This window comes from Zea mays, chromosome 2 (genome assembly GCF_902167145.1).
Source record: "Zea mays cultivar B73 chromosome 2, Zm-B73-REFERENCE-NAM-5.0, whole genome shotgun sequence".
In the NCBI taxonomy this organism is placed as follows: Eukaryota; Viridiplantae; Streptophyta; class Magnoliopsida; order Poales; family Poaceae; genus Zea; species Zea mays.
Genome location: NC_050097.1, coordinates 32973703 through 33045791, shown reverse-complemented (window position 1 = coordinate 33045791; position 72089 = coordinate 32973703). Strand labels below are relative to the sequence as shown.

Here is a 72089-nt window from a genome sequence, read left to right as displayed (position 1 = left end):
ACTATCATATATCTCCCCCTTTGGCGTCAAACACCAAAAGGGAACCTGAACCTACAGACCAGAAGAGGAAGGAGGTGGCAGGGGCGCATCCAGTCGTGGCAGAAGAGCGAACGCCAGCTGAGGGTCAGAGTCAGTCTTGGATCCAGGATCTACCGTAGAAGCTGGAGCTGGTACTGACTTGAACGGCGGCTGCGCTGCAGGAGCTGCCGGAGCTGAAGAGGCCACAGACACCGCCACAGCAGTAGTGGTAACAGCAGGAGCTGGTGGCACTGGTGGCTGAGTGCTGACGGAGCTAATGATCGGCGATGAGAAAACCAGGGTGACCGGCCGGAGCGGAGAGGTAGAAGGACCAACTGAAGGAAGAGGGGGTCCTTCCTGAATGGCTGGCATAGCAACAGCCTGAAGAGGTGGAGGGGGTGCTGACTGAACGGGGTGGATCTGAACACCTGTATGCTGAAGCATAATAGTCATGAAGGCCATGTTCTCAGCCCGGTCTGCTAGAAGCTGCTGCTAAAGAGTATCTTGTCTATCCTAAATAGTATGAAACATCGATAGCATTCTCTCGGACATCTGCTGCTGAACCGCTGCCTGACGGGCCTGCTCGGCTGCCAAGTGAGCCTGCTGCTGAGTAAGGGTCTGGAGGATCGCAGCAAGAGCAGGGTCAATGGCAGGAGGGGCAACAGGGGTAGCACTAGAACTCCCAGCCTCATGATCATGAGAGTGTGGAGGCATAGGAGGCGGAATCCCAAAATCATCATCATCATCATCTTCGTTAGGAACTGTTGCGCCCTAAGTCTCGAACTGATGCAAAGTTGTATCCTCTGCCTGAGTGTCAATCACTGGATCAGGTGCCAGCACTGGGTCCTCAGGGGCTAGACGGTAGGAGCCAAAGAGTAGGCGAGAGACCTCAAGAGTGCCCTGGAACTATGGTGGCCGGATCAGCTGTGCGAAGATGTGGCAGAAATAGTGAGCATAAGGTAGCTGCCGCCGGGCACGAAGACCATCCAATATGGTGTCCTCTATCTCACAAATGAGGAAGTCAACAACATCAAACTCTGAATGAGAGATCAGGGCACCAAGGAGCTAGAGCTGGATATGAGTAGCAGCCTCCCTATAACCCATCTACGGCAGAAGAGTCTGTCTCATGAGCTGATATAAGAACTTGGTCGCTGTAGTGAAATCTGCTGGAGAACGTCGCAACCCATCTGAGAAGGCTGGTCGGAACAAAGCCACGACGTGAGCTGTAGCTGGAGCGACTCCGTCGTGAGGGCGACGAGGGGGATCAGAGGTACCGTAGCACAAGCTGTGAAGACAAGTCGATGACTCGTTGAATCCAAACGGTTGGCGAATCTCACTAGCATGAAGTGTAACATCCTCTCGCTCAAAGCGGAACCTCATCCACTGGTGATCAGGGTCAATCCATACAGAAGCATAGAAAACTTGGACCCATTCCTCAACATATCTGCCGCTGGTAGTCAAAAGAGAGAGAAGTCCAAGCAGATATGAGAGGTGTACCTCAGAGTCAGCACCAGTGTCTAGCAGAAACGCAGGAAGATCCAAAAGTTGGTGCACTCGCAGAGCAATCTAGGCAGACATCTGTGCTCGAAAGAAAGACTCTTGTATCCTGGTGCTGAAGAGATCGGCTGCTGCAGGGTCTCTCTGAGTCGGTAGCCAAGTCTCCACAGGTACGTGTCTGAACCGACGTACCCGGGCCGCTGTAGCACACTGAAGATCAAACAACCGGGGATCGGCAGTCAGTGGTCGCACCTCGGTCTCATCTCGCTCCTCGAAGCAGGCAGGTGGAATAGGTGGAGCAGAAAGGGGAGCGGGAGGAGGAGCAGTGGAAGCTGGAGTGGTGGAGGTGGTAGGTATGGCTAAGGTGGTGGATGGCGCAGGAGTGACTGGAGCGGGCGAAGTGGGAGGTGGAGTGGTAGCAGTGGTAGGAGTGGTAGGTGCGGAGGAGCGAGGCCGAGAGGCGAGACGATGAACGCGATAAGCAATCTGATCTGAAGAAATCCGCAGCTGATCACCTCTCTCTGCCTGCTCAGCGGCTGCTGCTGCTGCTAGAGCTGCTTGGGCTGCTCTATCCAAACGCCGCTTCTTGCGGCCTTCCTGCTGCTCCAAGTAGACAGTCTTCCCCTTGACCTGCCTGAAGGGGCGAGGAGGATCCTTGTCATCTCCTCCCCTGGCGCCGACACATTCTTCGTGCGCAGCATCCTGACCTAAAGACTGCATATGAGAGAGAGAAACTAAGCACAAGAAGATAACAACCGATAGGGTGACAAAGGAATGGATAGCTACCTGGAAATCTCACACGAGAGGGAGAGAATCCAGGCAGGACAGGAGAGGGCTCACGGGCAGGCAAGGTCATTGAAATGACAGAAGAGGTGAGAACGTATTAGTAACATTGTCATAAGTGTATGAAATGTTAATAAATACATACACAGAGTGTTATGGCACAGAAATCGAGAGATATGGCGATCGAGAGGTCAAACGACGCGAAAACGGCGTTTGAACGTGAAATAGTGCCATAGGAGGTTTGAAATTGAAAATGAGGCATGAAATGATTTGGAATTGAGCCGATACTTCACGAATAGGTTTATATGGGTAAATATGAGTGAAGTCTGTGCTTGGTTTGATTTTAGGCGAAGAAAATGGAATTTGAGCACTCGGCTCGGAAACAATCGCTAGAAACGGGGATTTGTGTAAAATTGAAGCCTGGGATATCGGATTGGCGTGAAATTTGGCGAATGTGTTACTGGAGGTATTGTGAAGGTGCCTAAAAAATTTGGGATCGATTGGAGCATTTTTGGCTGGTTTGGGCAATTCGTCGAGCACGTGGCGTGTGGTGTTCTAGGGTTTTGGGGAAATGATTATTTTAGGTGGTGAAACCATCCCAAAGGGAGCTAGAAACCTGCAGGGGTACTCAGAAGGTACTAGGACACACATACACATGCTTGGATTCACAGTATTTTCACAAGAATTGGAAATGGGCAACTAGGGTAGAGGTGATGGGCTTGACTGGTCATTGCAACAGGAGAAAAGAAAAGGGTGAAAGCAGAGATGCTCACCAGAGAATAGGAGACCGAGGATCAAGGCTAGAGGGAGTCACCGGAGCACGACCGCCGGCGAGGGGGGGTCGTCGCCGATGAGGAGCAGATCGCCAGAGAGAGAGGAGAGCAGCTGAGGACAGAGAGAAGTGCTCTGGCCTCGGGCTCGGGCAGGGAAGAATTTTTTTAAAAATGAGTTATGGGCGCACCGGACAGTCTACAGTGCCTGTCCGGTGCACACCGGACAGCGCACAGGAAAGAGGAGATCTGCGCGCGCGCGACCGGTGCACCAGACAGTGCACAGTGCAGTGTCCGGCACACCGGACTGTCCGGTGAGCCCAGATAGAGGGAATTTTGATATTTTTCAAATTTTCTATCTAGTTTTCAACCAAACCAAATCCCAACTTATAATCACACAAAAGAACACATGTTGGGACAGGTATTGGCACCCTCATATATTTTCTCGTTATTTTCAAAATATTTTGCCATAGGCTAGATAATTTTTAGAGAAAATAGGCAAATGGTGAGATTTGCATTTTGGCTTTGCACTAGGGGTTTTCATGAAAGATTTGAGTTTTGAATACTCCCCTTAAGTGCAGTACTTCATGCATATCTCAAGAACCAACAATTTGCATAGTGAATAGGAATTTAAGTACTAAAAGCTTAAAACTAAGACTTGTCAAGTTTGAGCCCGAGTTAAGCTTTTTCACTCGTTTTGTTGGTGGTTATCTTAACTAGGTTAGACAAGCCCTAGATGCAATACAAGAAATTTGAATATGCAATGCAAGCTTGACAACACCATTTGAGATCTTAAATAAAATTTCTGAGATCAAGTATGTTTAATTCATTCCTCAACATGCAAAAGCGGGTTTTATCAAGTGGCTTAGTGAGAATATTCGCTAATTGATCTTCCGACCTCACTCCTTCTAAAATAATGTCTCCTTTAGCAACATGATCTCTAAGGAAGTGATGACGGATATCAATGTGCTTGGTGCGAGAGTGTTGTACAAGATTATTAGCAATTTTAATAGCACTCTCATTGTCACACAACAAAGGCACCTTTTCTAGAACTACACCATAGTCTAGAAGAGTTTGCTTCATATATAAAATTTTTGTACAACAAGCACCCGCGGCAATGTATTCCGCTTCGGCAGTTGACAAGGCAACACTATTTTGCTTTTTGGATGTCCATGATACTAGAGATCTCCCAAGCAAATGGCACCCCCCAGAAGTACTTTTTCTATCAATTTTGCAACCGGCATAATCCGAATCAGAATAACCAATTAAGTCAAAAGTAGCTCCATTGGGATACCAAAGGCCAACGCTTGGGGTGTGCTTCAGATACCTAAGAATTCTTTTAACAACGCGAAGATGAGCTTTCTTAGGATTTGATTGAAATCTTGCACACATGTAGACACTAAACATGATATTGGGCCTAGATGCGGTAAGATACAATAAACTACCAATCATAGAACGGTAGAGAGTTTGATCAACCGGGTTACCTCCCTCATCTAGATTGAGATGTCCATTTGTTGGCATAGGTGTCTTGATTGGTTTGCACTTCTCCATGTTGAACCTTTTCAACAAGTCTTTGGTATACTTCTCTTGTGAGAGGAAGTTACCATCTTTCAATTGCTTGACTTGAAAGCCGAGGAAGTACGTCAGCTCACCAATCATTGACATCTCGAACTCCTTCGACATCAACTCACCAAATTCCTTGCAATGATAGTCATTTGTCGAGCCAAAGATTATGTCATCAACATATACTTGACAAATGAAAATACCATTGTTATGTTTCTTTGTGAATAGAGTTGTGTCGACGGTCCCGATCTTGAAGCCCTTTTCGATGAGAAAGTCGCGAAGACGCTCATACCAAGCCCTTGGAGCTTGCTTTAACCCATATAGCGCCTTGGACAACCTGTAAGCATGGTTAGGATATCTAGGGTCTTCAAACCCGGGTGGTTGCTCAACATATACGAGTTCATTTATGAAGCCATTTAAAAATGCACTTTTTACATCCATTTGATAAAGCTTTATATCATAGCATGATGCATATGCGAGTAGGATACAGATGGCTTCCAGTCGAGCAACCGGTGCAAAGGTCTCTCCAAAATCTAAGCCTTCAACTTGAGAGAATCCCTTTGCAACAAGTCTTGTCTTGTTCCTTACAATCACGCCTTGATCATCTTGTTTGTTTCTGAACACTCACTTTTTTCCAAACTTGGTTACGGGTGAAGTTGTTTAGTTGTTCATGCATGGCGTTCACCCAGTCCGGATCCTGTAGCGCCTCATCTATACATGTAGGCTCAACACAAGAAACAAAGGAGTGATGTTCAATAAAAGAAGCATGTTTATGTGATCCAGAAATAACCCCTTGTGAAGGACTCTGAATGATTTGGTCTTTTAGGTGTGCTTGAAGTAGTGATGAGTTTCTCCTGTCAACCACTTGGGAAGAAGATCCTGGAGCATCAACATCTTCGGCTTGTACCCTTGCTTGTTCATGAGAGACAAATGTATCTTCATTTGCATGCCTCTCATCTTTTTCATCATCTTGTGGTACACTTGATGAAGAAGGCTTGTCAATGTTTTGCACCTCTTCTTCATCTTCTTTTGGTTTGATAGCCCCAATTGGCATTGTCGGTACCCTAGATTAGGGGTACCCCTTGCTACGGTATGAAGACACGATGCCTGTGCGGCTACCCTTAGCCGCGCGGAGAACAACCCCAGAGTATCTCGTGAGCAGCTAAGGTGGCGCTCTCGGAGATAACGTCGTCGGACCCAGAAGGCACAGGGCCCCTGTACGCACAACCCGGACCCCCGAAGTAAAGCAGCCCGGAGCCATTGTATAGGGTTCGGACCCCACCAAATGAGCTCCGGACCACCCATAACAAGGTCCTGGGAGAGGAAGTAGCGTGACCTAGGCATGGGTCTGGTATTGACACGTGTCCAGGCTCTATCCGGAGCGCCTCCGCCCCCCACTCGATCGAAGGTCTAATGCTGCCACATGGCTTATTGTCCGTGACGTGGGCTAGCAGGCGGAGCATGACGTAAGGGCTCTGGGTCGCGCGACCTCCGCATTTATTGCGGAGAAGACACGCCACCTGTCCACCCTTCTGACAGGCGATGTGCCCCCACGGCATTTATTGCGTCCTGTCCATTCCGCTGGCACGCGGCGCCAGGGCCACCCTGCAGACGGCGCACTTGTCCAGTCCGTTGCCGAAACAGTGCGCCCGTGTCGCGCGGTGCACTGTACTCATCCCTTGTACGAGAAGCTTCCCCCTGCACGCCGAGGCTATACAGATCTTGGGTGTCATGGCACAAGAAGATCGCTCCAGCAACAAGTATTCGTAGCTACATCCGCTATGTTCCTGGGCCCACATGTCGGGGCTCAGTACTCTTGTACATGTCCCCCTTTAGCTATAAAAGGGGAGGCATGCGACGTTACAACACAAGCTCAATCTTTAGGCTTAGATCCAAGACAACTCAAGCTCTCAAGCAATATAACACACATTGGAGTAGGGTATTACGCTCCGGCGGCCCGAACCACTCTAAACTCTTGTGTGTTCTTGTGTTCATTCCTTCATCTCGCAACAAGCAAAACGCTTAGGCCCCTCCTCATCTTAGGATTTAGGGCGGGTGCACTCCGCCACCCAGCCGGAGATTTCCTCTCTGACAGGAATGTTCTTCATGGCTTCCCTAAGTGGCTTATCACCTACATCATCAAGATTTTCAAGTGCTCCTTGGGAGCCATTAGTCTCATCAAATTCCACATCATATGTTTCTTCTACCACGCCGGTGGCATGATTGAATCCTCGATATGCTTTGGACTTTGATGAATAACCCAATAGAAAACCAATATCACAACGTCTTTTAAACTTCCCTAGGTGATGGTGTTTCTTGTAAATGTAGCATTTGCATCCAAACACCCGGAAGAAGGAGACGTCTGGTTTTTTCCCATTTAGCAGTTCATAGGGAGTCTTCGCAAGTAGCCGGTGAGGAAATAACCTATTTGATGCATAACATGCAGTGTTGACAGCTTTGGCCCAAAACCTCTCCGATGTGTTATACTCATCAATCATTGTTCTTGCAAGTGTGATCAAGGTCCTATTTTTCCTTTCAACAACTCCATTTTGTTGAGGTGTATATGTTGTTGACACTTCATGCTTGATCACAATCTCATCACAGTATTCATGTATGTTGGTGTTGTCAAATTCTTTACCATTATCACTTCTAATCTTCTTGACCTTGCAATCAAATTCATTTTGAGCTTTCTTGGCAAACTCCTTGAATATATATGCAACTTCAGATTTATCATGGAGAAAGAACACCCAAGTGTATCTTGAGAAATCATCAACTATCACTAGACAGTAGAGGTTGCCACCAGCACTTACATAATTTGTAGGTCCAAATAAATCCATATGAAGTAGTTCCAGTGGCCTTGATGTTGACATGAAAGCTTTTGTAGGATGTGTGTTAGCAAATTTCTTCCCAACTTGACATGCACTACAAGGCTTGTCCTTTTCAAACACAACATCCTTTAATCCTCTAACCATGTCCTTCTTTAATACTTTCTTGAGTGTGCTCATTCCAACATGTGCAAGCCTCCTATGCCATAGCCATCTAAGTGATGCTTTGGTAAAGAGGCAAGTTCTTAAGTCTGCATCTTCAGATGTGAAATCCACTAAGTAGAGATTGTTGTATCTAAATTATTTGAACACCATTGATTCATCATCCATTTTTGATACAATAACCTCTGTTGGAGTGAATAAGCATTGAAGTCCAAGATCGCAGAGTTGACCCACTGATAATAAGTTGAAGCTCAAAGGTGCAACCAAGAGAACATTTGAAATTGATAGATCATTTGAAATTGCCACCTTGCCAAGTCCTTGAACTTTCCCTTTTGAATTATCCCCAAATGTGATTTTGTCTTGTCCATCAACATTCTCATCAAGTGAGGTGAACATCCATGGGTTGCCTGTCATATGTTGTGTGCATCCACTGTCAATAACCCAATGGCTCCCACCAGTCTTGTAGTTCACCTACATACACAGACATATCAAGCTTGAGTTTTGAGGGCCCTATATTGCATAGGACCAGTGACTTTCTCAACAAGGACTTTGCAACCCAAATTTGTCTAGGTCTACTCGTGCTTGGTGGACCTAGGAATGTAACCTTGACTTTTCCATTTGCTACTTTTCTTAGAACATAATGAGCATTGAAGGCAAATGGTCTTGAGTGCTTTGGCAAGGGAGTTGGTGGTTTAGCTTTGCAGTTGTGGGCAAATTGGCCTTCTTTTCCACACTCAAAACATTTGATAGGCTTATGAGTCTTCTTTGGCTTGTATTGAGTTGTAGCTTTCTTTTGCACAAAAGAATTGTATATCCAATACCACTCTTGTTGTTTTTCATGACAGTGTTCATGAGCAATTCGATTTGGAGGTATTGGCCCTTGTTGAACTTTTGCACACTTGTTGCAAGATGTTCATTTTCACTCTTAAGTTTCTTGACCTCATTTTTAAGCCTTTCATTATCCATTGCCAACTCATTGTTGAAATCATTGTTCTCAATGGCAACCTTTCCTCTAGTGGTTGCATCAGTCAAGTATCTCTTCAATTTTTGGTTGTCTAAAGTCAAGACTTCAACTTTTTCGGTCAGTTCATCATGTAGACTAGTTTGATCACCTTGACTCAAATCATCACATGAGGTTGCTACATTAATCTTAACAACAGGGTTAATAGCCTCATGTTTATTGCAAGATAAAAGTTCATTTTCAACAAAAAGATTATCATGATCAAATTTAATCTTAGTATAGTCTTCTTTAATTTTCACTAGTCTATCTTTCAACTCCCTATTAGCTTCATTTACCTTGTCATATTTATCCTTAGCATCTTTTAGGGAGGATGTAAGCTCACTTATAGTGGATGACATAGTTTTGTTTTCTTCTTTCATTTCATCACTAGCTTTCATAACTATGTCATATTTGGCATTCAAAGATTCATTTTCATTTTTCAACTTATCACATTTAGCTTTTGACTTCCTAATGATTTGAGTGTATTCTTTAAGCAAGTCAGCTAGTTCATCATAGGAAGGTGAAGCAAACTCATCATCACTATCACTATCATCAATAATACCATTATCATTTTGTACCTTCCGTTCACCTCTAGCCATGAGGCATAGGTGAGAAGTCGATGATGGCGATGGTGGCGGTGAAGAGAAGTCCCCAGCGATGGCGACAACTTTTTCATCATTTTCTTCTTCACTTGAAGAAGATCCACTTGATGACTCAATGTCAGTGAGCCAGTCACCAACAATGTATGCCTTTCCATTTTTCTTTTTGTGGAACCTCTTGTGCTTCCCATCCTTCCTCTTGAAGAATCTCTTTTCCTTTTTCTCATCATCGTTGTCATCTTCTTTCTTTCCCTTGAACTTGTTCTTCTTGGGCTTGTTACATTAATGAGCAAGATGACCAAGCTTTCCACAGTTGTAGCAATCCATTTCAGAAATGGGCTTTGTTGGGGACTTGTTCTCAAATGCTATGAATCAAGAACAAGGCAACATAAAATGTTAAATATCAAAGCCCTTTGTCCTTCGGATCATTATTTCCCTTCGGATATAATGAATCTAGGACGAAGGTCATGAAGGACATACCTTCATGATCATGATAAAAAATGGAGAACATTCATGCAAAGTACAGAAGGTAACATAATTTCTGTAAACATTATTATTAATCTATTTTCATTTTCATTTATATTACTTGTGTAAACAATAGTAAATTACAAATGTACCTTCGGCTTGAAGGAATGAGAATACAGGCGTGACACAAAAGTGAATGCCAAGTCAGCGTGAACAATACGGGAATACTGTTCACCTATTTATAGGCATGGGTCGCAGCCCATGCAAAATTACATTAATGCCCTTTACATTTATCAATAACTCTATAGTAATTCTTCGAGGTCTAATTTGGCTTTTCATCTTTAAGTCGGTTTCCTTTTTCGCCGTTATGCCGAAGCTCTTCTGCACATAGCTTCGTGATCGTCTTATCCTTCGTCGTGATCGCCATCCCAGTCAAGCTTCGTCTTAACCATGTTCTTGAATACTCGCAATCTGACTTCGAAGGTACCTGTTCACATATTTCTCTTGGAAAACATAGTCAAATTACGTTTTTGAGGACCTTCGGAAGCCAAAGGCCCCCAACAGTAGCCCCTCGCAATATTAATTTGCTGTAAAGATAAGTTTATATTGCGATATGGACGAAGGCTATGGGCCGAAGGTCCGAAAAAACACATTCCTTTTGCTAGAATAGCAACAGTCATTGACAAGCGGGACCCTCCAGTTTTTGACATACTGGGTGTATAAATAAGGGCTCACCACAAGTTATTTGGCACGCTCTCTTGCCATCTGCTTTACCTGCTCAAATAGCTTTCTGCCCACAAATATTTGACTGCCTCCCTAGTTTTAAGCTTCGGAGCCAAGAGGCAGGATTTCCGAAGGGATGTCTGAGGAAAAGAAGATTGCTGCCGGAGTGAAGCTGAGCCTTTCTGAGGAGAAAAATCTGGGCTTCATTGAATCAATAGCAAAAACAAATACAGAGAAAATTACTAGGGAGATTTTGGAAGGCTTATCTGAAGATACTGGTGAAAGTGATAGTTATGATGCAGACAGCGGGGGTGAAGATTCCGAAGATCGACCATGGCGACCAAGCCATTCAGTCTTCGGAAAATCAACTATTGGGCAAAGTCACCTTGAAAACATGAGGGGAAGATATTGTCGAGATATGTCCATCGTGAGGGCAGATGACGGAGAGAGGATTGTGCCGACTCCCGAAGATAATGAAGTCGTGATCTTCCGAAGCTTTTTTAAAGCTGGGCTACGATTCCCTATAAGCAGGTTTGTGGTAGAAGTTCTGAAAATATATCAGGTTTACCTTCATCAACTTACCCCTGAAGCAATAATAAGAATGGGAGTCTTCGTATGGGCCGTGAAGAGCCAGGGCCTAGAGCCAAGTGCGAAAAGCTTTTGCAATATACATGAGTTATTATATGAGACGAAGCCCTGGGGTAAAGAGCAATATCATAACAACTTTGGTTGTTACAGCTTCGGTGCTCGCTCTGGATCAAGCTGTCCTGTGCCAACCTTTCGGAAGAGATGGCCCGGGGAATGGATGAAGGAATGGTTCTATGTAAAAAATGATTTGAAGGCTCGAGAAGATATTAAGGATATCATCATGTGCCCTATCTGGCAGCGCTTCGGACTCTAGAAACCGAAGGTAGAAATGGATGAAGTAGCCGAAGAATGCCAACGGGCCTTCGGCGTAGTCTGCTCTTTTATTGGGACAAGGGATTTAATACAAGAACACATTGCCTTCAGAGTGTGGCCGCTTGCAGATAACTGGGAAATGCCGAAAGAAACTGTTAAAGAAACTGACGAAGGTGGACTAGTCAGGCTGAAGTACACATTCAAGTACGGAGACAAATTCGTTGAGCCAGATGATGATTGGTTAAAGAGCATTGAGACTGTAAGTGATGAATTGCTTGGGGTATATTCAAAGGCCGAAGACACTGCACTATCAGCGGCCTTCGGAGGCCGAAAGAAGAAAAGACTCAACCGAGTATTTGACACAATTGGGTTTGTCTACCCCGACTACCGCTATCCAGCGCGGGGTCAAAAAAGAAAAAGCGCAACTTCTGCAAAAGAAACCGCTTCAGCCGCTCCTAGCGAGCCAGCGCCGAAGAGACGAAGGGTAAAGGTTCTCACACACCGGCCACGCTATATTGAACCAGCCACAGTGCCTGAGTTCGCCGGTGAAACCTCTTCGGCCACCGAAACTAAAGATTCAACTCTGCTGCCAGAAATTAAAGAATTGGCCGAAGTGCCAGCAACAGAAAAGATGGAAGAACCAAGGGCTGAAAAAGCAAAAACATCAGAAGTCTCAGGTCCTTCGGCAAAGGTTGAAACAGGAAAAAGACAGATGGGTCCAACAGTGACCCCGAAAAGGAAGAGGATGGTTAATGTGTTAGATGTTCTAGAGACAATTAAATCTTCAAGCATAACTCCAAAGAAAACTCTTGAAACTTCTGGAGTGTCTACTGAAGCCTTTGTTGCTGAAGCTTCAAAGCAACAGTCTGAAGCTGAAGCTGAGGCTGGACCTTCAGAGCCCACCAAGGAGCAACCTTTGGAAACCGAAGAAAAAGCTACAAAGGCAGCTTTGGAAGCCAAAAAAATGTCAGAGCCAATTTTGGTTGAAGAAACTGACACTGCTGCCCACGAAGCACCTTCCTCCATACGCGATTACATTGTGCGACATGCTTCGGGGAAGAAATTATCTGAAGAAGAAATTTATGAAGCTGATCACTATGCCAGAGAATTAAAATATCCGAAGATGCACTAGTGTTTAATGGGACAAACGAAGATGACTTCCTATACTGCCTCCCGGACAACAAAGAATTATCCGTCTGCCGTGAGATGGCTAGAAGTATGGGGTTTCCGAAGCTTGAAGCTGGACTCTGTGCTATGACGAAGGACGATCTTGCAGATAGTCTTGCATATAATAGCCTGAAGGTATGAGAACTGCGTGTTTGGAAATTTTATAATTTGCAAATCATTCTTTTATTCTTATACCAACTCTTTTTACATATAGGGTTTAATACTAAGCAACGCGTTGAGAGCGCAAAAGAATGCCGAAGACGAGAGCTATGATATTGCTTTCACAACCTACGATCAGAGGTTATTAAGCAGAGAAACGAAGCTCTGGAAAAGGATAAAATTCTGCTTACATTGGTGGACAAGATAAAAGAGGACGAAGCTACCTCTAAGGCTCAAGCTGAAGCCCAAAAACGCGAAATTAAAGATCTTCAGAAACAGCTAGCCAGAGCTAAGGAAGAGCGTATTCTTGAAGAGACAAAACGAGAGCTTAGTGATCAATGGGCCAATCATTTAGAAATAAATGTTAAAGAGCTTTGTGCATCCCAGAGAAGATGCTATGATAAATCCATAGTGTGTGTCAAGAAGATAAAATCCAGCTTCGCCAACGCTGGCGCATTCTCTAGCGAAGAGAATTTCTCAAGAGGCAATCTCGAAGGTCCGATGGAATGGATCAGTCACGAAGCTGAGGCCTTCGAAGAAATCCTGAATAGCCGCGGAGATATATGTGCTTTTTCAGGTGCTAGAGGAATTGCTACTGTTTTGGAGAAGAAAGGTTGTGAGCTTGTAAAATCTCTAGCGCAATCTGAAGCTACCTTGTCCTCCGAAGACATTAAAGACCCCTCAGCCGAAGCAAGCATGATCGGCGGAAAATTTTTCACCGATATCTGGGACAATGGCGGCCGAGAAATGGCGCAAGAAATTATTCAAAAGAGCGAAAAAGGCATCAACGATGCTAGAAAAGTAGCAGAAGCTGCCGAGAAAAGTACAGAGCCCGAAGGGCAAATAGGTATTAATTAGTGGTTTTTATTATGTTGTAATTTTTGATTCTAGACTTTGTTCGCGGTTTGTAATAGTAATATAGCCGTATCTTCTCTTCCCTCAGAACCTGCTGAGGCATCTCCGGGCCCCCACCCGAAGGGGGACGATGAAATTAGAAAAATGGCCGAAGCCATTATGGACAAGGTTGTCGACCAACTACTGAACGAAGCTGCAGAAATAGTTCTTAAGGAGGACTAAATGCTATTGATAAACATTTGGAACGTAACATGTGTAATACATTGTAACTTTGAATGTAATATATAATCTATTTATAGTTTAATTCTTTACGATGCATGAAATTTTGCATACATACCATTTTTTGAGCCTTCAGCGAAAAAACACCTTCCCTTCTTTTCATGCTTCGTGAAGAAAATCTTTTCTATATCACAAGAATTTGCATACTTCTCTGATGAAGAATATCCAAGCTTCGTGAAATATTCTCCGAAGTTATAAAAAAGTTTTATGTTGCCTCTCTAATGAAGCTACACTTCTTCTCGATTTATCTTGTGCCTTAGCACGATTTTCTCTTTTCCAAAATATTCTCCGAAGATCAACACTGTATCCCCTTCTTGTTCCACATGCAATATGTTGTATGATGCTTATGTTATGTAGAATGATGTGATGATGTTATGTTATGCAAAATGATATTTGTACCGCAGATACATATCCCTGTAATAGAGCACACACACTTTTTATATCAGCGCTGACTTTTCGCTGTAAGCCTCCCTTAGGAGCTTCTTCGCCTTTTACTTTCAGCGGAATCAGCGTTTATTTTTCGCTGTAAGCCTCCCTTAGGAGCTTCTTCGCCTTTTACTTTCAGCAGAATCAACGTTTATTTTTCGCTGTAAGCCTCCCTTAGGAGCTTCTTCGCCTTTTACTTTCGGCGGAATCAGCGCTGACTTTTCGCTGTAGGCTCAGAAAACTTACACTGCGCTCCCTTAGGAACGACTTTTTACTGTTTCAAACAATTTGCGCCGTGTCCGTTAGAACAAATTTTTGATAATACAAAGGTCCTTCATGCCACCATAAATTCGTATGCTTCGGCAACTCAAGCCTATGGAAAAGACATATTTTTATTATGGTAAAAGACGAAAGTGTTACAGGAAATTGAAAAACGATAAAAGACACTTAAACTTCCCATAATTGTTCCTTATTAACAAAAAAGTAATACTGAATGTAAAAATGCGAAAAAAATGCTGTTGAGGTAGGATATTTATCAATAAATGTGCTTCGACTCTGGCACAGTGCTATTGACTGTGCGAGCTTCGGACTCCTCTCTGAAGTCCCTCTGAAGGTGATTGTGCTGACTCCCTTCTAGCTGTTGTCCTCGCTGCGTCGGCGGGGCGGTGGAGGCTGTTGCCAAGATGCTTGGGGTTGGCTTTCCGAAGCAACAGAAGCTGCAGGGTGGTTGCCTACATATTCTGGAATATAAGGCGAATGATACGAAGCAGTATGCATGACCTGCTTCGGCTGACTTTGTTGCGCTGCTGCTTCTGCTATCTCCTTCTGCTTCTGGATGGTAACGTGGCACATCCTGGTGGTATGGCCCTTGTCTTCACCACAGAATAGGCAGTACATTTTTCTTGGCTGGTCTCCAAACCTTCCCCCGAAGCCCCTGGCGCCTCTGCCCCTTGGCGCTGACGACCGAAAAGAACTTTGCTGCTGCCCCAAAGCTTGTGAAGAGTATTGTGGCCTTTGCTGCTGGCTCCCTCGATCATCACTTTGAGTAGAGTTATGAATTGACCTAACATGCCTCGGGTGAAATCTTCCTCCGAAGCCCCTGGTCATCTCAGAGAACCTGAATGCTTCCTCCCTTCTTTGGCGGAAGTCATTGTCAGCTCGAATATACTCGTCCATCTTCTGGAGCAGCTTCTCCAAAGTTTGTGGTGGCTTCCTGGCAAAGTATTGCGCTGAAGGTCCCGGCCGAAGCCCCTTAATCATGGCCTCAATTACAATTTCATTGGGCACTGTTGGCGCCTGTGCCCTCAGACGCAGAAACCTTCGGACATACGCCAGAAGGTATTCTTCATGGTCCTGGGTACACTGGAAGAGAGCCTGAGCGGTGACTGGCTTTGTCTGAAATCCTTGGAAGTTGGTTATCAACATATCCTTCAGCTTCTGCCAAGAGGTGATTGTCCCTGGCCGGAGAGAGGAGTACCAGGTCTGAGCGACACTCTTGACGGCCATGACAAAAGACTTTGCCATGACTGCAGTATTGCCACCATACGAAGATATGGTTGCTTCATAGCTCATCAAAAATTGCTTCGGGTCTGTATGACCGTCGTACATGGGGAGCTGGGATGGCTTGTAAGACTGGGGCCATGGTGTAGCTTGCAATTCTGTTGAGAGAGGAGAAGCATCATCGAAAGCAAAATTTCCATGATGGAAATCTTCATACCAGTCATCCTCATTGTAAAAGCCTTCTTGATGAAGCTCTCTGCGCGGAGGCCTTCGGTTCTGATCATCTTGAATAAGATGACGAACCTCTTCCGAAGCTTCATCTATCTGTCTCTGAAGATCAGCTAGACGAGTCATCTTCTCCTTCTTTCGTTGCACCTGCTGCTGAAGGATCTCCAGGTTTTGGATCTCCTGATCCAAGTCGTCCTCCGGAGGCGTTGGACTAGCGGCCTTTCTCTTCTGGCTTCGGGCCTCCCTAAGGGAAAGGATGTCCTGATTGGGGTCCAGCGGCTGCAGAGTGGCAGCCCCTGTTGCTGAAGCTTTTTTCGGCGGCATGACGAAGGTGATGCTTGCCGAAGGTATTCAAAGCTCAAGAAATGGAAGTGAGTTCACCGGAGGTGGGCGCCAATGTTGGGGACTTGTTCTCAAATGCTATGAATCAAGAACAAGGCAACATAAAATGTTAAATATCAAAGCCCTTCGTCCTTGGATCATTATTTCCCTTCGGATATAATGAATCTAGGACGAAGGTCGTGAAGGACATACCTTCATGATCATGATAAAAAATGGAAAACATTCATGCAAAGTACAGAAGGTAACATAACTTCTGTAAACATTATTATTAATCTATTTTCATTTTCATTTATATTACTTGTGTAAACAATAGTAAATTACAAATGTACCTTCGGCTTGAAGGAATGAGAATACAGGCGTGACACAAAAGTGAATGCCAAGTCAGCGTGAATAGTACGGGAATACTGTTCACCTATTTATAGGCACGGGTCGTAGCCCATGCAAAATTACATTAATGCCCTTTACATTTATCAATAACTCTATAGTAATTCTTCGAGGTCTAATTTGGCTTTTCATCTTTAAGTCGGTTTCCTTTTCCGCCGTTATGCCGAAGCTCTTCTGCACATAGCTTCGTGATCGTCTTATCCTTCGTCGTGATCGCCGTCCCAGTCAAGCTTCGTCTTAACCATGTTCTTGTATACTTGCAATCTGACTTCGAAGGTACCTGTTCACATATTTCTCTTGGAAAACATAGTCAAATTACGTTTTTGAGGACCTTCGGAAGCCGAAGGCCCCCAACAGGTTTTCTTTTGCTGGAAAAGAATTTCTTCTTTCTTGAGTCAAATTTTATGCCTTCTCTGTTGAGCTTCTTTAACATCTTGGTGGTCTTCCTCACCATCAAGGCAATGTTAGCATCAAGATCATCATCACTTGAGGATTCCTCCTCAATTTGTACTTTAGCTTTTCCTTTTCTTTCTTGATTTGCTTTGAGAGCCAAATCCTTTCTCTTGGAAGATGACTCATCCTTGTCATTGATGTGCATGTACATCTCATGAGCATTGATCTTTCCCAATATCTATGTAGGGGTGGCAACTGAAAGATCCATCTGATGCGGGACAGTGACAATGTGTCCATATTTGTCAATTGGGAGGACACTGAGAATCTTCCTCACAACATCCGGTTGTGAAATTTGTGTAAGCCCCAAGCCATTTACTTCCTCTACAAGAATATTGAGACGTGAGTACATAGCATTGGCATTTTCATTAGCAAGCATTTCAAAAGAATTTAACTTTCTCATAGCAATATGATATCTCTCCTCACGCTCACTTCTAATTCCTTCATGTAGAGCACATATGTCCATCCACAAATCATGAGCATTTTTATGGTTTCTAACTCTATTAAACACATCTTTGCAAAGGCCTCTAAAAAGGGTGTTTTTGGCCTTAGCATTCCATTTCTCATAGCTAAACTCTTCACCTACAAGATTTTTGGGATCTCTAGGTTCGGGGAATCCTTGTGTGGCGGCTTTGTAGACACCAATGTCTATAGCCTCTAAATATGCTTCCATGCGAATTTTCCAATATGGAAAATCGTCACCATCAAAAACGGGAGGAGGTCCATCCCCACCGGACATCGTTACTCTAGCGGTTAAGCTAATATAAGAGCAACAAGGCTCTGATACCAATTGAAAGGATCATGATGCCCAAGAGGGGGTGAATTGGGCTTTTCTAAAAGTCAACACTAATCAAAACCTAAGCAAGAGCCCAACTTCACCCCAACAACTAGCACTAAGAGAATAATACTAGAAATACAATAATGCTAAGACAATACTTCAAATACTTGCTAAACAAATACACAATGTAAAATGCTTAAATTAAGTGCGGAATGTAAAGCAAGGTTTAGAAGACTCCTCCAATTTTTCCCGAGGTATCGAAGAGTCGACACTCTCCACTAGTCCTCGTTGGAGCACCCACGCAAGGGTATCGCTCCCCCTTGGTCCTCGCAAGAACCAAGTGCTCACTACGAGATGATCATTTGCCACTCCGACGCGGTGAATCCCTCACGACCGCTTACAAACTTGAGTCGGGTCACCAACAAGATCTCCACGGTGATCACCGAGCTCCCAACGCCACCAAGCCGTCTAGGTGATGCCTCTCACCAAGAGTAACAAGCCGTAGACTTTCGTTTGACCAAGAGAAGTCTAATGCAAGTGGTGTGTGCTCTAGGTGGCTCTCGCTAGCGCTAATGAGGTCCAAATGCGGGATTAGGATTCTCTAATCACCTCACTAGGCTTTTTGGTGCTTGCAATGCTCTACCAATGTGTAGGAGTAAATGTGGGCAGCAAGACAATGAATATGGTGGGTGGAGGGGGTATAAATAGCCCTCACCCACCAACTAGCCGTTACCAGCAATCTGTTGCGCATGGGCGCACCAGACAGTCCGGTGCGCCACTGGTGTGCCAACGGTCGACTCCAACGGCTAGTTCTGACAGCTAGTCGTTGGGTAGATGGCACACCGGACAGTGAACAGTCACTGTCCGGTGCGCACCGGACAGTCCGGTGCGCTGTCCGATGTGCCACTAAAATTCAACTCTCAAACCCTGCGCTCTCGGGTTTCTGCGAGGGGGAAACCCTTCCCCGGGCGAACCTGGCCCCACCTGACAGAGGGCGCACCGGACAGTCTGGTGCCCCACAGACAGAAATCCTAATTTCTATTTTCTGTTGTTTTTCAAATCGGTTTTCGTTCTAACTCGTGAGTATGTTCTAGAGTGACACCTTGCACTATATGTGAGTGTGAATATGCACCAACACTACACTAGAACTCTCTTGGTCAAACTACTCATCGACAACCCCTCTTTATAGTACGGCTAAAACAAAATAAAAGACCTAACTATATCACGAGTGTCCGTAACTCCTTAACACTCGGAATACGAAGATCTTCACTTTGTGTTTCGTCGCTTTAGCCATCGCTTCAAGTTCTTATCTCCGGGATTGTTTTTACCGTTGTAGTACATCTACCTGTAATGCGACCTAACTTACCATTTGTCTCTACAAAACACATGTTAGTCACATATAACATTACGTTGTTATTAATCACTAAAACCAACCAGGGGCGTAGATGCTTTCAGCCACCACATCCGCCCTAGCCTCGTATCCAGCCTCGCATCTGAAGAAATCCTGCATACAAAAACGATGTATTCATACATTATTTCAAGATTGTGCAACGAATGCGATATATTTTACATTATAGTAAGACTTACCCATAGCTCTTGCTTCACCCGCTCTGCCTTGTTATTGAATTCCCGGCTGTCCCAGTCTACTGCATCGGGGGCGACAGCGTAATGGTCGATGGTGTAGGCTAGGCCCGTCATACCAGCGTACTCAACTAGTCCAGGGAAGTGTTCCCTGCACAGCAGGTCGAGGATGCAATTGGGGTTGCGACGATGACCCCCAGCATTCTCCACAACCGTCCAAGACCTGTCCAAGTGATAAATAAAAAGTATTAGTTTATATTATGATTTTGAACACATAATATGAACAAGAACGAAGAACATAAAGTTACATGCCTCTCCCCATCCGGTCGAATCAGCGGCCACCTATTCCGAAGTATGGGACACTGATGGAGACTCGCGGGACCTCGCAGGTGGACGCTCCTCGAACCTGAGGCGTCCTGCTGAGCGTCGTCGTCATCCTGCTGCGTCGCCTGTTGTGTCTTGTCCGCCGTCCTGCTCCTCCTCCCCCTCCTCCTCAGCCAACCGCCCACCATATTTGTCCAACAACCTACAATTAAGAGTAAACAAATAAGCACATATAAAAGGATGTATTTAAAAACAGGTGCGAAATAAAAAAACCCATAACATTACATCGATTAAAAATAATCTTCATATGTGTCGGGGTTAGCCGGATCATAACTCTCATCATCACTATCAACCATTTCATAGTCAATACCATCTGAAGACACAAGTTTAGCATTAATGTCAATGCTTTCAAGGATTACTAAGTCATTGTCATTTTACACATCATCATCCTCCTCATCAACAACCATTTCAATATCTACGTCCATTCTGATAGCTTCGGTTAAGTCTATCTCAAATCGCCCTTTTAGCTTATCTTCTTGGAAAAACTCTCCATCATATGTGTCCGGGTCTAAGTTATAATCTTCATCGTTAGGAACATGTAATCTCCCGTGCGGCGATACCTTATACACAACATCTCAACCCTTAAGATATTCTTTCATTTGGCACGCATATGGGAGATAATACACTTGTGTGGCCTGTTAGTCCATGATATAGACATCGTCTCCTGGTAAGGTGGAATCTTGTCGAATTTCGACTATCCCAAGATTAGAATGTGTCGGCAAAGCACCGAGCATTCGACAAAGATCCAGATTCCGGTAGTGCATGCAGGTTGACAGTTACGTTATGGAATAGAAGTATAGAACCAAACCAGTGCGGCTCATCGAGGGATCTCCCCATATGTCACAAGGCGAACAAATGCATTTGGATAAAACAAAGACATAGAACGAAGAATCCATGTACATATACCCATGGTGGGAAATCGGATAAGAGCACTGTTGCATTGATCTCTTTGTAATCGTGTCAAATGAACACGTATCTCATTTAGGTGCATGTAGGTAGTTTGTTTTAGTAACAAATCATGCATATTTGGCGTAGAATCGCGGGTGAGCTGGAGACTGCCCAGTCTCACGCCGTGACCGCATTTGGCAGGATAAACCACCGCAGCAGATTTGCCGTGCATGTCGCACTGGGCGTTCCAGAGATAACGGCGCACCGTGCATCGATTTGTTGCGGTGGGGAACACGGGAAAATCCCGCTATAAAAGGAACAAGGATTGCATTGGTGCTAACTGCACGCATTTGCAGAGAAATCTCGTGTCTTCTCTTGTACTCTCGTTCCTAAGTTTCCAGCGTCCGCGGTCACCACCGGCCGGCGTCGCGGACTCGCCGGCGTCGATCTTCGACGGCTGGTTCCAACACGTGGTATCAGAGCCGAGGGGAGAGGTATACGGTGGATCCAGTGGTCCATCGAGAGAGAGAGTGAACCGAGGAAGAGATCCCAAGCTCCGCCGCCAAATCACTGTCGGCCGCCATGGGCGACACATCCACCAAGTCTACCGTGAAGGAGAGTTCCATCATGTGGCCGATGCTCACGAGCGACAACTACACCGAGTGGGCCATGTTGATGCAGTGCAATTACGAAGCGCTTGAAATCTGGGAAGTGATCACCCCAGGTGACAAGCCGAAGCGGGCACAAGATCGACAGGCCATGAGTGTGCTCCTGCGCTCGGTCCCGAAGGAGATGTGGCAGACGTTGGGGAGGAAGAACACGGTGAAAGAGGCGTGGGAAGCTGTGAAGACGATGCGTGTGGGCGCGGATCGCGTCAAGGAGGTTAATGCCCAAAGACTCCTGAAAGATTTTGAGAACATTCAGTTCAAGGAGGGAGAGTCTGTCGACGATTTCGGCATGAGAATTACCAATCTGGTTGGAAATCTCAAGATTTTGGGCGAGACGATCGACGATTTCTGGGTCGTGAAGAAGTTTCTGCGCGTGGCGCCATCACGGTTCTCACAGATTGTGGTGTCCATCGAGATGTTCGTCGACCTCAAGACCCTGACAGTTGAAGAGCTGGTCGGTCGGTTGAGGGCGGTGGAAGAGCGTTTTGATGACAAGATCGATCAGATCGTGGACAAGGCAGGGTGGCTGCTGCTGGCCGAGGAAGTTTGGCTGGAGAAGCACAAGCATCGTTTTCACCCCGGCAACAAGGCTGGAGGAAGCGGTGGCAGCAGTGTCTCCTCCAAGGGCAAGGCAATAGCGCGCTCTGACGGCGGCGCCTCGGGTCAGATAAGACTGACATCCATGGGGACGCCAAGAAGGAAAGGCCGATGCCGAAATTGTGGCATCTACGGTCACTGGGCGGAGGACTACAAACGCCCGAAGAAGGAGAAGAAGGAGGTGGCGCAGCCGGAGGCGAACGTGGCCATCGGCGGCGGTGACCACTGTGGCGCTTTGATGGTGGCAACATGCGACATCGAACAGGAGCCGTCCCAGGTTCATCTCACTGAGAAGGTAACACCTGTGCTTGTTCCTGATGGCGTGTGGGTTTTGGATACCGGCGCTAGTAATCATATGACAGGGAACAGATCAGTACTGTCACAGCTGAATGAGGGTGTTAAAGGCTCAGTAAAGTTTGGGGATGGCTCTAAGGTTAGAATCCAAGGCATGGGTTCAGTGGTGATTCAAGATCGCCAAAAGGGTCACAAGGTCCTCACTGATGTGTATTTCATCCCTGAACTGAAAAGTAACATTGTTAGTTTGGGACAGCTGGAAGAAAAGGGGTTCAAATATGTTGGGGAGAATGGGAGATTGTGTGTGTATGATCAGGAGAAAACACTGCTAATCTCTGCACCTAGAGTTGGGAACAAATTGTACCTAGCTAAGTTTGGGTTAGACTCACCAGTTTGTCTGCAAGCTCAAGTTGATGATGTTTCCTGGAGGTGGCATGCTAGATTTGGGCATTTGCATTTCAAAGCCCTGAGTGATCTAAAATCCAAAAACATGGTCACTGGTTTGCCAACAGTAACAAGGGTAGAGAAAGTGTGTGATGGGTGTGCTCTTGGGAAGCTACACAGATCTCCATTTCCAAAAATGTCCAGCTATAGGGCAGAAAAGGGCTTAGAACTTGTGCATGCAGATTTGTGTGGGCATATCTCTCCAAAGTCTCTGGGGGGAGCATCCTATTTTTTGCTGGTAGTTGATGATCACAGCAAATATATGTGGGTGGAATTGCTGAAGAGCAAGGATCAGGCTCTGGAATATTTTAAGAAAATAAAGAACAGGGCTGAGGTTGAATGTGATGGCAAGTTGAAGGCATTGAGAATAGATCGGGGGGGAGAGTTCAATTCCAATCTATTCTCAATTTTCTGCAGTGAAGGTGGGATAAAGCATTACACTACTACTCCCTATACTCCCCAACAGAATGGGGTGGTAGAAAGGAGAAATCAGAGTGTAGTTGAGATGGCCAGATGCTTATTGAAGACAATGGCACTACCTTCTGATTTTTGGGGCGAAGCTATATGTACTGCAGTGTATGTGTTGAACAGGTGCCCTACAAAGAGCCTGAACAACATGACCCCATATGAAGCTTGGCATGGAAGAAAACCCAACGTGAAGCACATGAGGATTTTTGGGTGTGTTGCATATGTGAAGTTGGTTGGACCTGGTCTGACAAAGCTATCTGACAGATCAGCCAAGATGATTTTCATCGGCTATGAAAGTGGAACCAAGGGCTATAGATTTTTTAATCCTGCTACTAGCAAGCTAGTGGTTGGGAGAGATGCCATATTTGATGAAAATGTGTCATGGGACTGGGCCAATGCAGCAGGCAACACAGATCAGCTGTCAGGAGAGTTTATTGTTCATTATGAAGATTCTGACAGTAACCCTACAATAGGAGATCCTGAACCCACAGAACAGTCAGCTGAAGATGCAGTTTCAGAAGATCAAGGGGGTGCTGCTGATTATGATCAAGCTGCACCTGGCACACCTGTCACACCACAGTCGAGTGTTGCACAAGGGCATGTTTTTGTCACACCACCGAGCCAGGATTCAGCTTTTTCTGATCAAGGGCCGCATAGATACAGGCTAATGTCAGAACTGTTGGATACAACTGATGAAGTGCAGGACTATGAGTATAGTGGTATGTGTTTACTGGCAGCAGATGGACCTGCTAGTGTTGAAGCAGCTCTTGAAGAAGGTTGTTGGAGGGATGCAATGATAGCTGAACTGAAGTCTATAGAACAGAACAAGACTTGGGCTTATGCTAATTTGCCCAAGGATCATAAGGCTATAGGCCTTAAATGGGTGTTTAAGGTGAAGAAAGATCCATCTGGCAAGATTGTCAAACACAAAGCTAGATTGGTGGTGAAAGGATATGCTCAAGTTCAGGGAGTTGACTATGATGAGGTGTTTGCTCCAGTTGCAAGGATGGAAACAGTTAGGCTGTTGTTGGCTCTTGCAGCACAGGGTGAATGGCAGGTGCTTCATATGGATGTAAAGTCGGCTTTCTTGAATGGCAATCTAGAAGAAGAGGTGTATGTTCACCCACCACCTGGATTCTCTGATCCCAAACATTCAGGGAAGGTTCTGAGACTCAAGAAAGCATTGTATGGCCTCAAACAGGCCCCCCGAGCCTGGAATGCAAGACTTGATCAAGAGTTGAAGTTTTTGGGTTTCAATAGGAGTGTTGAAGATCATGCTGTGTACAGAAGAGGTACAGGCAACTCTCTGATCCTAGTTGGAGTCTATGTTGATGACCTGATCATCTGTGGGCCAGACAGCAAGAACATTGTTGTATTTAAGCAGCAGATGAAGAAAAGTTTTGACATGAGTGACCTTGGGCTGTTGACCTACTATTTGGGTCTAGAGGTGAAGCAGAGGCCAGGGGAAATCACTGTGTGTCAGAGTGCTTATGCTAAAAAGATTGTTGAGATCTCAGGAATGAAAGGTTGTAACCCTGCTGACACACCAATGGAACAGCATATCAAGCTGTTGCCGGGCAAGTCAGAGCTGGTAGCTAATGCAACAAAGTACAGGAGCCTAGTTGGGAGTTTGAGATATCTAGTGAACTCAAGGCCTGATCTAGCTTATTCTGTGGGCATGATTAGCAGATTCATGGAGACACCGAACTCAGAACATTGGGGGGCAATGAAGAGAATCATCAGATATGTTGCAGGTACCACCAAGCTTGGTTGCAAGTATGTCAAAGGAGCACTTTCAGACTTGGTTGGGTTCACTGACAGTGATCACGCAGGTGATCTGGAGAAGAGGAAGAGTACATCAGGGGTGTTGTTCTTCTATGGTGGCAATGCAGTTTCTTGGAGTTCACAGAAGCAAAAGGTGGTGTTTTTATCATCTTGTGAATCTGAGTACATAGCTGCAGCTACAGGAGCCTATCAGGGAGTGTGGCTTAGTAGATTGGTGGCAGACATAACCTGTAGTGACGTGAAGAAGTTCAAGCTTTTCATCGACAACAGGTCTGCCGAGGAGCTGAGTAAGAACCCAGTGTTTCATAAGAGATCGAAGCATATAGATACCAGGTACCACTACATCAGGGAATGTGTGGCTGATGGGGTGGTGGAGGTGCAGCATGTAAGCACTGAAGATCAGCTCGCCGACATACTGACAAAACCACTTGCAAGGATTCGTTTTGCAGAGATGCGGAGGCAGCTAGGGGTGGTTAACATTTGACAGATTAAGGGGGTGAAATGTTGCATTGATCTCTTTGTAATCGTGTCAAATGAACACGTATCTCATTTAGGTGCATGTAGGTAGTTTGTTTTAGTAACAAATCATGCATATTTGGCGTAGAATCGCGGGTGAGCTGGAGACTGCCCAGTCTCACGCCGTGACCGCATTTGGCAGGATAAACCACCGCAGCAGATTTGCCGTGCATGTCGCACTGGGCGTTCCGGAGATAACGGCGCACCGTGCATCGATTTGTTGCGGTGGGGAACACGGGAAAATCCCGCTATAAAAGGAACAAGGATTGCATTGGTGCTAACTGCACGCATTTGCAGAGAAATCTCGTGTCTTCTCTTGTACTCTCGTTCCTAAGTTTCCAGCGTCCGCGGTCACCACCGGCCGGCGTCGCGGACTCGCCGGCGTCGATCTTCGACGGCTGGTTCCAACAAGCACGTTTGGGAGTAAGGGAATTGAGAGCTAGTTTGGTGTTAAGAAAATTGGAAAGATCTATCGAGAGAAAATTTCTTTCTGTTTAAAATTAAATAACAATAGATTTTTCTTTTCCATGGATTCTCTACAATTCTCTTATCACCAAACCAATTCTGAGACTATGTTTGGATAGTCTAGTATTTATCCTAATACACATGGGTTGAGCGAGATTGGGTGTAAATTAGTTTAATTTACATCACAATCTCCTTCAACCCATGTGTATTGAGATGAATACTATAGTATCAAACAAGCCTTGAGGTCTTGTTCTGTTATTTCTATGACTCATGGATTAGAAGGGATTGGAAAAAATTGTGAAGGATTTTGACTAGCTATGGATCGAAACTCATCTAACGCCCTCCAATCCATATGAATTTTGATAAAACTGAACAAGCCTTAAAGAGGCTAAAATCCTCTTCTATTTAAATTTAAATAGCAAGAGATCCAGAAGAGGCTAGAATTCACTTGCTATTCAATTTTAAATAGCAATAGGATTATATCCCCTTCAATCTTGCAATCTCCTTGCCCCTAAACAAGTCCTAAATAGTAACCCCTAAACAAGTCCTAAATAGTAATGATTGAGCTACTCTTTTTCGTTCAAAATGACTGAGAATCTCGTTTTCGATTACCTAACTTTAAAAATGACTTAATATACAACAAAAAAATTATGATCTATAACAAATATTATTAATAAATATTGGAATATGTTTTTATAATAAACGCATAAAAGACTTTCTATTATTACAATAAATCATAAGACTTTTTATTTTTTAGATATATTGTTTACGCTATGTACATGAGCATGTGTACGTGTTTATATCTTTAAGTACATATGTATATATAAAAGTTTAAAATTTACTATAATTTAGAGTTGATAGAGTACATACCTTTGTTAATTTTTATAAATCTACTAGACTGTAAAAAAAAGAGGAATGTGATTCAGTAAAAATTGCAACCCTTGACTAAATTAAAAACTCAGTGGATAGTGGAAAGACCCTCTTTTACCGTATCATATTAAGAAGTTCAATTGGAGCCCCGATCGAGGAAGATCACAAAAGTTGATCTTGACCTCTAGCTGAGTTGGTTACGTGGTCTGAGTAGCAATTTTTAGGTTATGAGCGGAAACGAATTTCAGGCTGAAGTTAAAAAGATCACTCGTTGATTTCTCTAGTTATATGCATACGAGATGGACTAACATATAAAGAGCGGTAGATCCTCGTGTAGAGGTTGAGATAACTCGAAGTGGGAGTAAAGATCTAGCATTAGAGGGCGGACCTCACCCTTGACTAAATTGAGCTGCTGATTACTAAAATCAAGAAACAACTTCTAACGCGTGTTCGTTTGACTTTAATCTATACCGGTTTCTATTGATTTTATAGTGTTTTTGTCTCTATATATTGCAGGTAGATAATGAAGACTAGATGCCCGATTACCCGAATAGTGAATATCAGAAGAGGTACAATCAAGCATTTTTTAAAACAGATAAGTCGAGTTAGAAGATAAAATAGGGAAAACAAAAAAGTAGGAAAATCACATTTTTTAAAAAAAAGACAGGGAAAATCACGTTAAGTACAACGAACTTTGGTGTGCCTTCCTTTTGCAAGATTCGCTTCATAAGAGGAACGTATTTCTGTTTGCCAGCAGATAACTCAAACTGCATCACGTTTTAACACAAAAGCTTGAACCCAAGCAAGAATCAAATCCATTTTTGCCAGAGGCACAGCCGTTGGCAAGGAGAAACAAAAAAAAAGTAAGACCAAACATTACAGCTCCTATTGAGAGTTTAAGACTGCTATAACTACGAGCTGACTCATAATGGCCAACTACCAAAGCGCTAAGCTGGTAACCGGTCCAGTGAATATAAAGCGTACAGTACATGGCATGCCTCATGCCAACATCTTTGAGACTTGAGACTGCAAGGGCGGAACGCCACTTAGATGATGAGCTGCATAGCTTCTGGGCAACTAGTTGCGGCTCTTTCTTCTGCGCTTCTTTCTGGTAGTAGTTTTAGTAGACGCCTTCTCCTCCTCTGATGACTCACCTTCATTCTCATCTGGCTTCCTTTTGGTTGAAAGGCCATTTGTCTTGGATCCATCGATAGCTTCACTGGATTTCACTTCATCTTTTGAATCCTTGTCTTCACTGGCAGCAGCATCCTTTGAGTTGTCGGTGCTATCAGCCTCATCCTTGCTGCTTGCCTTGACAACAGAATCCTTAGCCTTTCCAGTAGATCGAGAGGGTTTTGCACCTTCCTTCTTAGAGTTACTGCCAGTCTTAGGTGTCTCTTCAGTATCCTTCTCGACACTTTTTCCCTTCAGTCTGGCTGGAGTCACAGAGCTATCAGCATTTGGCATATTATTGCTGGAGCGCACACCTTTTGGGCGCCCTCTCTTCTTGGGAGAATTCTTAACATCACTGTGCATAAAACAGTTAGGTAGTTTCACATAAGCTACCAAGTGTGCAATGTGATCAAGATAGCACATCCATAATACTAAACACTTACCTTTGAGGTGTTCCTGTTTTTCCCTCCATTTGTTGAACCGAGCTCCCTTTAGCTTTCCTGCCACGTGGCCTGGTTTACAAGAAACAACTCATAATTTAACAAATGAAACCTTTAGCGTTAAGTTATAACCTGAACAATGAACAGGAGTGGACTATCGTGTGTGTGTGTGAACAAAATAACCAAAGTTGATCAATAGGGATAGAAAGTAACTCCACATGTGTTAAAAAACAATTAGGAATGAATCAACTTCAGAATCTCCATTTGGTGGTTACCACCAAATAGCAAAGATAGCTAGACAATCAAACAGATCAAAGGCAAGCTAGACAGGTTAGGTTGGAGATGAGGACAGAGACAAAAGCACATAGAAGAATTCACATAAAAGCTTAAAACTTATGGGACAAACATTGGTTGTTTGGAAAATCAAGTGTGTGGATGCTACCACTGTTTTGTTTTTTAGTTTTGAAACTAGTAACCCAGTAAGTGTAAGAAGCTGCTTCTAGCAACTTAAGCACAAGCCATACGAGGAAGAGGAAACTGCAGTTGTGCATACAATCACATATTATACTGTTTAACGTTCTGGCACAATTATGATTGTCATCTCAAACACAGAAGTTGTTTTTCTTACATATTAGATGCCACATCAGGATCAGCGCCTTGTTCCTGCAGGATGACAAATGAATCACAAAAAGGAAAGAGGATACATATAACTGCATCAAATTCAAACACAATGGAAATACCTCAGCAATGAACTCCCATCTTTCCTTCTTAAGAGCTAGTACCTCAACATCACCATCATCATACGAAACCTGAGTGCCAAGAGGACAGGGTCCAAACATCATATTCGGTTTTGTTTAAGAGAAAAATAAGAATTCCATCACTAAAATTGTTTCTCATTCAGACATGCTAAAGGCTTAAGGAACAAATGAAGAGTGAATGGGCACCTTGTGCTTCTTTGACGAGGCATCGAATGATTCAACAACACCCGCATAAAACCTGCAAACCAAGAAATGTTTCAAAACCAACCAACCAGCATGCTAGCATAACTCATGGAGCAAATAGCATTTCAGCTTTCAACACTGTTATCAAAAAAGAAGATTTAAGGAAACAAAAAGAAAAACCATAAGTTGTGTACAGTTCCAACCAGAAGACCAATCCACGGGCGGTTTATATATAGAAAAGAAAGAAATAGCAACCACAATGCAGACTTGGAAGCCTTCATAATAGCAACCAGCCAACCACGGTGCATCCAAAAGGTGGTCAGCAATAAAATATATGATCACAAAAAATCAAATAACTTCACTATAGAAACATCCATGACATTGCCACAGACAAAAAAATCGGTACAAAAAATAATATATATTAACTACTGCAAGAACACAATTACTGATAAGAAACACATATGTTGATCATCAGCCTTACATTTTGTCATCTGGCCACCAAACTTTAATTCTTGAGCCAATAAGGTTTTTGTCAAGCATTTTGTTTTTCTTCGATACAGGGGTCTGCCAACAGAACAGAAAAGGTTCTGACAAACTGAAACAGAAATAAGGTCAAAGACAATTCACTGTGTGTCAAGCATGTATACATCTTGAGCTTCCAGCAGACGTTTCCTTTTTGATGACGTCCCTCTATCTTCTTGTTGGCCTTTTGATTTATCAATCCTTGTTGGGGACACCATTTCCTGAATTATGATAATTGATGAAAAAATCAAGTCATTGTGGAAGACCACATTAGAGAGGGGGGAGTGTAAACAGAAAAGGTCAAAACATGATGAACGATTTTAGTGATGGAATTAAGGCGTCGCTTAATAAACAAGAAAGGTACCTTCAAACTAATATCATCATCGGTGTCTTTATCAGAGGCGGCATCTTCTTTCTGAAATTTCATACTGGTTTTATGTTGCTTCTTCCCAGATTCTCCATCAACAGCCTTAGTTGATGAAGACTTTGCAACATCATTATTCAGTTGCCTGGTAGCTCTCCCTACAGAATCAGTGACAGGATCAAGTTTTGGAGATTTTAGGTTTGATGCCTGTTTCTTTCCAACAGGCTTTTTCTCCTGAGACTTTGCTGCTGGAGGTCGGCCCCTCTTTGGTTTAACAGAAGCAGGTTTAGTATCGATTGGTTTTGATGATTCGTCAGCAGTTATATTGCCAGACTCTGTTAGCTGCTTTTTATCACCATCATTTGTCTCTGGGGATAACTCAGATGCTACTAGACTCTCATTGTCTTTAACAACCTTGGGTTGTTCAGTCATCTCAGATCCGGTGGAAGAACCAAGCTTGTGATCTTTCTTTGAATTGATATCAGATAGCTTTTCAGTTCCAACAGTCACTGGTTCTTGTACTTCTACATCACAAGATACCAATTGCTCAGAACTTTTGGTCTGCTTGTCAAGAAAAGTCAGTTCTGGCTTCTGTTTAGAAGAATTTGGTGTCTGCTCATCACCAGAAGTCAGTTCTTGCTTCTGTTTAGAAGAATCTGGTGTCTGTTCGTCACCAGAAGTCAGTTCTTGCTTCTGTTTTGAAGAATCTGGTTCATCTGGAGACTTGACATTGTCAATCGGAGCACCACCATTGCTAATGGCAGTTGTTGGAGTACTACTTGGGCTAGTACCTTCTTGGCCTAGGCAATTGACATTTCGGTCTACCTTTGAAGTTTCCTGAAAAATAAGAAAATATAAACTTGTGGTATCTACCTCACTCTATAGAATGTTAGATACTGAACATCTGTAGATGTATACCTGTCGTGACTCATCAGAAACAGACTTTTCAGAAAGTTTACCTTCAGCTGCCTGCATAATATAATAATAATTTAGAGAAACTTAGCACACAATTGAAACATACGCATACCCAGGGGGTGACTCTTAGTGCTATCACATTGAAGAGATTATATGCATTAAAAAAAATGGTGGATCATGCTACTGGCAGTACCAGAAATCCAACATGAGTACATGACTATACATACCATCATATTTGTGCACATACACTATCTAGAGGAATTAGTACATAACAAAAATGTTACTTTGAAATTTCACATGTTATATTATGGTCAATATAGCTCCCTTTCGAGATAGCAGGGTTTAAAGCTTCTGACTTTTGCTCCAGCCAAACCCTACAATCTTGAATATACATGCCTGTAATAACGGTATAGATCCCATGTTCATCTCCTGTCAGTATCTCAATAACAGGAGAAATAGAACCCCTTTCTGTCAAACTCTTACAAAAGCAGCCTTTTCTCGTTTGATTAAGCATCCAAAAATAGATCAACCATGCCACAAGCCCACAAAAATGAACTAATACTTAGACCAACAAACTTTCAGCATGTATTCATCAGCCCATAAACTCAATTTCTATTATACTGGTGATTTAACTAACCATGTCTTTTCCTGATGCATCGACATTGTTCTCTCCAGCATCTGAAGCATCTTGGAACAACATCGTAACAACATTGCTGTATTCATCCAAGAGAGTGGCCTTAAGTAACTCATGAAACACTGGTTTGAGCTTGTCCCTGCATAGGCCTAGTACCCTCTCTGCAAGTCCAAAAGATGCCGGGAGAGTTTCCTGTAAAGTAAGGACAGAAATTTTAGTACAAGATGACAATAACTAGTTGGTGATGCAAACAACAGAGGATCAGATTACTTGTGCTTCTTTTGTAAGGTTCTGAAGAAGGAATGATGCCAGTTCAGCATGGACATCATCGCTCTCCTGAATTACAAACATCATTATAATTTCCATACAGTGGGTGACTTGTTCTGAATGCTTGGTGCTGAAATATACAAAGAAGGGAATAAATAAGATGAGAAATATAATATCCACAGTAGATAAATAAGGACAGCATTCATGCATGATGGGAACATATATAATAGGAACACATGCATTTTATGACTACCATCACAGCAATGAAATCTTTCTTTGGGATCTAAAGATGCCACAATTACATTATTGTCTCAGTCCATTTGTCATATCTTAAAAAATATAGCACCAAGTGTATGCAAAAATTATGATTAAAAATAAATGTGATGGAAGTTTCTTACGAGGCAGTTTTAAAAAAATGGCGGAACATGTCCAGTATCATATGGTCCAAGTCAAGATCCAACATCAGAACACAACAACGAACCCTTGCAACAGAATCAAGGATCGAAACCCTCCTTGCAAAGGAGGGGCTGTTCATATCATCCAACTCAGCAAAAGTCTCTACGACTCTCTTAAACACGTCCTGCAACAAGAAAAATAGCAATGGTCGGTACATATAGACACCATCGTTCCATCCCAAACACCATCGTTTCATCCCAAGAAGGGCAACAGATCTCACCTTCATAACATCATCATCATAGGGGGCCTCTGGCGCAGTAATCCTGGTAACTTCTGTTAAGCAAGAGGTGAGAGCAACCTTCACGTTGGGATCAGGGTGCTCCAGTAGCTCATTTGTAATCAAAACAGCCATGGTGGGGCGAAGAGCATTGTACATGCTCTCGGGCGGAGATTGATCCACCCTGGACAACCAGATTTCGGCTTCCTGCACAAATGAACAAGCAATTCCAGCTCTAATGTGAAAAGGACAAACCTTATATATAATCCTGAACTAAATGAGCTACCAACTAGTCCATAGATCACCAATCATAAACAATCACCAAAAAAACTAAACCATTGCAATGCAAGCAACATCTCCATGCAAACTACTCAGGATCACATGGCCTCATCAACTAACAAAGCAGCCTTTTTTCTTCAATCGTAATCTAGATGAGTGATCAACTCGGGCATACTTTGCATTATAAAGAATACAAATGAAACCTAAATAATTAAAAATGTCATCTCTATCTCTGTTCAACTGTTCCAGCCTACTCAAAACCGCACAGACTAATCAATCAACAGAGAACCATTTTCTCCAATCCTAAGCCGGATGGGCCACCGGCTAATGCAGGTTTCTTAAGAAAAAAAAACCGACAAACAATTCAACGCGAGCTAAATCTCGACTTGCCTGATTGACGAACACAACGGAAACAGAGTACGATAGCTAGGCAAAACGATAAACAATTGCAAGGCAAGTTACATCTCAACACGCTCGATTGACGAACACACGGAAACAGAGCACGATAACTAGGGCGAAAGCAAAGGTTCGCTGGGACAACGCTCACTTCGAGTAACCGGAGCAGCTCGTCGGGGTCCTCTGGGATAGCACCAAAGCGCTGGCCTATGTCGCGCATCCGCAGCTCGGTCTCAGCCTGCACTTCCTCCGGCGTCATCACAGGGGCTGCAGGCGGTGCGTCCTCCGCCATCGTCGGGGCGCTGGGGGAGACCTAACGGGGAGAGAGGTTTAGGGTTTCAGCGAGGCGGCTGGTGGCGACGGGAAGACTAGAAGGGGTAGGGTTTTATAGCCGACGAGACGCCGGTTGTGGTGGTGGCGGCGGCGGTGGCGGTGGCGGCGAGGAGGAGGCGTTCGCACTCGACCTCTCCCTCCCAATTTTTTGCGATTCGCCGCCGTTCGAATCGTGCAACGGGAACATCTGAGTTGGCTGAGGTTGAGCAGCTGAGCTGTTGCCTCTTCAACCAGTTCACCAAAAATACCGGTTCCAAACAAAGACTACGACGAGACAGGTAACAAAAATCGGGTTGGCTCCGATTAAAAATATATGGAAGGAAAAGGTTGGCGGCAGATAGGAGGGTTCATATTCATACCAGGGTGATTAGTTCGAAAAATGCATGTTTATCGTTTGAAAAAATATAAACGCAAATCTTAAAATTTATTTGTGTATAAATTTTAATTTTTTGTCTTAGATGAGAGGTAGAGCTCCTACCATTGTTTTTAAAAATGTTTGATTTGTAGGGTTTAGGTTTTCTAAAAGCTTTTGAAATTTTTTTCTTTTAGTTTACTTTTAATAATACCCAACTACCACACTTGAATCTAGCTAATAGTTTGTGGCTAAAAGGGGTGTTTGAATGCATTAGAGCTAATAGTTAGCTGCTAAAATTAGTTGTATACATCTAAACAGTCTAAAACAATAGTTCAACTATTAGCTAATAGCTAGCTAGATATTTATTAGCTAGCTAATTTCACTAATAATTTTTAGTTAACTAATTATTAGCTCTAGTGAATTCAAACACCCTCTAACTCTATTTCGATAGATCTCTAACTAATAGTTTAACTATTATCTTACAACAATATATCTCTAACTAATGGTTTAGCTACCGTCTTACCTACCACCTAAACCACCTGCCTCATATGGATCGATAAGACCATAACTAATAGTCTTGCTAGTATCTTACCACTAGGATTACATGTGGTGCTGTTTGAATTCCTAGCCAATAGTCTGACTAGTGTCTTACCTACCACCCAACTTACGATTAGCTTTCATCTTAAAGTGATAATTAGAGCTCATGTCATTTTTTAAAAAAATGATCAAAATGTAGGGTTTGGGGTTTCTAAGGGCTTTGACATTTTCTCTTTTATGTTTTCTTTTAATGCGAATGCTTATTTAAAATGATTTAATATTAAGTGTTGGTTTATGATTTATTTATATTAGCTAAAAACTATAGCTACTAAAATTATATGTTGTTCTGTCTTCCATCCCATAATCTAGTTGATGTATAACACCTAGAATACATGTGTCTCGCTTGAATCCATAGCTAGTAGTCGGTGTCTTACCTATTAACTCTATTCCAGTATATCTCTAGCTAATAGCCTAGCCTAGTTAGTATCTTACATCAATATATCTCTAATTAATAGTCTAGCTAGTATCTTACCTATTAGCTAAATTACTTGTCTCATATGGATCCATAATTAGTAGTCTAGATAGTGTTATTACTTACCACAATGATTACATATGGTCATGTTTGGATCCCTAGCTAATAGTGTGTCCAGTGTCTTATTTGTCACCCAACTCAGAATTAGTCATGTTTGCATATGTTTCTATTAGTGATAAAAATAGATGTGTACTCCATTAATGAGTATAAGGAAAAATAATTGTAATGTATATTGTCCACGGTTTATATTCAAACTTTTTGTTGTATCGTCTGAACTCTAACTAAACATATATTTGGTTGGGAGGACATGGGGATGGGATGAGTCAATCATATTCTGAATGTTGTTTGTTTAGGGGGCAACTAGAGAGAAGTAAGGATACGACGCGAATACTGACTAGGTAGAGTTTTCATGGACCTAAACCTGAAATTGTCACGAACATTATTTCAAGTGATAATCCAAACCTGAAACCAAATCCAAGATCCCTTAAACCCACCACTATATATAGAAATACAAAAGCAATAAGAAATTTATAACAACACATGCATATAAACAAGAAGGAATAAACAACATACAATTTTACGACTTAACCTAGAACAAAGTTAATAGCTTACCTAAACAATTTATGAATAAAACATATAAGTTTTTATCCAAAATCCATTTTGAACTTTCATTGGACATTTGAGAGTGAAAACCAAATCCTAGAATCGAACCTGATAATTTTTTAATCTCCGAACCTAAAAATTGTGGTGGAAAATCAAACTAGAACCTGAATCCACTAGACCCAAAACATACGGATCTTCGACCCAAAACTATCCCACTGCCATCCTTTGGGGGGAGGATGTCCAACCCTGGTGGATGCCCACCATCACCATGAATCGATTGAATGGGCTCGTCTCTTATGGGTTTCATAGCTACTCCATCTGTGTTAAGTGCTAAGTGTTGGGGCAAGGTGTTGGTTAGCAAGGAGGCATTAATGGGCTTAAGGCAAGTGGAATTGATGAGGTGGAGGCTCCTAGACAAACACGTGGCTTATTGTACATGAGTTCTCGAGGTAGGCAACACGATGGGTGTGCATGCATGGGGAGGGTAGGAGGCACAATGAGGGTGCCATTAGGGGTTGTTGTGCTAATATTAAGCTTATGCGAGTGGCTTTGTAGGGGCAACACACATAGCGAGGTGGAAGGCATGCCAGAGAGCAGGAACAATATATAAATAATTTAGGAGGAATAAAAGCTATCGATGATAGGTTGTCAAGTGGATCTAAATTTCATGGTGACTAACGATATGAAAACTATATCTATTACAATCCTCTCTATCAGTCCAACCAAACTAAAAACAAAAACATGCTTTTCTTTTCAACCAAATGTAGTGGCGTAGCAATGATTTTTCATGAGGTATGGCTTAAGAAAAATTTCATAAATAATTTAGTATAATCCATAATGATTTGTTATACAATTGAGAATATAAAGATAAGAATAACATATGAAACTGTAGATATAATATTTAGAATACAAATATAATATACATTATTTTTTTGCCTCGGTGGACTGGTGGTCCAGTGGGGTAGCTTAGTGTATTGTTGCAGCCCACCGGGACCACCAATTGGCTACCCCACTGACCAAATGCATAATGAGAACATCACGTCCTATAGTCGGAATGAGACCATCTCATTCCAAGATGTCACCAAATCAAACATGTGCCAAAATAATAGCTATGTTTGTTGTGCCAAACCTCTAACATTAGCCACAAACATCAACCTTATTTATTGAGCTCTTAATTGTAGCTCACAAAAGATTTATGTGTTTTCATATAAACATTTCATAGACCCTATATATCATGACTTCATGATTGTTTCACAAGTCTTGTTACACTAAAAATCTCTAACAAGTCCTTTGAGTAAAAATCTCTAGAAAGCATTTTTTATCTTCTGTAAATGGACATAATGGTTCCACGCATATATAATCGCTAAATATAAACAAAGAAAAACATCAAAGATTTTACAATAACAATAAATAAAATGAATTAAGGTGTGTAAAAAATTTACTAAGATATCTTGTGTTCACATGATTATCATAGTTCTCATTTGTCTTAGATGAAAAAACTCTACCTGTGTATGAAAACATTTATCGACTCATTTCATGAGATCCTAACTAATAGTTAGGAAAATACACTAAGATATGTTGTATTCCCAAACTCATTATAACTAATAATCAAATCCTCACTCCCTCGTCTATCTTCACACTATAAATAATGTTGCGAAATCATCAATAATCACACTCACGTCAAAAAATAAACTAATATTGTATATCCACTTGCTATAGTTTTTTTACAATGATGCCAAGAGTTGTTCAAGAAATATGTAAGCAAAAACAGGAATTAACATGACCAAAAAATAAATTGCATTTCTTTGACATAATTGACATGGTATGTGTAGATTTTTTAGATGCATGCATGGAATATGTGTTGTGTACCTTTGCACATCGATAATAGGGTGGAATGTGTAAAAACAATGTGAATCATTTGTTTAGCTCAATGAGCTAATGAAATGGTTCACTACATCTATTTCCTAAAAGAAAAAAATAGATAACATGAACAAAAATGAATCCAAATGTATCAACTACTCTAAAGGCCATGTCACAAGCTCATAACATCATGGAACTATTTTGTAGATTGCTTACAAATCTTACTAGATGACTCTTCACAACTTCTTTTAAAAAGCATGGTATTCATTATAGTTTGTAATGTGATATATATTACATTAAACTTTAATGTGTTTTGTACAATATAATTGTAACACAAGATCTCTCTTTCCATAAGAGCTTCCATTTCATATGGAAACCCAACATAAGGAAAAGATAATCACAAAATGATGTGAATTACTTATGGTATATGAACATTTACCTCAGAGCATTCATGGGTTATATGGTTATATGCCACAGACCTAAGCACATATTCACACATGTGTGTCGATGTCATAGTTGTGGTATCGAAAACCAACATTACAATGTGTGTTGAGTTCCTACTATCCTTTTTCTGTGGTTGTCTCAACATTTTGATTAACTAAACACAAACCTTAATTTTGTGGTGTCACTGGTAGTTTGTCATCTGGTAAATGGTGGCATAGAGCTAAACAACCCCATATATGTCATCATGCTCAATAGGTAGGTTACATGATTAAGCATATGAACCACCAAATAGGCAAGAACAACAATCCCCATGGTTGCAAACCTCTCATGGAACCATCGAACCATTCCTCCCTACTGCAATGGCCAAACATAGATATTCATATTTCCTTATCATGTTGTGTGTATTTCTATATTAAAGCAAACATAACTAGTTAAGCATCTTGAGTATAAAATAGACACAAAATGAAAGAAAGCACTCACAGATGGCAAAGCGGAGAAGAAGATGAAGACTCGCAAATGGCGGCGGGTCAGTGATGGCAGGGAAGATGTTGTGTGTGCCTATTATATATGGGTGGATAGGCGGCCATATAGAATAGGGTTGTGAAATAATGAGTAGGCTTTGAGGGTTCTATTGTAGCTTTAGGCCAATTGGTTGGGCCTAGACGATCTTTAAACCTTGGCCCAAACCTCACCCACTTTTCGATCTATACCTTTTCATATTCAATTCCCACACATCTTAGCTTGCATTTTCATTGTCCATCCAATTTGAACTTAGCTACTTTCTAATTTTGACTCTTCATGACACAATGTGTGAATATGTGCTTAGGTGTACTTCCAAACGCATCTTCCATATGAATACCCCGTATAAATAAGATGGGGATGTTATACCACGTGGCATAGAAAAATAAAGGTTTAAAATAGCATACACTCTTAATATAAATCTTACGCTCTCAGTCCTAAAATGTAATTTAGTTTTATCTTAAATCAAGTTATCTATTTTTACAACACTGTAACATATAAAATTCAAAATGAAGGCACTATCAAGATATATCTCAAGATAGATTTAACGTTTTTTATAAATTAAATCAATTCATATATATATACATATGGTAAAAATGTGTTGTGTTTGTGTTGCTTGCACCTTTCTATTGAATGAAAAATGAACTATGAAAACTTTAGTTAGAACATAAATATGTTTTGTTTTGTTTTAAAAATGAATTATTAAATTTTTACTTAAAACAAAAATAATTTCAAAATGATTTGTCAATTTCAAAATTCAAATAAATATAAATGAGTTTAAAACTCAGTTGGTCAAAAAAGTTTGAATTAAAACTTTAAAATGGTGTTGTGCAATTGTTTTTTTAGAAATTTAGATTTTTCTCCTTTGTATTTTGGGCCAAAACACTTGGTTTGTATCCATGAAACCTTATTTCCTTCTTCTTTTTTCTTTTGGTTTAACTCTACCCCGACCAATTATTCTTAGTGTGCCTATTTTCAATCTAGCATGCACTTCTTCCATTGTCGAATATTCTATTCAAATTCTTCTATGATTTTTTTCCAAGTGGTCTTATGATCCTAGTCGACAGAGTCTTGGTGAGTCATGGTCTAACCCGTTGGATGACTTAGTCAAAGGGGATATTGTACTCATCTAAATAGATAGAGCATGTTGCACATGTAGAAAAACTCCTGGTAGAACTGGTAGCCTTGAAGAGCCTAATTTTGCTAAGATGTCTGCCTCTTGTTCGAAGAATGTGTAGGAGCTCTATATCGTCAAACTTGTCTTCAAGCTTCCGGATTTGCTGGCAATATGCCATCATTTTTTCTTCATTGCATGTCCACTATTTGTTCACTTGATTTATCACAAGCATCAAGTCACCCAGGACTTGAATCTGACATATACAGACTGAGCAGTAAGGCTTCATACTTGACAACATTGTTTGAAGGGAACTATATTTGTAGCGTGTGTTTAAACTTCTTGTCCTTGGTAGAAGTAACAACCACTCCTACTCTAGCCTCGTTGAGTTGTAGCAATCATCAAACTTGATAGTCCAGTCATCTAGAATCTTTGTTTCAATTGAAGTCAGTATCTTGGTCTACTCTACCACAAAGTCGCTAAGTGCTTGAGCTTTTATGATGATCTACATAGATTCCAAAAGCTCTATGGGCCACTTGGTAACTTAGTATGTAGTGTCTTAGTTATGCATAACTTCTCTTGATGTAGATAATGTGTCAACTTCAATCTAGTATGCTTAGAAATAATGGACCGATTTCCAGAAAGTAGTGAGTAGCACATAAGTTGGTTTCATAATATGGAAGTACCGAACCTTGGACTCACTTAAGATTTCTTTGATGAAGTAAACCAAAAACTACATTGGATAGACATTGTCTTCCACTTTTCTTTCAACTAATAGAGTCATACTAACCACATGAGTCGTTGCATAGAGGTATAGTTGTAAAACTTCTCGTTTGGGAGCAGCTAGTATAAGTGGACTTGTCATATATTCTTTAAGATCTTCCAATGTCATTTGAGCCTCCTAAGTCAAATTAATTTGATCTTACTTTTTGAACAATTTAAAGAGCGGTAACCCCGGGCGCCGAGTCTTGAGATGAATCGACTTAAAGATGCCATGCATCCTATCAGCTTCTAAACATCCAGAAGATAACTTAGTGGATCCATCTTGATGATTGCAGCAACCCTCTCTATATTGGCTTTAATCCTTTTTTGAGCTTGATGTTGGATTTTCCCATACTCTCAAATGTCTCTACCAGGTTAGATATTAAATCTTTTTGTCCTAAGTCTTGATGACGACATCATCAATATATGTCTCAATATTTCTATGTAGTTGAGACAATAAGCACTTTGAATCCCTCTCTAATATGTATCACTCATGTTTTTAAGCCCAAAGAAACATGGTAGTGTAGCAACATACAATGAATGAAGTTATAAACATATTCTTGATTTGATCTTCCCCTTCAATAGAATCTGATGATATCTAGAGTCACAATCTAGGAAAGGTAGTAGGTTACATCTAGAGGTAGAGTCCTCATTCTAATCAATTCGTGGTTTAGACATGCTTTGTTCAAATCGGTGTAATCAACACATATTATCCATTCTTTATTCTTCTTTTAGACTAGTATAGAATTAGCAACCCACTCAAGATGAAAAACTTCTTTAATGAATCATGTAGTGAGGAGTCAAGTTATCTCTTTCTTGATCATATCCTTAGTCCTAAGCAAAACGACATAGCTTATATTTGATCGGTCTTGCATTGTGATTAACATTGGGAGAATGCTTAATCAATTCCCTTGAGACTCGAGACATATCGTATGGATTTATAGGCATAGATGTCCTAGTTCTCCTGAAGAAAGTTGGTGACCGCGAGTTTCTATTTAGGGTCCAAGTTAGCCCCGATGTATGTGACCTTAGCCAAGTTATGGGAGTCTAACTAGACTTGCTTTGTGAGTTTGGACTCGCCGACTCGGTCTATGGAGTTACTGATGATGCTTTCTTCTATGGCAGCTCAAGATCTATAACTTTTCCTTCTTCAGGTTTTATTTGCTTAAGGGTTTCTTTCAAGTTATCACACTTTGGCAACATCACCTATGAATCGATGAGGCTGCAACCTTCTTTGTCACAAGTGTTAGACTGCTTCAAGTTGCCTTTGATGGTGATTACTCCATTATGTATTAGCATTTTGAGTACTAGATAAGTATAATGGGATATTTCCATGAACTTCATGAGCCTAAGTATTCTGATGATAGCATGGTGAGCTGTATCAATATCCACTACCCTGAAGTATAGAAACTCTCTACAAAAGTTATCTTCGGTTCCGAAGGTGACAAATAGGATGATCTATCCCAAATCAGTTGTTGATTTTCCTAGAATAATTCCATAGAAAGGTGCCAAACTTGGTTTTAGTGATTTCTCAGATATCACCATCTCCCTATAAGTCTTGGCAAAGAGGATGTTGAGACTATTGTCGCCATTGATAAGGACTCAGTGCAGTCTAACATCACCCACTTTTGGATTTAGGATGAGTGGATAGCATATAGTGTGTGGCACATGATCAGGGTGATCAAATCTATTGAATGTAATGGATACTTCTGACCATTATAGAAACTTGGGAGTAGCCGACTCAACTATGTATACATCTCTTGCCTCCAACTTCTGCTTTCTCTTAGACTTATAAGAATCAGGGCCTTCAAAAATGTACATAATATCCTAAGTTGGATCGAGGAAGTTGGCTTTCCCATCTCTGTCTAAGTCATTTTTCTTGCTCACCACAAGTTTCTATGACTCAGGCTCATGTCCCTAAGTAACTTTTTTGCAAACCCCTTTTATGACAACAATCATGAGTTTTATGTTGCCTATCTAGATGATAGATGCATCATCCCTCCATGATGTACTGAAACATGTTCTTCCTTGGAGAGAAAGTTTGTTGTCGAGTCCCATGTTCCATAGTTATTTCGACTCGGTGCTCTAGTTTGCACTCTCTATATTGGCCTTTGCCTAGCTCTGTCTTTTACTCTTTATTGCCCTTATCCTTCTAAGATGATGACATGTGATGAGGAACTTTTTCACTCAAATCATACTTGTCGGCAACCTGGAATAGAAAGGCAAGAGTAGTTGGAGCCTTGCATACAACCATCTAGAATAATCCCTGATCCCTATGGCCCTTATGAAAGACTTAGATGGATGTCTCTTCTGGCATGTTGGAGATGTTAATCTCCATGTCACGCCACTGCTTGATTTAACTATGCAAGGACTCATCCTCCTTCTGAATAATCTTGTTGAGGTTGTATTGAGCATTTTCTTAATCAAAAGTCATGATAAAGTTGTTGATTAATTGCCTCTTCAAATCCTCCCATGAGTCAATAAAGTTTGTAGGAATAATGAATAGCCACTCCCTAACTATAATATATAGAGCCAAGATACAAGTGCAGATATTTAGCCATAACTGAAGAGTCTCCTCCCGCTATTATGATGGATAATTGGTAGATCCCAAGCCAGTTTGATGGATTAGTGCGACCATCATATGTTTTGACTGAAGGCTTGAAGTTCCTAGGCTAGTTGACTTTAGTCACGCATACTGTAAATAACTTCATTATAGAAACCAAGAGGCCCTCTAGAGCCTTATCTCGATGGACTCGGCTAGAGCTAAAAACTTCGTGTTCTACTTCGTATCCACCATACTCATGATCTTGGTGCCTAGAATTATCATGACTCTATTAGTGGCGGTGGCGATCCAACTTAACATGAAGGTTTCTTCAATGCGGTGGAGTCCGAGCTTGATATTGGGCAAACCGAGATGTTGGTCGATTCCCATCATGATGATTACGAGTGGTGAGATCTCAGGACTCGATCTGCGAAGAATTTTGACTCTCTTAGGAGTACTCTTGCTCATTCTAGGTTGGATCCTCCGAGGACTCGACAGTGCCATGACTCGGCATCTAAGTCATTGGAGCCTCAACACACATGGTTGCATAAGCCATCATGTTGTTGATATGTTTCAGGTCTTTGTGAGATTATGTGTTGTCCTTGAGTAGCAATGGTATAAGTCTATCAAGAAGAAGCTTCGCTAACATGATGTTCTGTGTCAGTGTTATGTAGACTTGTTGGCCATGGAAGTCGACCATCTGGATCTGGTCATGAACAACTCTGTCATGCTCTCATAAGTCGTCTCAATTCTTGTGATTCCTGACTACTGCATTAGCACTATCTTATGCATGATCTGAGATGTGACCATCTTGGTATCCATAATCTGCCATGAATACAAAGCAACCTTTAAATAGATTATATGAGTCTAAGTATGAGACCAACCTCAAGTTGGGGTCAAAGTTGAAGTTCGAGTTAGACTCGAGTTCGAGTCTGAGTTGATGTCGTGGTTGAGTTCAAGTACAAGTAGATGTTATAAGATCTAATCAACCTAGATTAACCAAGATGGAGATTAGATCTACAAAATATTGATCATGGAACGCTAGAGACACAGAAGTATAGGGTGAGCTCAAGATTTCCGAGCGAGTCAGCGATAAATCTCATGGTGATGAAGATGAATTTTTCTCCCAATGTGAAACCCATGGTTGTCATCGACTCTCTAGTACTCAGTGTGACTCCCCCTGCCTAGTGCACTAACTGTCGAAGATTGTTCGATAGTGAATTAATGGGGCACGTCATGTTACCGAAAGCTAAAGGTAAAGCCATAAAAGACACGAAGATTTTATAAAGGTTCAAGCTCTTGATGTGAGGTATTATCCTACCTCATGTTTGGTGTGATGTAACTATCTAGATCTTGTCATGTCTGTTGGGATCTTGATTATATCTCATAATCTAATAAGACCTTTGTCATGTTTATTCTTCTGAAATCCCTACTATTATAAAGCACTAGTTTCGACGGTCGTCCTGTATCACAATTTTATGAAATAACCCCTTGCATTTGTTCGTAAACAATCAGTGGTCTTCCTCCATCCATACCCCATGCTGCACTGAACACTTCTTTAGTTACATGATCGCACCCCACTCTGCAGATGTCGCATCCTCCTCGTGTACTCTCCACTCTGTGCCAGCCCATTCATTGATCCCATCAGCTTCCATGTTTCCCCTCTTCCTTCGATCCTCTTCCACACCCGCCCCTTGACGCTTCCACCAATTAGGCTACCCTTTCTCCTACTCCTCTATAGCACTATGCACCTCGTCCATGAGGTAAAAGCCATGCGGGTGTCACATAGTGTGGACGAGGGTGCTAGCTCCTCGATCACTGGCACCGGTGCCATCGATGTGTCATCAAGCAGCGCACCCATGGAGATGCGAGAGGTGGCGCCCTTCGAAGATGGTACATGCAGCTTCTCAATTGTCACTATGCAGGTACCTCTTTGCCAATGAGGACAGGCGCGACATCTCCATCGACCTCCGCCGCCTTGTGGTCAACACAATGTGGGTCGTGTAGGTTCTCACCATGTGTGTCCTCTTGCGTGGCGCTTACGGTCGGAACCTCTCTACCATGCATAGCCAAGCGTGATCCGAGCACATCGGCAACTATGTCGCGTAGTTCATCGTCAAGTTTGCGGATGACCACCACATCGAATGGTCGGTCACCAGGGGAAGCGCGACAACGTCGTACTCCATGCCATGGACGATGGCTCATGTGCGCATTGAGCGAACCTAGGATGGATGGATTGATCTAGAAGCAAGTCATGAAGAGCTGCTTCTTTGAGTGAGATTGATTAGGGTATGGGGTTCATTGAGACTGGTTCTCTTTCTAGCCTAGGGAGGCAATGGAGAAACAGACTTGGATCTGAGGGAAGGGGAAGAGGGAGACCCCAGAGTCATCGCGTGCACACCATGTCCACGTGCCTAATGGCTGCTGCTGATGCTCGCCGCCACATACGCGCTCTGTGGCCTGCTCCTCTTACTCATCTTGCCCACTGTCACATACATCGACGTCGACGCCTCCGATGGTACTACCCCTTCTCACGTTTTTGTCTCATTAATAATGATATTGTTGTTGTTGTTCTTTCAAATTCTATAACATTGACATGGGCTTTGTGAGGGTAATTTCCTATTCTACATGCAAAGATTACAAGTGTTGGTGCTAGTTTACTAGGATCTTTCATTTAGGGGTTTCAGAGAACAAATGGAGTGTCATGTATGCGGATTATGTATCTTCACTCGATATGCCAGAATCTAGCTTCTATGCCTTATATACACTGTTGTAATATGTTATGACTCATTTAGTGTTATTTGGTTATACAATTCCAAGGTCTTGACATGCTTTTCAAAATGCTTGCGTTGATATATTTAGAGATAATGAAGATTGCACGAACATATGACTTACTAGATTTTGAAGCAGAAATTTTCTTTCCAAATGATCTCGATAGCCTCCCTAGGGGCTATGGCAAACAAAAAAGCAAATTGGGCGATGAGCCACATATTATGACTTCAAAGTCATTTTTGGTTGAGGTGAGTAAATTCCAACCTTCAATCATTATCGAAGTCCATTGAGTTATTTTGGTGTGCTAGTCATGATTTTAGTTGCAATCGTGACTGTTGTAATATATTTTCTTGTGATCCTTACCTTCTTTATGTGTGAAAGAAGGAAATGGGCACATATTTCAAATTTAAGGACAAAAGTGGTTGTGACTTTCACTGACGCACCTCCTGAGCTTACTTACGAAAGCCTCATCCGAGCAACAAGAAACTTTAGCATCTAGAATTTGATTGGAACATGTGGCTTTGGTGCACACCCCAAATAATTCATCGAGACATAAAACCGAGCAACCTCCTCCTTGATGCACATCTTATTGCGTACTTGTCAGATTTTTGTTTAGCGATACTGATACAAGTTACACAAACACATGCCACAACTGATGTTGGTGGTACATTTGGGTATATCGCACCAGAGTTTGCAACCACTTGTAGAGTCTCTAACAAGGCTGATGTTTAAAGTTTTGGGATTGTTCTTCGAGAGCTGATGTGAAGCAAGAGGTCTTTGGATCCTTCATTCTCAAAGTTTGGCAATGGTTTTACAATTGTATCATGGGGACAAATGTTGATGTAGGGGGGCAATACCAGTGAATTTTTCTCTCGAGGACTACTGGATACAACACGACGGGTTAGGTTAACTAAAATGCTAAATACTGCTTTTATCATGTACTTTAGAGCCTGTAGCAATTGAAAGGGAAATGTGCCCTTGGGTCATTTCTAAGTTGTTTTTGAAAGGGAAATGTGCCCTTGGGCCATTTCTATAAGTATTTTGGTGATTAGATGCCCAACACATTAATTGAGTTCTTATGTGCAAAATATGTGAAGAGTGCAAATCAAAGTATAAGGTATGTTTCTAGACTTAGTATATTATTTTGTAAACTAATGTGGTTATCTAAGTGCTAGAAACAGTGCCAAGAAAAGAAGAATTAAAGTGGAGAAAAGTTGGCAAAGTTCAGCCAACACCAACTCTAGTCAGGCACACCGGACTGTCCAGTGGTACACCGGACTGTCCAGTGTTGCACCGGACAGTGTCCAGTGCACCAGGCTGGTCGGCGGTGAACCAGCTGCTCCCGAGAAAACACAGAGGCGTACAACTATAATTCACCGGACTGTTCGGTGAGCCAACGGTCACCAGCGCCAACGGTCAGCTGCGCAATCCGCAGGCGACGTGTGGCCCGCAACAATGGTCGGTTGGGCACACCGGACTGTCCGGTGCGCCAACCGACCCCGAGGACCAACGGTCGGATGCTCCTAATTTGGAAGGAGATCGCGCACCGGACAACTACAATGACTGTCCGGTGGTGCACCGGACTGTCCGGTGCACCACCCGACAGAAGGCAAGTTTGGCCTCCAACGGCTCCTAGCTGCCTTGGGGCTATAAAAGGGACCCCTAGGCACATGGAGGAGGACACCAAGCTTTCACGAAACATTCTAAGACTCCCAGACTCCGACTCCACGCTTTTGATTCTCTGTGTTAGCGATTTGAGCTCCATTTGAGTTGCGAACTCCGTGTGTTGTGTTTCGAGCTCAAGTTGTGACTTGTGTGCATGCTTGTGTTGTGGATTTGAGTCTTGTGTGTGTTTCTCTCCCCAACCTTACTCTGTGCTTTCTTTGTGATCTCAATTATAAGGGCGAGAGACTCCAAATTGTGGAGATTCCTCGCAAACGGAAAACAAACTCTAAAGGAAAAGACCGTGGTATTCAAGTTGATCATCGGATCACTTGAAAGGGGTTGAGTGCAACCCTCGTCCATTGGGACACCACAACGTGGAAGTAGGCAAGTGTTACTTGGCCGAACCACGGGATAAAAATCGCGTGTCTCTTGTGTTGCTTTCTCTATGATTGTTGTGTTCACAAGAACTCGCTTCAAAGCTACTTAGTCGTACTAACACTTTAAACTAAGTTTTGTGGCTATTAGTGTTTGATTTTACAGGATCACCTATTCACCCCCTCTAGATGCTCTCAATTGGTATCGGAGCCATACTCTTCATCTAAGGGACTAACCGCCCAAAGAGATGGATCCTAAGGGTAAGGGGATGGCAGTCAACGATAAGAAGAAGGAGTCCCTCTTCAACGAGCCAAGAGACGACAAGCCCACTGACTCAGGCTCGAGTCACAAGAAGAGGGACGGGAAGAAGAAAAGACGCACCAAGAAGATCATCTACTACGATAGTGATGCATCATCTTCTTCACCAAGGGACGACAACGACGACGACTACTCTTCGTCAAAGAAAAAGATGGTTAATCAAAATTATTCTTTTGATTACTCTCCCATTCCCTATAATTCAAATGCGCATCTACTTTCGATTCCCCTTGGAAAACCTCCACACTTTGATGGAGAGGACTATTTGTTTTGGAGTCATAAAATGCGTAGTCATTTATTCTCTCTCCATCCTAGCATATGGGAAATTGTAGAAAATGGGATGCACTTTGATAGCACTGATAACCATGTGATCATCAATGAACAAATCCATAAAAATGCCCAAGCCACTACTGTTTTGCTAGCACCTCTGTGCAGGGATGAATATAACAAGGTTAGCGGCTTGGACAACGCCAAGCAAATCTGGGACATCCTCAAGATCTCACACGAGGGAAATGATGCTACAATGATCACCAAAATGGAACTGGTGGAAGGAGAGCTGGGGAGATTCGCCATGATCAGGGGAGAAGAGCCAACACAAACCTACAATAGGCTAAAGACCCTGGTCAACAAGATTTGAAGCTATGGAAGCACAAGATGGACGGATCATGACGTCGTCCGACTCATGCTCAAGTCATTTACGGTTATTGACCCCCCATCTTGTCAATCTTATTCATGAAAACTCCAGATACACCAAGATGATGCCCGAGGAGGTCCTTGGAAAATTCGTGAGCGGGCACATGATGGTGAAGGAGGCTCGATACGTGGACGATGCACTAAATGGTCCACTACCCGTCTACGAGCCACAACCTGTTGCTCTCAAAGCAACAAGCAGCAGGGAGGCGCTACCAAGCAAGGTGGCACAAGTGGAGGCTGTCGGGCTAAATGAAGATGAGATGGCCCACATCATCAAACGTTTCAAGACCGCGCTCAAAGGACGCAAGGAATACCCCAACAAGAACAAAACAAGGGGAAAGCGCTCCTGCTTCAAATGAGGTAAGACTGGTCACTTTATTGCTCAATGTCCCGATAATGAAAATGACCAGGCACAAGAAAGATATGGGAAGAAGGAGAAGAAGAAGAGCTATAAGAAGGCGAAAGGCGAGGCTCATCTTGGAAAGGAATGGGATTCTGATTGCTCCTCATCCGACTCTGACGATGAGGGACTGGCTGCCTCGGCCTTCGACAAGTCTTCACTCTTCCCCAATGAACGTCATACATGTCTTATGGCAAAGGAGAAAAAGGTACGTATTCGAGACTCCCCAGAGTACTCTTCTTCTAGTGATGAAGATTCTTCCGATGATGAAGTAGATTACTCTAGTTTATTTAAAGGTTTAGATAGAGTCAAAGTAGAGAAAATTAATAAATTAATTGATGCGCTAAATGAAAAAGATAGACTACTAGAAAAGCAAGAGGACATTTTGTATGAGGAACATGAAAAATTTGTTAGTGTAGAAAAGTCTCTTGCTTTAGAAACTAAGAGAAATGAAATGCTATCTTCTGAGTTATCCGCTTGCCATGAATCTATCTCTAGTTTAAAGAATTTAAATAATGATTTAAATGCCAAGCTAGAGGAAGTTAGTAAAATAAGTTCATGTGTAGAGCATGTTAGTCTTTGTAATAGATGTAAGGACTTTGATGTTGATGCGTGTGATGAACATCTTATTTCTATTACTAAATTAAATGATGAGGTGGCAAGTCTTAATGCTCAACTTAAGACTTACAAAAGTGATTTTGATAAATTAAAATTTGCTAGGGATGCCTACACTATTGGTAGACACCCCTCAATTAAGGATGGACTTGGTTTTCGAAAGGAAACCAAGAACTTAACAAGCCAAAAGGCTCCCGTTCTCAACAAGGAGAAAGGGAAGGCCCATATGGCTAGTAGTCCTCAAAGGAACCATGCTTTTATTTATGATAGGAAAATTGCTAGTCGTTCTCATTATAATAAGAGTTATGTTCATATTGCTTATAATGATTCACATGCTATGTTTGCCTCTAGCTCTACTTTTGTGCATGGTAGGCCTAATGTTGAGCCTCATGTGCCTAGGAAAATGTGCAATGAGCCTACTACTGTTTTTCATGCTTGCAACACTTCTTTTGTTCTTTCATGTAAGAATGCAAAAGTAGTTGCTAGGAAGTTGGGATCTAAATGCAAGGGAGACAAAACTTGCATATGGGTTCCAAAAGTTATTGTGACTAACCTTGTAGGACCAACAAGAGTTGGGTACCTAAAACCCAAGCGTAAATTGCCTTGCAGGTTTATGCATCCGGGGGCTCAGGCTGGATTATCGACAGCAGATGCACAAACCACATGATGGGGGAGAAGAAAATGTTCACCTCCTACGTCAAGAACAAGGATTCCTAGGATGCGATTATCTTTGGATATGGGAACCAAGGCAAGGTTAAAGGATTGGGAAAGATAGCCATTACATCCGAGCACTCTATCTCAAATGTGTTTTTAGTTGAATCGCTCGGGTACAACTTATTGTCTATGAGTCAATTATGTAACATGGGCTATAATTGTTTATTCACAAATATAGATGTATCTGTCTTTAGAAGGAGTGATGGTTCATTAGCGTTTAAGGGTGTATTAGACGACAAACTCTATTTAGTAGATTTTTCGAAAGAGAATGCCGATCTAGATGCATGCTTAATGGCTAAGACTAATATGGGCTGGCTTTGGCATCACCGTCTAGCACATGTTGGGACGAAGAACCTTCATAAACCTCTAAAGGGAGATCATGTGTTAGGACTAACTGATGTCTGCTTTGAGAAAGACAGACCTTGTGCAGTATGTTTGGTAGGGAAACAGGTGGGAAACACTCATCACAGCAAGAATGTGATGACAACATCAAGACCACTGGAGCTTCTCCACATGGACCTCTTTGGACCCGTTGCCTACCTTAGCATCAGGGGAAGTAAGTATGGTCTTGTAATTGTTGATGACTTTTCCTGCTTCACTTGGGTATTCTTTTTGCAGGACAAATCAGAAACCCAAGGGACCCTAAAGCGCTTTCTAAGGAGGGCTCAAAATGAATTTGAGCAAAAGGTGAAAAAGATAAGAAGCGACAATGGGTCCGAGTTCAAGAATCTACAAGTTGAAGAGTTTCTTGAGGAGGAAGGCATCAAGCACGAGTTCTCCGCTCCCTACACACCACAGCAAAACGGTGTGGTAGAGAGGAAGAACAGGACGCTTATCGACATGGCAAGAACGATGCTTGAAGAGTTCAAGACGCCCGAGCGGTTTTGGTCGGAAGCTGTGAACACAGCTTGCCACGCCATAAACCAGCTCTATCTGCATCGCCTTCTCAAGATGACCTCCTACGAACTCCTTACCGGTAACAAACCCAATGTCTCTTACTTTCATGTATTTGGGAGCAAATGCTACATTCTGGTGAAGAAATGTAGACATTCTAAATTTGCTCCCAAGGCTGTAGAAGGGTTTTTACTAGGGTATGAATCAAATACAAAGGCGTATAGGGTCTTCAACAAATCATCAGGATTAGTTGAAGTCTCTAGCGATGTTGTATTTGATGAGACTAATGGCTCTCCAAGAGAGCAAGTTGATCTTGATGATATAGAGGAAGATGAAGTTCCAACGGCCGCAATGCACACGATGGTGATAGGTGATGTGCGACTACATGAACTACATGAACTAGATCAGCCTTCTTCCTCGACGCTGGTGCATCCCCCAACTCAAGATGATGGACAAGTACCTCAAGAAGGGGAGCGTGATCAAGGGGGAGCACAAGAAGTTATGGAGGAAGAAGCACCACGGGTCCCTCCAACTCAAGTCCGAGCGACAATCCAAAGAAATCACCCCATCGATCAAATATTGGGTGATATCAGTAAGGGAGTAACGACTCGCTCATGTTTAGCTAATTTTTGTGAGCATTACTCGTTTGTCTCTTCTATTGAGCCTTTCAGGGTAGAAGAGGCCTTGCAGGATCCGGCCTGGGTGTTGGCCATGCAGGAAGAGCTCAACAACTTCAAGAGAAATGAAGTCTGGAGCCTGGTGCCACATCCAAAGCAAAACATTGTGGGAACCAAGTGGGTGTTCCGCAACAAGCAAGACGAGCACGGGGTGGTGACGAGAAACAAGGCTCGACTTGTGGCAAAAGGTTATGCCCAAGTCACAGGTTTGGATTTCGGGGAGACTTTTGCTCATGTGGCAAGGTTAGAGTCAATTCGAATATTGTTAGCCTATGCCGCTCACCATTCCTTTAGGCTGTTTCAAATGGACGTGAAGAGCGCTTTCCTCAACGGGCCAATCAAGGAGGAGGTATACGTGGAACAACCCCCTGGTTTGAGGATAACAGGTATCCCGACCACGTGTATAAGCTCTCTAAGGTGCTCTATGGACTTAAGCAAGCCCTAAGAGCATGGTATGAATGCCTTTTAGATTTCTTAATTGCTAATGCTTTCAAGGTTGGGAAAGCCGATCCCACTCTTTTTACCAAGACTTGTGATGGTGATCTTTTTGTGTGCCAAATTTATGTCGATGACATAATATTTGGTTCTACTAACCAAAAGTCTTGTGAGGAGTTTAGCAGGGTAATGACGCAAAAGTTTGAGATGTCAATGATGGGTGAGTTGACCTACTTCCTTGGATTCCAAGTGAAGCAACTCAAGGACGGCACCTTCATCTCCCAAACAAAGTACACTCAGGATCTTCTCAAGAGGTTTTTGATGAAGGACGCCAAGCCCGCGAAGACACCAATGGGAACTGACGAGCACGTTGATCTCAACAAAGGAGGTAAGTCTGTTGATCAAAATGCATACCAGTCCATGATAGGTTCATTACTTTATTTATGTGCTAGTAGACCGGACATTATGCTTAGTGTATGCATGTGTGCTAGATTCAATCCGACCCCAGGGAATGTCATCTTGTGGTCGTTAAGCGAATTCTTCGATATTTAGTTTCTACGCCGTGCTTCGGGATCTGGTATCCAAAGGGGTCTACCTTTGACTTAATTGGATATGCAGACTCCGATTATGTCGGATGCAAGGTTGATAGGAAGAGTACATCAGAGACGTGCCAATTTCTAGGAAGCTCCCTGGTGTCCTAGAGTTCCAAGAAACAGACATCCGTTGCCCTATCCACCGCTGAGTATGTTGTCGCAGGACAGTGTTGCGCGCAACTACTTTGGATGAGGCAAACCCTCTGGGACTTTGGCTACAATCTGAGCAAAGTCCCACTCCTATGTGACAATGAGAGTGCAATCCGCTTGGCGAATAATCCTGTTGAACACAGCCACACTAAACACATAGACATCCGACATCACTTCCTGAGGGATCACCAGCAAAAGGGAGATATCGATATTTATCACATTAGCACCGAGAACCAGCTAGCCGATATCTTTACCAAACCGTTGGATGAGAAAACATTTTGTAGGTTGCGAAGTGAGCTAAATGTCTTAGATTCACGTAACTTGGATTGATCTACAACATACATGTGTTCTATGCCTTTGATCATGTTACTTTAAGCATTTACATTATTCGTAGTATATTTGTGGTGCTCAAGTTGTACACGACCTCCCCGGACCTCACAAGTCCATATGCAAATGGTGCACATATTTAGGGGGAGATGTGCTACAACTTGACCCTTTGAGACTAACCTGTTTGTTTGAGCATACTTGATGTAGTCTCAAAGGTGCATTGAAAGGGAAAGGTGAACTTGGACGATGAAAAGACTTCCACTGCACTTCGGTATTAGTGTATTTAATTACAAGTTCATACTTATACTCTCATTGCCTTTTTGCTCTTAATTGACATTTTTGGTGAGGCAACGGGGTCAAAGGGCCAAGAATGATCCCGTTTTGGTGCTTAATGCCAAAGGGGGAGAAATTAAGGCCAAAGCAACTGGATCAGCCAACCACTTGAGAATTTTGTAAATAGTAGAGTTAGAATGTGTGATTTGTCCAAAATACTCTTAATACAAAATTTGGTCTCTTATGGGGGAGAATTTTGATTATGGGAAAAAGGGGGAGTTTTTGGCACTCGATCAATTTTCCTTGGAATATCTCTCGATTTGCCCAAACAAGTGTGTTTGACTTAGAGATAGGAAAAAGAATTTGATTTGCAAAAACAAACCAAGTGGTGGCAAAGAGTGATCCAAATATGCCAAAATCATTAGCAAAAATAATTTGGTCTTCAAATTGCATTGATGTTGCACTTCTCTTGGTTGCTTTTTGATGTGTTAGCATGAATCACCAAAAAGGGGGAGATTGAAAGGGAAATGTGCCCTTGGGCCATTTCTATAAGTATTTTGGTGATTAGATGCCCAACACATTAATTGAGTTCTTATGTGCAAAATATGTGAAGAGTGCAAATCAAAGCATAAGGTATGTTTCTAGACTTAGTATATTATCTTGTATAATAATGTGGTTATCTAAGTGCTAGAAACAGTGCCAAGAAAAGAAGAATTAAAGTGGAGAAAAGTTGGCAAAGTTCATCCAACACCAACTCTAGCCAGGCACATCGGACTGTCCGGTGGTGCACCGGACAGTGTCCGGTGCGCCAGGCTGGCCGGTGGTGAACCGACTGCTCTCGGGAAAACGCAGAGGCGTACGACTATAATTCACCGGACTGTTCGGTGGTGCACCGGACTGTCCGGTGAGCCAACGGTCACCAGCGCCAACGGTCGGCTGCGCAATCCACGAGCGACGCGTGGCCCGGAGCAACGGTCGGTTGGGCACACTGGACTGTCCGGTGTGCACCGGACTGTGTCCGGTGCGCCAACCGACCCCGAGGACCAACGGTCGGATGCTCCTGATTTGGAAGGAGATCGCGCACCGGACAACTACAGTGACTGTCCAGTGGTGCACCGGACTGTCCGATGCACCACCCGACAGAAGGCAAGTTTGGCCTTCCAAGTTGGCCTCCAACGACTCTTAGCTGCCTTGGGGCTATAAAAGGGACCCCTAGGCGCATGGAGGAGGACACCAAGCTTTGAAGAAACATTCTAAGACTCCCAGACTCCGACTCCACGCTTTTGATTCTCTGTGTTAGCGATTTGAGCTCCATTTGAGTTGCGAACTCTATGTGTTGTGTTTCGAGCTCAAGTTGTGACTTGTGTGTGTGGTTGTGTTGTGGATTTGAGTCTTGTGTGTGTTGCTCTCCCCATCCTTACTATGTGCTTTCTTTCTGATCTCAATTGTAAGGGCGAGAGACTCCAAATTGTGGAGATTCCTCGCAAACGGGAAACAGACTCTAAAGGAAAAGACCGTGGTATTCAAGTTGATCATCGGATCACTTGAAAGGGGTTGAGTGCAACCCTCGTCCATTGGGACGCCACAACGTGGAAGTAGGCAAGTGTTACTTGGCCGAACCACGGGATAAAAATCGCGTGTCTCTTGTGTTGCTTTCTCTGTGATTGTTGTGTTCACAAGAACTCGCTTCAAAGATACTTAGTCGTACTAACACTTTAAACTAAGTTTTGTGGCTATTAGTGTTTGATTTTATAGGATCACCTATTCACCCCCCTCTGGTGCTCTCAGTTTTGGTGATTAACTCTCCAACACACCACATTTACTAACCATCTTGGTATGAGCATGAGCACATGTTTTAACCAAGCAACTTGAAGATGCAAAGTCCAAATGAGTGGATACCAAAAAGTGAAACCTTGGGCAAAACCACAAAAATATGAGTGACATTTGGACTTAGCTTGAGCATGTTGCAAACTGAAAGTCGCCTAGAGGGGGGTGAATAGGTGAAACCTGAAAATTATAAACTTTGAACACGCATTATGCCTGGGGTTGGTGTTAGAAATAATTCAGAGTGCGGAAGGTAGTTCTCCTTGCTATGAGTTGCTCAATCAATGAGGATAACCTTGGGAGCAAACTTAAATCAATATGAGCAAGGGAACTTTTAGAGAGAGGAAAGGGAGGGAAACAAATCGAGTGGAGATCAACACAAATGAACACGCCGATTTGTTTACCGAGGTTCGGTTCCAAAGAACCTAGTCCCTGTTGAGGAGGCCACAAAGGCCGGGTCTATTCCAACCCTTTCCCTCTCTCAATCGGTCACTTAGACCGGTTGAGTGCTTCTCCTTAATCACATGGGTCACTAAGACCCCACAAGGATCACCACATAATTAGGTGTCTCTTTCTTGCCTTACAATTCACTAAGAAGGTTGAGAAAGAGATGAAGAAAGCACAATTATGAAAACCAAGCAACAAGAGCGACAAATAACACACGTATCACACTCTCTCAAGTCACTAAGTACTAATGATCACTTATCTTAATTGTGGGACTTGGAGAGATTGGAAGCTTTGAATGTGTCTTGGAATGGATTGCTAGCTCTTGTATTGAATGTGAATGAGTAGAGTGCTTGGATCAAGTGAATGGAGGTGGTTGGGGTTGTATTTATAGCCTCCAACCACTTCCTAGTTGTTGCTCCTTTTCTGCCGACCGCGGACGATCTGCACCCCCTGTCCGGACGGTACGCCCCTGCACATCAACGGCTGAAATCGCAATGGTCAGCAGTAACGGCTATAGCGCATTTAATGCGTCGTCAGATGTCAGATAAAGTAGTCGCGGACGGTCCGCGAGGACGCTAAAAATGCATTTTACCGAACCCGTCACCTTTGGGGTTTTCTGGTTTTTTAATGACCAGACGGTCCACGCTTGGTCTCAGATAGTGCTTGCTTCTCCTTCGGATGGTCCGTAATGTTAACGTATGTTTTTGCAGTGTTCCTGTCCGAGGCTCACCCTGGTGTCGCGGACGGTCCACCGCAAGGGGCCGAACGGTCCACACATAGGTGTTTTTTCCAAAAAGCTTCTCCTGTCCGGACAGTCGACTTAGAGTAGTTGTAGATGAACTTTTTCCACCTAACAAATGATCAACTGGGCAAACTAGTTAATCCATAAGGTTTGTGATGGTCGTCAAACACCAAAATAGATTATAGGAAATGTTGAGGCCATTTCCCTTTCACAAACTTATGGAATGAAGTGATAAAGGTATGATTCTAGCACTAAGTCAATTGAATTGTGTACTAATAATGTTTATCTAAGTACTAGGGATCATCTCAAGTCAAGCCAAAAGACTTTGGCTCAAAAGAGTCAAAGTTGGGCTAGATTGGGCACCACCAGACAGTCTAGTGTGCACCAGACATGTCTGGTGTCTGGCCTAGTCAGCTGGCCAACAGGCCGCTCTCGGGAAAAAATCGGGGCTTGCTGGCTGTAATTCACGGACAGTCCAATGTGCATGTCAGTAGGCAACGGGCACGAAGGGACACCGGACATGTCCGGTGCGCCACCAGACAGTCCGATGCGCCCGCAGATAGAAGGCAATATGTGTCTTCCAAATGAAGGAGCAATGGATCCTTGGCACCTTGGGACTATAAAAGAGGCCCCTAGGCGCCTCTACCAGAACACCAAGCATTCTTAGAGTACACTACAACTCCGACACCCCACGACCACACATTCGAAGTGTTTGAGAGAGATTCGAGCGCATTTTCTGTGTCGTTACTCTGTCAGTTTATTGTTGCGCTCTCTTCTTTGCATTTACGCGTGTGTTGCGGCAATTGTGCTCTTGTGTGTGTACTCTACTCCCTCCCTTACTCTGGTTTGGATTGTGATCATCTTGTGTAAGGTGTGAGAGACTCCAACTTATGGAGATTCCTCACAAAACGGGATTCATGATATAAGGAAGAATCGTGGTACTCAAGTTTGATCTTTGGATCATTTGAAAGGGGTTGAGTGCAACCCTCGTTCATTGGGATGTCATAACGTGGAGTAGGCAAGCATATTACGCTTGATCGAACCACGAGATAAAATTTGTTGTGTCTCTTGTTTCTTTACTTTACTGTGATTTGAGTCTTCCTTTGAGCTTATACTTCACTTACATATTGCTCCTAGTTTAATACACATATAAAGAGAGCAATCAAGTGAAGAGTCTCTTTCTCTCATCTACTCTCAAACTTGGTTTGATTTACTCTAACTCAATTATTAGACCAAGTTTGTGTTGTTTTGAGCAAGTTTTGCAGGATCATCTATTCACCCCCCTTTAGGTGCTCTCAATTGGTATCAGAGCCATTCGCTTCATCAAGGGACTAACAAACCGAAGAGATGGATTCTAAAGGGAAGGCAAAGGTGGCCGAGGAGAAGGAGAAGGAGATCCCCTCCAATGATACACTCAAGGGAGGAGAGGTCGTCGACTCCGAGACTGGCAAGAAGAATAAGGACGGGAAGAAGAAGAAACACATCAAGAAGATAGTCTATTATGACAACGACACTTCTTCATCTTCACCAAGGGAGGACGACGACTCATCCTTTACAAAGAAAAACACGATCAAACAAAACTATTCTAAGACCTCTTTTAATTATTCTCACATTCCTTATAATGTCAATGCTCATTTATTGTCTATTCCTCTTGGCAAACCTCCTCACTTTGATGTGGAGGATTATTCATGGTGGAGTCATAAAATGCAGATCATCTATTTTATCTTCATCCTAGCATTTGGGACATAGTTGAAAAATGGAATGTGATATGAAGATAATGATAATGATAATTTTAATGCTATTCATGCATAAGAAATGATTCACTAAAATACCCTAGCTACTACTGTGCTTTTAGCTTCCTTATGCAGGGATGGATATAACAAGGTTAGTGGCTTGGACCATGCAAAGGAAATATGGGATACCCTCAAGATCTCTCATGAGGGAAATGACATCCCCATGATCACCAAAATAGAGTTGGTGGAAGGCGAGTTGGGGAGGTTCGTAATGAAGAGAGGGGAGGAGCCAACTAAAACAGACAACATGCTCAACACCATTATCAACAAGATCTGAAACTATGGGAGTACAAGAACGACAGATCAAGACATCGTGCGACTAATGTTAAGGTCATTTACCATTATTGATCCTAATCTTATAAATCATATTCGTGAGAACCCCAGGTACACCAAAATGTCGCCCAAAGAAAATCTTGTAATATTTGTAAGCAGGCGCATGATAGAAAAAGAGACAAGATACGTTGATGGCATCGTCAACGGACCTCTTCCTCAACACTACGAGCCGCAACCGATTGCTCGCAAAGCAACGACCAACAAGGAGGCGCTCCCCGACAAGGTGGTGCAAATTGAGGTGGTTGGACTTAATGAGTACGAGATGGCACTTGTGATCAAGCACTTCAAGGCCGCTTTAAATGGACACAAGGACTACCCCAACAAGAACAAATCAATGGAAAGCGTTCATACTTCAAGTGCATTAAGTATAGTCATTTTATTGCTCAATGTCCTGATAATGAAAATGACTAGAACCAAGACAAGAAAGGAAAGAAGGAGAAGAAGAAATTCTATAGAAAGAAGAAGGGTGAGGCACACATCAGCAATGAATGGGACTCGGACTGATCTTCATCCGATTTCGACGATGAAGGACTCGTTGCCTCCGCCTTCAACAAGTCCTCCCTCTTCCCCAACGAGCATCATACATGCCTCATGGCTAAGGAGAAGAAGGTACGTGTATGTCACACTCCAAAGTACACTTCTTCTAGTGATGAGGATTCCAATGATGATGTTGATTATAGCGATCTCTTTAAGGGCTTACATAGATATAAGGTAGATAAAATTAATGAATTGATTGATGCTCTTAATGAAAAGGATATATTGCTAGAAAATCAAGAGGATTTGGCTTATGAGGAACATGATAAAGTGGTAGAAGTAGAAAAATCCCTTGCTTTATATGGGAATTCAAGGTTTAGTCAAAGGATTGGGTAAAATTTCTATATCACCTAACCATTCCATTTCTAACGTATTTCTCGTAGAATCTCTATGTTACAACTTGCTTTTTGTGTCTCAATTATGCAAAATGGGCTACAATTGTCTATTTACTGATGTTGATGTTACCGTATTTAGAAGAAATGATGATTCACTAGCTTCTAGGGGAGTGTTAAATGGACAACTATATTTAGTTGATTTCACTAATGACAATGTTGAACTAGACACTTGCCTGATTGCTAAGACTAATATAGGTTGGCTCTAGCAACACCGACTTGTTCATGTTGGGATGAAGAATCTTCACAAGCCTCTAAATAGGGAACACATTTTAGGACTAACCAATATTCATTTTGAGAAAGACATGATTTGTAGTGCATGTCAAGAAGGGAAGCAATTTGGAGTTCATCATCCACACAAGAACATCATGACGACCGAGAGGCCACTTGAGCTACTCCATATGGATCTATTCGGTCTAATTGCTTACATAAGCATCAACGGGAGTAAGTATTGTCTTGTAATTGTGGATGACTAATCTCATTTCACTTGTGTTCTTTTTGCAGAAAAAATCACAAACCCAAGAGACCTTAAAGAAATTCTTGGGATGGGCTCAAAATGAGTTCAGATTGAGAATCAAAATGATTAGAAGCGACAATGGAACAGAGTTCAAGAACTCTTAAATTGAAGGATTTCTTGAGGAGGATGGCATCAAGCATGAGTTCTCTTCTCCCTACACACCTCAACAAAACGGTGTTGTGGAGAGAAAGAAAGAACTCTTATGTATATGGCGAGGACCATGCTTGAGGAATACAAGACATCACATCGGTTTTGGGCGGAGGCGATTAACACCGCCTGGTACTCCATCAACCGGCTCTACCTATACCGAATCCTCAAGAAAACATCATATAAACTCCTCACTGGTAAAAAATCCAATGTTTCTTATTTTATAGTTTTTGGGAGCAAGTGCTTTATTCTTGTTAAAAGAGGTAGAAATTTAAAATTTACTCCTAAAGCAGTATAAGGTTTTTACTTGGTTATGACTGAAACACAAGGGAATATAGAGTCTTCAACAAGTCCACTAGATTAGTAGAAGTTTCTTGAGGCATCGTGTTTGATGAGACTAATGGCTCTCAAGTAGAGCAAGTTGATTTAGAGGCTCTGTGCATCGCGCTAAGGAACATGTCCATTGGAGATGTGTGTCCACAAGAACCCGAAGAGCCTTCACAAGCACAAGATCAACCATCATCTTCCATACAAGCATCTCCACCAACACAAGATAAGGAACTGGCTCAAGAAGAAGAAGATCAAGTTCAAGACAATGAGCCACCTCAATAAGAATGCATCGATCAAGGGGGAGATGAAGTTGATCAAGAAAAGGAGGGTGGACAATAGATTCGTGATCAAAGACCACCTCACCCAAGAGTCCACCAAGGAATTCAACGAGATCACCCTGTAAACTCCATCCTTAGTGACATTCAAAAGGGGGTAACCACTCGCTCTCGAGTTGCTCATTTTTGTGAACATTACTCTTTTGTGTCTTCAATTGAGCCATACAGAATAGAGGATGCACTTAGAGATCTAGATTGGGTGGTTGCAATGCAAGAGGAGCTCAACAACTTCACAAGGAGTGAGGTCTAGCATTTAGTTCCATGTCCTAACCAAAATGTTGTAGGTACCAAGTTGGTATTTCGCAACAAACAAGATGAGCATGGTGTGGTGACTAGGAACAAAGCTTGACTTGATGCCAAGGGGTATTCACAAGTTGAAGGTTTTGATTTCGATGAAACATATGCACCCTTAGCTAGGCTTGAGTCAATTCAAATATTACTTGCCTATGCTACTTACCATGGCTTTAATTTGTATCAAATTGATGTAAAAAGTGCCTTCCTCAATGGTCCTATCAAGGAAGAGATGTATGTTGAGCAACCTTCCGGTTATGAAGCTAGTGAGTATCCTTCACATGTCTATAAGCTCTCAAAGGCGCTTTATGAGCTCAAACAAGCCCCAAGAGCATGGTATGAATGCTTGAGAGACTTTCTTATCGCTAATGGTTTCAAAGTCGGAAAAGCTGACCCTACTCTCTTCACTAAAACATTTTTCAAAGACTTGTTTATATGCCAAATTTATGTTGATGATATTACCTTTAGGTCTACTAATAAGTATATGAAGAGTTTAGTAGAATTATGATACACAAATTTGAGATGTCCATGATGGGGGAGTTCAAGTATTTCCTTGGATTCCAAATCAAGCAACTCCAAGAGGACTCCTTCATCAACCAAACAAAGTACACTCAAGACATTCTCAAGAAGTTTGGAATGAAGAATGCTAAGCCCATCAAGACTTCTATGAGAACAAATGGGCATCTCGACCTTGACACTAGAGGTAAATCTATAGATCAAAAGGTATATCGATCGATGATAGGATCTTTACTCTATTTATGTGCTTCACGACCGGATATTATGCTTTTAGTATGCATGTGTGCATGATTCCAAGCCGACCCTAAGGAAACCCACCTAAGGGTCATGAAAACAATCATGAGATATTTAGTTTATACTCCTAGGTTTGGGCTATGGTACCCCAAGGGATCCATCTTTGATCTAATCAAGTATTCTGATGTTGATTATGTCGGATGTAAGATTGATAGAAAGAGTACATCAGGGACTTGTCAGTTTCTAGAGAGATTCCTGGTGTCTTGGGCTTCAAAGAAACAAAATTTGGTAGCTCTATCCACTACTGAAGCTGAGTATATTATTGTAGGACACTATTGTGCACAATTACTATGGATGAGGCAAACTCTTAGGGACTATGGCTACAAATTGAGCAAGGTCCCTCTCCTATGTGACAATGGGAGTGCAATCTACATGCCACCAATCCTGTTGAACACAGTCGCACAAAGCACATAGACATCCGATATCATTTCCTGAGAGATCACCAACAAGGGGGAGATGTCGCAATTGAATATGTTAGAACCGACAACCAATTAACCGATATCTTCACCAAGCCCCTAGATGAAAAGAATTTTAGTAAGCTTAGGAATGAACTAAATGTCTTAGATTCTCGAAGCTTTGATTGAAATCTTGCACACATTACTCATTTTATACCTTTGTTAATGGCATGTCTCTTTCATTTGGTACAAATGCATATTTCTTATTCTTCATGTGCAAAAGCTAAGACTAATGTGCTTCTAAGTGTATTTCTATACTTAGTCTTAGATTGAAAGGGAAATGGAGTTGTAGGCAAAGGCAAGGCTTCCACTACATTTTCGTCAGTATCATATACCCTTTGCCCTACTCATGTATTTACATTTATATCTTTCTTGTTAAAGGCCTCTAGATTTCTTTGTTTTTGGCGCTTAATGCCAAACGGGGAGAAATTAATAAGCCAAAGCAAAAGGACCGCACCCCCACCCTACTTTCTGAAAACCTTTTTATCTTCAAGGGGAGCTTTTATTTACTCAAAGGAAAAGTATTTGAAAAAGGGAGAGAATATTTCAAAGCTTGAAAATGCCTTTGGACAATTATATTCTTATATCGTTGGCTAACTGTAAAAGATTTGAAAAGACTTTTCCAAAAGATTTGCAAAAAAACAAGCTAAGTCGTGCAAATATGGTCCACAATTTTAACTATATCAAAACATCCACATATACTTAGAACTGCTTTCAATTCAAAGTAACTCATGCACATCTCTCAAAATGCAAACTAGCTACAATAATCCACTTTATATTTGCTTTGGTTTGTGTTGGCATCAATCACCAAAAAAGGTGAAATTGAAAGGGAAATGGCCTTAACCATTTTCTATAATTGATTTTGGTGCTTGATGGCCATCACAAATCTTATGGACTAACAAGTTTGCCTAGTTGTTTAATTCTCAGGTGCATAAGTCCATCTATATCAATTTTAAGTCGACTGTCCAAAACATCATAGATTATTCCGAACACGAGAATCTTTTTGGAAAATTCACATGTGCGCGGACCGTCCGAGCCCTTCCGGCGCACCTTCCGCGACACCAAGGTGTGCCTCGGACAGAAACTATGCAAAACTCGCATTTTCACTAGGACTAACTGAAGGAGAAGAGAGCACCGTCCGGGACCAAGCTCGGATCGTCCGGCCTCAGGTACGGACCGTCTGCTCGTTGAAAAACCAGAGAAACCTGAAGGTGACAGGTTCAGTAAAATGCATTTTTAGCGTCCTCGTGAACCGTCTGGGGTGCATGGATGGACCATCCGTGACTGCTTTATCTGACATCTAATGACACATTTAATGCACTTATAGCCATTACTGCTGAATGTTGCAATTTCAGTCGTTGATATGCAGGGGCTGGCCGAACGGACCAGGAGCGCAGACCGTCTGCGGTTAACAGAAAGGAGGCAACAACTAAGAAGTGGTTGGTGGCTATAAATACAACCCCAATCACCTCCATTCAATCCATCCAAGCACCCCATTCACTCACATTCAATACAAGAGCAAGAACATCATAAGACACATTCAAAGCTTCCAAGCCTCTCCAAGTGCCATAATTATGACTAGTGATCATTAGTGATTAGTGCCTTGGAAAGTCTAGAGAGAGTGTGATCTTGTGTTTCACTTGTTGCTCTTGTTGCTTGGTTTTCTTATTTGTGTTTTCTTCATCTCCTTCTAAACTCTCAAGTGACTTGTAAAGATAGCAAGAGACACCTAAGTGTGTGGTGATCCTTATGGGGTCTAAGTGACCCTCGAGATTAAGGAGAAGCACTCAACTGATCTAAGTGACCGTTTGAGAGAGGGAAAGGGTTGAAAGAGACCTGACCTACATGGCCTTCTCAACGGGGAGTAGGTTCTTTGGAATCGAACCTTGGGAAACGAATCATTGTGTTCATTTGTGTTTATCATTACCTTACGATTTGATTCTTCCTCTCCCCTCTCTCTAAGTTCTCTTGCTTATAATCTTTTTGAGTTAGCTGCCAAAGTTATCCACATTAATTGAGGAACTCATAGCAAGAATAACTCTCTTCCGCACTCTGATTTCGTTATTACTCATTTCTAATTCTAATACCGGGTGAAGTTCGTGTTCAAAGTTTATAATTTTCAGGTTTCGCCTATTCACCCCCTGTAGGCAACTTTCAAAGTCGATGAGCACCTCTTCCTTTTTAGGGTCAAGCTCAGAACTGATCCACAACATCTTGTCGTCGGAGCCGCTGGGATCAAGGGGGACGGTCTTGGTTGCCTCAGCCGAGTCAAAGTCGTCGGCGTGCCGCTTGGGGTCAGGAACCTCATTGACAAGATTATCTAGATAAACGATGAGTGTCTCGGACTCAACGAGTGCCTTAGCGTACTCGACCCACTCAACGTAATGCTCGTAGGCATGGCGGTACGTGGTGCCGACGGTGATGACTCCCGTTGGGCCTGGCATTTTCAGCTTGAGGTAGGTGTAATTTGGGATGGGCATGAACTTGGTGTAGGATGGCCTTCTAGAACAACATGGTACGTATCTCTAAACCCTACCACCTCGAAAGTGAGGACCTCCCTCCTAAAGTTGGATGGGTCTCGAAACAAACAGGCACATTGATCTGCCCGATGGGATGAACTCTTCTGCCGGGGTGATGCCGTGGAATGGTGCGGCCGCAGCCCGGACCTTGGACCAGCTGATCCCCATGAGCTCCAAGGTCTCAGCGTAGATGATGTTGAGGCTACTGCCTCCATCCATGAGAACCTTGGAGAGCCTGGTGTTGCTGATGACTAGGTCGACGACAAGCGGGTACCTCCCGGGGTTAGGGGCGTAGTCCAGTGGTCATCTTGGTTGAAGGTGATGGCTCTGTCAGACCAGTCTAGATAGGCCAGTGTCGCTGCTTCGAATACATTGGGAATTCTTTGCCCTAGTTGTCTCCCTTGTCATAGTGGCCTTTATTATTGCTATCATCTGTAGAGGGGTCGAGCTTGTTGTAGAAGCGTCGGAGCATGTCGCACTCCTCGAGGGTGTGCTTTACTGGGGCCCTTGTGGTAAGAGCAAGACTCCTTCAACATCTTGTCGAATACATTGGGACCCCCTTAGGGGCCTTGGGGGTTCTATCGTTCTACTGCGGCGACAAGATCTGCCTCGAGGGCCTTGTGTTTGCCCTACGACACCTTCTTCTTATTGTTATTCTTGGGGTTGCGTTGGGTGGTCACCTCAACGGCGTCCTCCTTCTGCTTCCCATTGCCCTTGTCCTTGTGGAAAATGGCCTCGACGGTCTCCTATCGTGAAGCAAATTTGGTGGTGATGTCCATCAGTACGCTTGCTTTTTGTGGGGTCTTGCGACCCAATTTGCTGACTAAATCTCTGCAGGAGGTGCCATCGAGGAAAGCCCCAGTGACGCCTGAGTCAGTGATGTTGGGTAGCTCGGTGCGTTACTTGGAGAATCAACGGATGTACTCACACATAGTCTCATCCTACTTCTGTCGGCAACTCCGAAGGTCACAGAAATTCCCGAGGCGCACGTATGTGTCCTGGAAATTCCCCCAAAAAACCCTGACCAGGTCTTCCCAGTCATGGATTTGGGCGGGCGGGAGGTGCTCAAGCCATCCTCGAGCGGAGTCAGACAGAAAGAGGGGTAGGTTACGGATGATGAGATTGTCATCATTTGTTCCTCCTAGCTGACAAGTCAGGCAGTAGTCAGCGAGCCATTGTTCTAGCTTGGTTTTCTCATGTACTTGGTGTTGGTAGTTGGGGCTCGAAACCGGGCTAGGAATCTCGCCTTATGTATGGCTCGGATGAGGACCTAGGGACCTGATGGCTAGGGCAAGGGGATTCGATCTTCCCCACTATCATAGCGACCACCCTGTCGAGGGTGCTAGCCATGCGTGATATGACGTCGATTGTTGTGGTGCAACCGCTCGCCGAGGTGGTCGTGGATATCGCAGTTTTGAAGGTTGTCAAGGAGGCGGTCTCGGACCGTGGGGGCTTTGTCCTTCCTTCGTGGGCTCAGGATGGACAAAGGTCTCCCTCTCTTGTCAAGAGGGCCCTGCTCGTTGTTCCGAGGTAGGCTCTCAAAGCCGAGAGGCAGAGCTTTCGGCCTGCTGGACTGTAGCGCACTCTAGGAGACCCTTGATTTCGTCGTGGATTGGGCGTCCTTCAGTGGTGGATGGTTCCGGCATCGTCCGAAGCAATATTACTGCTGCAACGAGGTTCTGGTTGGCCTTGTGAAAGGTCGGAGGGGGGTTCGGCCCAGCATCTTCCATGATACGACGGTGAACACCGTGTGACTTGGCGCATGCTCCTCCGTCGGGGCATCGGACTACTGCTTCTTGCTCGAGAACGTGTCAAAGTTGTTTTAGCTGTTCTTGCTCCTCTTCAAGTTGGCATGTAGATCATGGAGCTACTCGAGGTGCGCGATCTGACTCCTCGTGGGGGTCTAAACTGCACCCTATTCACCTGGCTCTCCATCATGAGGGACTGGTGTCGGGGTATTGGCCTCCCGAGGTATGCCAAGCTAGTTTTCATCATGTGCTCCTCGTGCCTGGCGTGGAGGCACTCCCAAGTCGGGTCGTACCCCTCATCGTCGGAGCTGTAGTCGTTGGAGCCGTTGGAGAGGAAGTAGTCACATGCGGACAAGAAATGTCGCATGGTCCTAGGATCACGGAGTCCGGAGAAGTCTAGGCCTGGACCTAGATCATCCTCTACCTCAAAGTCTATGTACTCTGAGGTTTCTAGGAATTCCGTGTACTTGCTGGTTTAAGTGCTTGTCGTATAAGGGTAGCCTAGAGGATCGAAGCTCATTTGAAAGGGGATGGTTCCCCCTAGTCTATTGGTGTAGCCGACACCTCCCGACCCGTACGAGGGGAGCTGGCAAAGCTAGCATATCCCGATCCGCAGGAGGGAAGAGCTGTTGAGATCGACTTCCCCGAACCCGTGAGGGGAGTTGGTGAGGCTGATGTATCTTGACCCGTAAGAGCGGGAGCCGACAAAGTCGGCATCACCTGACCCATGGGAGGGGGAGCCGGTGAAGACGACACCCCTTGGTCCTCAGGAAGGGGAGCTAGTGGAGTCGGCGCGCTGAAGCAGCCCGATATATGCAGCGAAGCAAATCAGCGGTCCAACAGCCACAAGCAAGGTTGTGAACAGTCGTAACTCTTACCCGATCTCTTTTTCTGAAAAACAACAAATAAGCAAGGGTGAGTACAAACGTACTCAGCAGCCCACCTTCACCCGCGGAATGGGGAAATCAGATATAATGCATGGAATATGTGGAGCTCAGGATATTTTGCAGAAACAACAATATTTTATGCAGGGTTGTTTTGAAAAACATTTTGTTTTTTTGCAAAGCGCATCCTCTCCAAAAGGAGCAGGAAGTTTTTTAGTATAGAACAAAGTCCACTGGACTAAACCATCCAGGTATCTCAGCAGTTTCCCACTGGTTTTCATTTTCAAAAACAGCTACTGGACTTCCCGTCCACCATAGCTCACGGCTCAACCGCCGGACCTTTTTTAAAATCACTTTTCTCAAAAGCACCCCTTTTTTTAAAAACAAAACACTAATTGCCATACCACACCAAACTCGTCCATTCCTGTGGACACAGACTATTCGAATAGGTTTGAACTCTACACAGAGGGGTACACTTTACCCACTAGTCCGGCTCTGCGATCTCATGGCCAATGAGATCCAAATCCGAATCTCTTTCTTTCCTTGCACGTCCTAACCTTAACGGTTATACTAGAAGGAGTCAGGCCACCGCCAAGTCCAAACCGGACAAAACATTCCCCTTCTTATCCTCCCGGTGCTCCCCAGCCTTCATAACCCTGGGGTTGGACCGTACGAGTTCAGATTGAGTGACTGCCCACACAGTCTCGAGTGGTTGTACTTATCATGAGTACAGGTAGTGAAGGATGACAAACCGGTCCTTATATGAGGGGACAATCCTTCTGCTCACGCCTAAACCAGCTGAGCCATCACCTTAGGCCCTCCCCTAAACCAGGGAGTCCCTGATCATCCCTACTCAAAGGTGATAAGGGTGAAAACCCTTCATCATACACATTCTGAAAAGCATTTTCTTTTGAAAACTCACACCTTTTCTCAAATCATTTGTAATAAATATATCAAGGATTGATTGTGACAAGCGGCTAGGTGGCCATAATAACTTGTCTCAAAACCATATCATGCATAAAATAATAGGCTGAGGGTTGTGGTTGAAAAATCATAGGTAATTTATGCATCAAGGGGATCCAGTGAGCTTGCCGTGCTTATCCGGTGAAAGGGAGGCAGAGCTCGCGGAACTGGCTTCTGGCTCCACTGCCTGGCATAGACTTGCATATCCGGCCTCCACGAGATGGCACAAACGCTCTGATAACTATGCAACATGAACAAGCAAACATACAAACAAGCAAGTATACCAACAAATATTTAGTATAGTGGTCAGAATAGCGCGATATATGGATGGGTAGAGTCTTGAGTAGAATCTGTGTCATGTGGTGTTGAGATACTACTAGTGGTGGAGCGGAGGTGCTTACCAGGAGGGTGGACTGGAGGCGAAGTGACACTATGCGTGTAGCCGGCAGAGCGGAGTAACTGAGTGGGTGGGGTGTTTGCCTTGGCTGAGGGTGTTGAATGTGTGTGGAGAGGGAGAGGGTAGCTGGGTGTATTTATAGTTGAGTGTATGTGGTGTAGCACAATGAAGTTCACTGTTGGTGAGAATAGTGATGAATGAATCGTCTGACTTAGTATGAACAGGAGAGTTATAGGCAAAATATGGGACAAGAGTATTTTGGGAGTTTTCTAGAATATGGACCATGCTTAAGGGATGACATGGTTGGATAGGGAATAGTTTGATAAGAATTTAGAAACAAGGATTATTGGAATCTGAGTTTGGAAGCCTGGTTCAAAGGAATCTCAAAGTTAAGCATGCTCAACTTGGAGAAACCTAGGATGGGTGACCAGATGGGAAGTTCCCTACTGGAAGGAAAATCACAGTCACCGGAGTTCGTATGACTGGAATATGGTCTTAGGTGGACTGGACAACATGATGGATGAGTAGTTGAAATTTGGGGTGATCGGATGATCGATGAATAGTAACGATGGTGAATAGTGTTGATGAATAGTGACGATGAATAGTGATGGTGAATAGTTCGTATGAACGAACGATGAACGATGAATAGTGACGATGAACGAACGATGAACGATGAATAGGAACTATGAACGAACAGATGAACGATCGAATGATCGAACGAACGAATGATCGAAATTTCGGCAGCATAACGACAGGACAAAGATTATCTGGAAGAACGATGAATAGGGACTATGAACGAACGATGAACGATGAATAGGAACTATGAATGAACGATGAACGATCGAATGATCGAACGAACGAACAATTGGAATTTCGGCAGCATAACGGCAGGAAAAAGATTATTTAGACGAACGGACGGACGAACGATCGGACGAACAGATGAACGAACCATGAACGATCGGACGAACGATCGAACAATCAGACGAACGAATGAACAAACTAAGAACAGGTGGACGAACGATCGAAGAACGACCGAATGATCCTTGTGCTAGTGTGTGCTTGTGTGGAACATGGAGTGGGTGTGGGGGGGGGGGAAGAGAGTTGCCATGAAATGGCTTGGGGTGGGATGAGAGGAGGCCCTTGCCCCTCTATTTATAGCCATGGTGGGGGGATTAGGGGGAGGGATGAGAGGATTAGTGGGAGGATGAGAGGATTAGTGAGAGATTAGCATGGATTTGTCTTATATAAGTGTAATTAGCTTGTAGAGCTCAACGTATGACATCGGAGGCATAAATATACGTATGAGCATGAGGAAAGTTATGAAAAAATATTTATAGGGACTTGAAAAATGATTCTGAAGGTAATTCTCAAGAGGAAAATACTTGGAGATATATCGGTGGAATATTTGGACAATATTTCTGGAAAGAACTTGAAGGGGATTACTCGGGAAATATCTGGGCGGTATTTCTGGAAGAATTTGAGGGGGATCACTGGAGAAATATTTGTAGGATATTTTGAGGAGGATTTTGGGAGAGAATATAGACCACTATAATTTATTGTTGATATCAACTTGCAAACAAACATTTTGAAACAAAATTTGAAATTCATTTTGAATTTAGAGCAAGTTTGAGAAAATTTCAAGATTTAATTTTTTGGGATGCTACATTCGTGGAGTGATCACCCGGGATAACAGTACAGCCATGAGGGTGGAATGGGATGCCCTTAGCTGATTAATTAGATGAACCTGGGGGTATAGTTGGCTTTGCTGGAGGGCCATCAATGGGGGCCGAGGCGTAGTGCTCGCTCTGCTAAGGTGGGGTGCAAAGGTTCATTCGATTTGGTTTTGTTAGTCACCCACCTTGGGGAGGTGTACTGCGTTTGTACGACTGGCGAAACCTAACGAGCAGTTATGCACCAGGGGAATCTTTGTAAAGGCTACGTAGTGATACCCTGCCAGGCCACCTAGGTAGTGGTCAATGGGGATTAGCTCTCCCCAGGCAGAAAGGGAATCATGACTCGTGGGTAAAGTGTGCGACCTCTGCAGAGGATTAGAAACTGATATACCATGCTCACGGTTATGACTTATGAGCGGCCTTGGGATCCTCTTTAATTAGAGATACATATGATCTGAGATACAATGGTTATGTTTATGGTTTTGGTTCGATTATGATGATGATGTTCCTCGATGAGGAAATGATTCACGGGTGGGTTATATGATAAAACTTAGCTTCCACTAATAATAAATACCTGACCAACTAAAAGCAACTGCTTTGACCTTAACCCCACATAAAGCTAGTCCACTTCAGCTAAACGGGACATTTGCTGAGTACGTTGATGTGTACTCACCCTTGCTTTCACAAAACACCAGGTTGCCTTTGGTGCAATCTATGCTCAGGTAAAGAAGAAGGTGTCGAGGTGGATCTCTAGGAGTTCCAGGACTTCGACGAGTCCGAGGATTAGGGTAGCGACCTCCCCCAGTCAGCTGCCTATGGTGGGTTTATTTACGTTGGCTATGTTTCTATTCTGTGTACTTTGATTATATTATGTAAATGACTCTAGTCTTTCATATTATCACTTACTCTTTATTGTGCTATGATGAGTCATTTATGTAATCGTTGTGTACGTGAATTTCTGATCCTGGCACGTACATGGTTCGTATTCGGTTTACCTTCCAAAATCGGGTGTGACAATA

At 43.0% G+C, this 72089-nt stretch overlaps 1 protein-coding gene across 1 annotated transcript; it reads right to left on the bottom strand.

The window, feature by feature from the left end:
- Nucleotides 1–27560: 27560 nt before the first annotated feature.
- Nucleotides 27561–34048, bottom strand: LOC103646255 (titin homolog). Its single transcript, XM_008670982.3, has 14 exons — nt 33589–34048; nt 32766–32969; nt 32488–32669; nt 32093–32219; nt 31826–32014; nt 31192–31242; nt 30274–31110; nt 30035–30130; nt 29869–29951; nt 29391–29442; nt 29187–29255; nt 29075–29109; nt 28450–28518; nt 27561–28361 (listed from the first exon to the last, which is right to left on the bottom strand). Exons 1-14 carry the CDS (start codon nt 33727–33729, stop codon nt 27911–27913), a joined length of 2586 nt encoding a protein of 861 aa, XP_008669204.1. The 5' UTR covers nt 33730–34048; the 3' UTR covers nt 27561–27910.
- Nucleotides 34049–72089: the final 38041 nt, after the last annotated feature.

What these genes read in the sequence shown, in the direction of transcription:
- LOC103646255 (XM_008670982.3), bottom strand. Translation starts at nt 33,729, where the DNA reads ATGGCGGAGGACGCACCGCCTGCAGCCCCTGTGATGACGCCGGAGGAA. An exon ending in ATGATGATGATGTTATGAAG is followed by an intron (nt 32,670 to 32,765) that starts GTGAGATCTGTT and finishes TTCTTGTTGCAG; the next exon opens with GACGTGTTTAAGAGAGTCGT. An exon ending in CCTGATGTGGCATCTAATAT is followed by an intron (nt 28,519 to 29,074) that starts GTAAGAAAAACA and finishes CTTGTAAACCAG; the next exon opens with GCCACGTGGCAGGAAAGCTA.